The following is a 72,089-nucleotide window of genomic DNA, read 5'->3' on the forward strand; positions in this document are numbered from 1 at the left end:
TTCCAACCGTTCCATAGTTTTGAAAATGCAACCTGAGAAAGAACATGCGAAAAAGTCAACATAAAGTTGAGCGAGTTCATAGTTTGTTTTGAAAAGATTTAAAATAAATCTTTTTGATAACCGGTTTTAAAGTTGTTGAGAAAATTTAGTAAAATTATTTTCTTGGCATGATATATGAAAAACTGTGAGGCTAGCCCACAATAGTCTTTGTGCATTGCACGAGAGAGAATGGGTCAAGCCCAAACGAACCTTTGTAAGCAGGATCAGCGCTTCCTCTTACTTAGGTATAACTTGAAAAACGTTACCAAAGTTTGTAATTCATGTATTTGTGAGTTTCCATCAAATGAATCTTATGAATATAGGAAAGTTTTAATGTTGTAAATGGGTATGTAAAGCGTCTATGAACAGGTTGATCGTTAATGTTTCGCGAGGACATTAACGTATGCGGCGACATAGGAAGTACTCAACCTGTGTAGACGGTTTTTAGTGTCGAATCACCTCGACTGTGTGAATCACCTCGACTGTGTCGAATAACCTCGACTGTGTCGAATCCCCTCGACTGTGTCGAATCACCTCGACTGTGTCGAATAACCTCGACTGTGTCGAATCCCCTCGACTGTGTCGAATCACCTCGACTGTGTCGAATCACCTCGACTGTGTCGCCCGTACCCATTAGAAAATCATGCACGTTTCGTAATATGCGAATCAAATTTGTAAAACCGGTATGTTTGATCGAAATCATTCGTAAACCATTTAAGTTCCTTGAAATTCATTCGCAACACGGTTTATAAATATGAGTTTTCGTTCATCGAAAAGTTGTTTATTTTTGCAAAACTTGCATGTCTTTCCACCCCCGAAAACATTTATAAAAATGTAAAACAGTAAAAAGTGGGAGTTATGAACTCACCTTGACATTCCTGTGCAATGCTAGCCTAGCGTGATTCCGAAGTGTTGTTCCAAGAACGTTTATTAGCTAGCGTGCACCTATGACATTCCTACGAAGGAATACTTATAAGTTTCTAATTTAAACGTAGTATACTACGTGTCCGAGCTCTACCGAGTCGTTAACAAAACGTCTCTACGAGGGAAGGTGTTAATAGTTTGGTTTGAAATAACTAATCTATTGTTATTTGATCCCATTGATAATCGGGATAAGACTAATTCTCGAAAACGACTTAGTTTTCGAATGGTTTAGAATATATATATTTATATATTTAATATAAATATACTTACATCGTCGTGTTAGTGGTCGCGTTTAGGAATACGTATGTGGATAGTGGTTCGTGTCGTTGTAGTTGTCGGAAGATAAAAATAAATATATACATATATATACATATATATTAAGCCGTGATGTTTGAAAAATATATAACTCAGAATTCAGTCGCTTGAACTAAATATAAAAACTATATTTTGTTAGTAAGAAAGTATAAAATCGGCGTTTAAAATAAATATAAACCTTATATTTATTTTATAAACATGTTCAAGTAATTCGAAAAGTCGAGGTTTAAAATAAATAGAAACGTCATATTTATTATATGAAAATGTTCTAGTATTTCGAATTATCGGTGTTTTGAAATAACGTAGTTAATCATGTTTATAAGTAGTAAATTAAGTTTGTCGGAATTTTATAACTTTGTTCTGAAATTCGTAATACGTTGCCAAAATAAATATACTTTCGTATTTATTCTACAAGAAAACTCGAACTTTGATATGTGCGTTTATACCATACAAATATATTTGATATTTCGGATTTTTGCGGAAAATCGGGCAGAGTTCCCTTTGTTTTTCGTATAGCCCGACAATAAAAGTCGTCGTATTTTTGTTAAATCTCAACAATAATTCAGTCAATTCACATAATATATACTAAATCTTTATCAAATACGACAAAAATAAAACGTAATTAACCACTAACGGTATCGGTCGAGCTCGGTTTCGCGTTTAACTATATAAAATCTAACGTAACTAATTCGCTACGCTTAAAACTTTACCGGGTCCTTCGTGTTGACCGGGCAATGACCAGCTTGACCATTGTTGACCGAGTTGACTCGGGTTTGACCAAGTCAAACCGAGTTGACCGTCTGTTGACCAGGTCTGACCAGTTTGACCAGTCAACCCGTTGTGTTGACTGGGTTGACCGGCTGAACCGAGTTGACTCGTCTGACCCGAGTCGACCCGTTTGACCGCATTTGAATGGGTGTTGTTTCCTTGTCGAACCGAAATCCAAACCAAGCATTTTCCAGATCTGAACTGAGTCGTCCGTTCAACTGCCTTGACCCAAACCGAACTGTGTGAACTCCCTGTTGACCCGAACTCGTGCGACCAAGACTGACCCGGGTTGACTCAAACCGACCGTGACCCGAACCCGAGTCACCGATACTGATCTGAAGTGTGAACCTCTGGAACCGAGGCTCAAGTACAACCTGATCTTGACATAAAATCACCATCGTCATCGTCGAACTTCAATAAAAAGAAAAAGAAATGAAGTAACAGAGAGGGGGGGGGTTACCGTCAAACCCATCGGACCGAGACTCCGTCCGCCGCCATTGGGATCACAGTCGCCGCCGGTCACCGTCAAAACCCTCAATCTCCGCCGCCGTGAGCGGCGGGGCCGTCGACGGTTCGCCATCCAGATCCACCGCCGCCGCCGTGAGCGGCGATGCTACTTCTAACCTGTCGCCGGTTTAGGGAGATTGGAGGAGGAGGGGAGTTCTGATGTTGGTGTTGTCGGCTGGTCATCCGCCACCGTGTGCCGCCTCCACCGCCACCAAGGAGGTGGTCGGCCGGATTTTAGATAGAGGGAGAGACAAGGAACATGAGGTTGTCTGTGATAAGTTAGTTTGATTAGGGTTTGGAAGAACAAATAATGAGGAAGAAGGAGAGAACAGTGTGTGCGTGGTTACTTGATATGTTTTCAAAATGAGGGGATAAGTGTGTTGCTACAAATATATACTAGGATTTTTAGTTAATGGGCTTTGGGCTTGGGCCCAAGGCCCACAAACCCAATTCCCGAGTTCTAGTGGCCCGTAATTCCCATGAGCCCATTTCGCAACCGAGTGTCATAAGTTGTCGTAAAATAAAATCTTAGAGCTGAAACACTAAAAATTACGTCGAAAACTAATGTCTGACATGTTCGTTCGATCGTTCGCGTTAAATCACGTAAAAATTGTTTCGTTCGTCGTTCCTTGTTCGTTTTTCGATCCGTTTCTAACTACGGATAGTAAAAATTAAAAACGAAGCTAAATATTTTATGATATATTAATATCGAGACGTAATTCGAGTTTGGTGCTTCCGATTCGTGGTTGATTGTCGGTGCATTACTGTTTCCGCGTTTTTCGTTCACGTTTACGCTTTGCGTCTTTCGAAGGCGTAAAAATTTCGCAAAAGTAAATTTATAAATATAAACTATGCGTATAAAATTTGTACTTTTCGGCGTTGTCAGTATTTCATTCGGTTTCAATTCGTTGTCGTTTTCCGTTCAACAGGTTTCTCCGTAAACCACCGTTCGCGCACTGTAAAGTCGGGTAGACGTTCCTAGGCACTCCAAAGGCCTAAATTGAGTTAACTCATGCCTTAAACACTATTTATTATCGCCTTAATCGTTTGTTAATCACGCAATTAAGAGGCGTTAATTACCGGTTGTCACATAACCCAAGCTTAACCCTTCACCCAAAAAGTCCTCTTGATATTTACAAAGGTAGAAAGTTAAAAAGGAGGAGGATTGATTGCTTGGCAAGCCTATGGAAGGCGTAAGTTCCATGCCGCTCTCGAGTGATTCACTAAAAAAAACACACCTTCGGCCGAGTGTTGAGTGATCTCCCGTGAGGTATGTGAACTTGTATATAAATGGAATTTTAATAAGGCATGCTATGCCCGAATAAGTAATTTATCCTGTGAAACGTTCTAAATAAATCATAACGAATAGGATTGTAGATAAATAAAAATAAAACTTACAAAGATCTTGGATTCCCAACACTCTATGACAAGCCAAAAACTTTCTCTTCTACCTATTCCATTTGGGAGTGTAAGCCACATTTAAAGAGTTTTGCTTAAGGACAAGCAAAAGTTCAAGTGTGGGGGTATTTGATGTGTGTAAATTGCAACCTATAAATCACATCAATTAAGGCATAAAACTAACCCTTTTTAAGTACTAATGTTGGAAAAAGAGTGTTTTTGTCTTCCTTTTGTATTTTCAGGATGAAATGAGCTCAAATTCACAAAAGAAGCAAAAAAGACAACTAATTCTAGCATAAATACAAGAAAAGGAATAAAAGTAGACTGACCGGACCCTCAACCGCATCCCCCAAAGCAAAGAAGAGAAAGCAGAAGTCTGAACACGCCCCGTGCTCAGCCAGCACGGGGCCGTGCCCAAGAAGCAGCATAAAAGACAACTAATAGAAGCTTCCATTGCCCACCACGGGGCCGTGTCCAGCGGGCACGAGGGCGTGGTGAAAGTACAGCAGGCGCATTAATTGTAATTGCGAATTACAATTAATGAGGAGAGAGAGTGTCAGACGGGCACGGGGGCGTGTCCAGTGGACACGGGGCCGTGCCCAGCCTTCTGTTCAGCCTATAAATAGGAGTGCTTGGTTTCATTCCATCTCATCCCTTGGCACACCACCTCTCTCACACTTCATCCTCCACCCACCACCACCTTAACACCATCATCCACCACCATCATCCATTGTCCATCGTAGAGTGTGTGAGTCGTCTCGTGATCCAAGATTGATCGTAAGAGTTCTTGACAATCAAGGCCATGTTTGCCTAAGTCTCTTACATCACTTGGTGAAGACAAGTGTTTAGTATAATACTTTTTATTTTCAATCTTTTGCACTTTTTATTTGGTTTTGTATTAATGACTTTAATAACTAGTTGCTTATGTTGAAGGTGATCTTTCCTTATCGTTTGTCCGTGGTGTCTTGGCATTATTTTACTGTCTATATAAAATAAAGGATTTTCACCATTCATATCTCCACGGTCTATATGGAGGTATGTTGGCTACCTGGTCGGGGGTTAAGGGAACGGTTTGGTAAGGGTCTTGCCCTTGTTCAGCGTTTAGAGGTCCTGCTTGGGACCTGGGTCAAATTTAGTAGGATCTCCTTCAATGCCCATAGGTATTGGATGGCGAAGATCCAAACTCTTTGACCCCCTCATAAGTTAACTACTATTAATACTATAACCCGGCTATTTAGGACTGTATCCCTGCTGACTCAGACTACTTAGCCGAGGGTAACGTCACCGCCGAAAGCGGGGCCTACCACAATTTGCATTAATAACTTAACTCATTATCTTTCAATAATCCGACCCTTTAGGATTGTATCCTTGCTGACTCAAACTACTGGGTTGAGGGTAACGTCGCCTTCAAAGGAGGGGCCTACTACAATAACTAAGATAATCTCTTAAACAAGTGCAAAAGTGCGAAAATAATCAAAGGTTATACTAATACACGTGTCGGATCTAAGTGATTCATCTTGTCTATCAGTTTTATTTTATTTTTATTTTTCAGCATTTAGTTAGTTTTTATTTTCTTAGTTTAAAAACATTTTTCTAACTTTTTGATTTGATTAGACGTTGAGGATAAACCGGTATTAAAAGCTCTTGTGTCCTTAGACGACCTCGGTATCTTACCAACACTATACTACGTCCACGATGGGTGCACTTGCCCATATGTGTGTTTAGTGTTAGTGAATATCGTGTTTTTATAAATTTAAAACTTGGCTAAAAGTGTAAAAAGGGTTTAAATATACATCAAAAATATATTACACCTAACACACATCACCTCCCCACCATTTTCTCTGTAAAGCTTCTTCTTCTTCAGCAATACATTCAACTAGAGCTTCCTCACTAAGAGTTTTATCATCAACAGCAATGTTTCCTTCCGGATCAAGGTAACATTTTCTATTAGCATCCCATCTATTTGCTCTCTTAGCTTCATGGTAAATACGAGAAATTATCATCATCTTCCAATGAGCTCTTTGTTTTCTGTATGATAATTTTTGTTCTTCAGTTCTATTATCTTTCCACGGAATAGGTTCATCTTTCGCCATGAACTTATATTTGTGAATTACCTTGTAAATTGCCTCGTGTCACCTGCAAACCAACAATCAAATAATCAGTTTAAACTGAACCGAATACGTGAAATTGTGTTTGTGAAGCCAAATTTAAGATTCGTTGTCAACGGTTCACGGATAAATGTTGTTCGGAAGAAATCTCTAAATGAATGAACTTAGGCCATCACTGATTGGACCGTAAGCTTTTACACTTGGAAAAACAAATCCACTAAAGCCGACAATAGTGATGTTTCACTCAAATCTAATTAGTTTAAGATTACTTGGGACAACACTTAAAATCAACTCACTTCTTTGGGCCTTAAATGATAGTAGTTTGACAACAATAATGAAATCACCACACTTGATTTTAAAAGCACGATCTATGATAACTTGTCATCATACAAAACATCATTGGGCCTCTCATATTAATCATTCATTGGACCGGTTATTTACTTGTGACTTTAAAAAGATGGCCGACAAGTTTCAACTTTGAAACACTTTGATTGGGTCGTTCAATGATACTTGCAAAGATTTATTGTCTCAATAAATTGTATAATGAACCAAGAACAAATCACATGTGCCTGACACAACTCAAATGAATTCACATGCAACCCGACAACCCTTAATATCAAAACAATTCTATTTGACCTCTAAAAGGTTATCACATGTAAAGCGAATCTCTATATCTCGAGACCTGTGATACTTGATTTTATAATCGACTTACACATCTTTATCATCTATCAAATGCAAACCGACACAAGCATGTGGTATCTTATCCCAACCAACTGACAACCTCGATAAATGTTACACACAACTCGATACGTTTTTTCAAGCGAAACCTGAACACAGGTCAATTTCAAGCGAAAGCCGCTTCAAGCGATCAACTCAAGCGGAACCCAAATCAAGCGAACACCATGATTACTTTCAAGCGAAACACAGTTTTAACGTATTTTTTCAAGCGAAACCAACAGATATTTCAAGCGAAACTTGATTATATTGTACTTTTCAAGCGAAACCACTCATTCTTTTCAAGCGAAACTAATTATATGTGTTTTTTTAAGCGAAACCATTCAGTACTTTGAAGCGAAACCTGCTGTCAATCACGAAACCGGACCTAAAAACTCGAATTTCTCCTAAACGGCTAGGAGTTTTGATCTGAAACTTGGTAGGGTTGTAAATCAAAGATTTCGCACAATATATCAAAAATTCAGCCGATTCGGACTGTAAAATCACGTTCAATTTGACGAATTTCGGTGAAAACGTGATAAACGCGAAAAACATGAAGAATTTGATGAAATTCGGATCTGAAATCGTTGAATTCTCGTACGAATCAATGTGTTTGATCGTGCAATCGAGCTCCTAGCTCTGATACCACTTGTAGGACCGGTTTTGACACCGTTCGATTGCGTAACGAACGTTCGACGTGCGGAATCCGTGAACGTGCGTGATCGAACACACAAGAACGTACTAATGACGTGATTCTATTGATATGATGTCGTGTACAAAGCCGTGAATCACGTAGAGAGACTTTCTCTCTCTAGATTTTCTCTCTCTAGAATAAATCTCTAAATCTCCGAATGAGCCAAAAGGCTTTTAATGAGATTTCTCATTAATTACAAGATTGCCACCTTGCCTTTTAACTAGATATGACACTATGAAGACTTGATTACTTCGGTTTCTCGCTACGACTCGGATTGACGAAGGCGATAGACATTAAATGCACTAACATTGCAGGGCATCTATTGATCGTGCAGATTTACGTCGACGACATCATCTTTGGATCGACAAATGATAATTTGTGTAAAGATTTTGAGAAAGTGATGAAAAGAAAGTTTGAAATGAGCTCGATGGGGGAGATGAAGTTCTTCCTAGGGCTGCAGGTGGAGCAAATGCCCGAAGGAATCTTCATTCATCAAACCAAATACGTGAACGATGTTCTGGAGAAGTTTAAATGTCTGAATCTACTCCAACATCAACCCCCTAGCTCAGAATCACGGAATCTGTCCGGATGAGAGTGGAGAGAAAGTGGACGAGACATATTACTGGTCGATAATTGGATCTTTGATGTATCTTACTGCTTCCCGCCCGGACATCATGTATCCGATGTGTTTATGCGCCTGTTATCAGTCTAGCCCAAGACAGTCACATCTGACGATTGTGAAATACATTTTACGGTATTTGAAAGGCTGCCCAAGCACCGGCTTGTGGTATCCTAAGTCTGGTGACTTCTCTCTCACAGGTTATGCTGATTCGGATTTTGGTAGCTGCAAGCAAAATGCTAAATCCACCACTGCAGGCTGTCAGTTCTTCAGAACTCGACTAGTCATGTGGCAGTGCAAGAAACAAACCTCAGTAGCGCTCTCTACGTGTGAGGCTGAATACGTTTCGGCCTCAAGTTGTTGCTCTCAGATCCTTTGGATCAAACAGCAGATGCGAGACTTTGGTTTGCAGTTCTTGGACACGCCTATATTTGTGGACAATGAGGCAGCGATAAACATAACAAAAAACCCGGTTCACCATTCTAAAACAAAGCATATAGAAATTTGACATCATTTCATCCGTGATTGTCACGAGAAGAAATTGATTCGAATCGAACATATACACACCGATGAACAGAGGGCTGATTTTTTCACCAAACTGTTTGACAAAAAGAGATTTAACTATCTTTTGACATTAAATGGGTTAAAAAATTTGCTTTGTGGGAGGGTTGTTGAATGTGAAGCCGGGACGACGGCGATCTGATGTGATCCGCGTCATGTTGTCAAAGTTTTTGTACAGTTTATTTTCTGCATTTGATAAAAACAAAAACACAAAAATATGTCTTTGTTTTTAGGGGGAGAAAGTTTGCAGAAAAATACAAAAACATGATAAAATTTCAAAATCCAAAAACATTAGAAAATCTAAAAAATCCAAAAACAATGAAAAACTGAAAAAGAGTTTGTGTAAAAAGGGGAAATGATAGTACATCAGCTAGACAGATACAGTACGATAAAGATATGTAAAGTTAAAAATGTGTTAAGCAGTCTTGCAAATGATGTGTCGATAGGTTTTTACACATTTAGTAGATTTGTTTGGGATATAAACAAAAATAATAACTTGCTTTTACATGGGGAACATCTCCAGGATATATAGGTAACCCCTGAAATCTCGTTTGAAAGATCCTATTTCTGACATACTAGGTCTTTGTACGTGATGATATCTAGGGTATTATACCAGGACTTCTGATTTTGCGGAAGCAATGCCTAGTCCTCGTATAATACTCTGCACAACTTTATTCGTAAAGCCTCCCCTCAGCATAAAAAATGATGAAACATTGCAAAATGCTAATCATGTGCTGTTGTAAAAAAGATTCCCAAAGGGAACCCACCGAAAGTCGAGCCGTCATCTCTCTGTACGAACGGAAGTTCTAGCCTGAGCTCTCACGGTCTCGCATTCACCCAATTACAGATATCATTAGTGTACACTCACCTGTAAGACTGAATATAGTGATCTGGATACGGGAGTATATTCTGAGGTGGTACATGTGTAAAAGTCAAGATCTTAAAACACTAAATCCGTATCCTGAACAGATTGAACTTTGTGTGAAAATTTAAGAGGATCAGTATATCGACAATCAAAGCAAATTGTTTAATGTTGTGTATGAAATAAAAGCTTAACGGTACTCGTATCTTGTCGGCAGCTGATATGATCCCCTAACACGCTCACAAAAATATTGTGTGTACAGTTTGTTGCTTATCAAAAAAATCCAAAAAAGATTGTCTGTTTGTTTAGCATTTTATAAAATCCAAAAAGATTTGCATTTCATCTTATTTTCGACAATGGACGTTGGGGAACAGATGATCAGAGTTCTATGTGCTGAACAAGTTGGATCATGAGGGTTGGGTAAGCAGAAGTATGAGAAAAAGTGTTGGTAATTTCTTGAAAGTTTAGAAGTTCATTAATTTGAACTAAAATCAGTTTCAGAAAATCAACATCTTCATAAACTGGTCAACCAGGGTCATTAACTTGGACTTGGTAGGCTAACCAGTTGACCAAGGTCATTAACTTGGACTTGGTTAACTGGGTGTGATGGTAAAATCTCGAAAAGTTAAAAAGTTTGAGAAATTTTGAAAAAGTGCAATTTCAAACGAAATGGCTATTTCGCACGAAATAACTATTTCACTTGAAAATGAGATTTCGGTTGAAAACATTGATTTCGCTTGAACATGATTTCGTTTGAAAAGGCCTCAATGCCTATTTCGCACGAAATAAGGTTGTCTATATAAAGGGGACTGATTTCGTTTGAACAGATCATTTCTGTTATTTCGCTTCAAGTCCCTGTCAAGGCGATTTCGAATGAAACATCAAATTCGTTGATTTCAAGCCGTTATCTTGCCCGATTGTTGTTTATAATTCTGATTTTAGTTGGTTTACTCAACTATAATCATGGGAAAGGTGAGAAAACTTGTTGATTTGACCCAGATCTAAACTAATTTCGTTTGGTCGGCGATGAACATGACTTGAAACATAGATCTAGGGTTTATCTGTATGTAAAAATGACCGATTAACACACCCATGAACTCGCAATGAATTGTAGATCTTGCTTAGGGTTTCAATTTGACAGATTCGTATGAAATCGATAGATCTGAAACTTTGAATGTAGATCTAGGGTTTGTATTTGATCAAAAATGAAAATAAAACATACCCACATGCTCGGAATTCATCAAAGAACAAACCCATATAATCAATTTCATCATCTGATCATGTTGTGTTCAAACTGTAACTTTGCCATTTTCAAAAGAACTTACAAGGTATTTCGCACGAAATAACACTGTGATGAAAATGTCAATTTCACACGAAATAGCTATTTCGTTTGAAGTTGATTTCGTTTGAAATCATGCTATTTCGTTTGAAGCTGTTTTCGTGTGAAATCAGGCTATTCCGTTTGAAATGTTATTCCGTGTGAAAAAATCATTTCGTTTGAACTGTTGATTTCGTTTGAATATATGATTTCGTTTGAAATGATTTCGTTTGAATGAAGTTTATTGTTGAAAAATATTCCAAGTGTTAACTTGATTGTATGTTGTTGTTTTTCAGGCGTCGAATTTGATATTTGATCCACTACACAACATTTGTTGTGTTTACGATGAGGAGAAGATACCAAAGATGGCCGAATTCAAGAGTATTCTGGAGTTTATGAAAAGATTGCCGATTCAGAAAGCTTTGACAAATCGACATCTGGTTTTCAAATCACACATTGAACGATTCTAGAAAAACGCAACGTATGACGAAGAACACAAAACAATAAATTCAATTGTGAGCTTGAATGATGAAAATAAACCGATCATTATCACAGAACGGCTTGTACGTGAGGTTATAGACTTTCCGGACGATGAAAATTCTCCGACAAAGTTCCTAGAGAGGATGGTCAAAGGTTGCATGTTGCGGATGGGTTATAGAGGACCACTGAACAAGGCTAACTACTTGAAAGCGTGTTTTTCCAAGCCTTAGAAGTTTCTCATGCATTCAGTGTTACATGCTCTCTGTCACAGGAAGGGAGGTTACGATGTGATGAGGGACTATCAAATGAACATGGTGACAGCTCTCGTGTTAAACAAGAAGTATAACTTTTCAAAGATTGTGTTTCATTACATGGTAGAAAATATTACTTCGAAAAGCAAGACTTGGGTTTATCCACGATTTGTTCAGATGATGTTAGACCATGCTTATCCTGATTTGGAGAGAGATGAAAACAATGATCTGTTGGAAATATTCTGCATGGATAATGAGTCTTTGAAACAATTGGCCAGATATCACCTAAACCATCCAGAGCCATCAACAAAAGCTGAATTCTTTGGGTTCATCAAAGACAAAAATTACCAAGATCCAGATCCAATTGATCATCAAAAGTGGAGGAATGACAAAGAAATGAAAGAAAAGAGTTATGCAGATGAGTTGAAAACACTTGAAGGCTTCAAAGAAACAAGAAACGAGTGGTTCTTAAAAGAAGAGAAAAATAAGAGGAGCGGAAAATCAACTCCGAAAGTTCAAGCAGAGGAGGGCTCATCTTCTCAACCAAAGCAAAAGCGTCAAAAGAAAAATGTTGAGACTATGCTTGTTGATGAATCAGAGGAGGAAGATGAAGGTGAAGCTGAAGCTGAAGTTAATGTTGAAGGAGATGTTCGTTTGTCTCCTGAATCTGCAAAGTTGTTGAAATCTCTTACTGATTATAATGCTGAAACAGAGAAGACAGCTGGTGATGAAGGTGATAATGAAGATAAAAGTTCATCAAGTTCATCTGATGAAGATATTGATGAAACTGAACGTGCAAAGAGAATTCAGGCCGAAATAGAGAAAGAGAAGCAGCTCAAGAGAAAGAGGAAAGAAGATAAAGATGATGAATTGTATAATCCATCTCCTGAGCATGTTATAGAGTCTCAGACACTTCCATCATCTGGTGGTAGGAAGAAGACAAGTGCAAGAAAGAGTGTGACTTCTTCAAAAGCAGCTAGAAGAAAGTTGATTGTCAAGTTACCTAAACGTACACCAAAATCAAAACCAAGTCAACCACCATCACCACCACCTGAACCATCACCACCTCAATCACCACATAAATCACCACCAAAACAACCTACACCACCACCATCACCTCCACCACATTTATCACCACCACATCCTTCACCACCACATCTATCACCACCACACCAAACACCAATCCAATAACAACCTATTGTTACATCACAACAAATTTTCCAAACACCACCATCCACACAACCACCTGTCCAAACAACTCCTGGATCTTCTGGATTCAGAAATTTTCCAAACAATCCAGTGAATATTCCTCTTGATGATATTGGAGATTTCGACTTTGCGAATAATGAGCAAGTGAAGAGGTTAGAAAAGAAAGTAGAGGAAGTGTTAATTGAAAACAAAAAGTTGGTGGATAGGGAAAAGAAACTTGAGAAGCGTGTAAAGTCAGTTGAAGCTGAGAACTCTTCATTGTTAAACAAAGTTGAAGCTGATCAGGCAGAGATTGATATTCTTAAAGTGAAAGTTGCTGAATTAGAGGAAGAGAAAGCACGCAGAGATGAGCAGAACAAGTACTTTGAGTTAAAGAACAACGAGTTGGAATCTGCTAAAGCAATGAAAGAACACGAGATATACATGCTGAATAAAGTGTTAGAAAACTTGCTTGGAAAGTCTGTTGAGCAGAGATTTGAAGAGATTGAAGTTGAAGAGGTTAGAGCTCGATGTCAAGCTGAAATTGATGCTCAGATGAAGAATGAAGGCAAGGGTGTTGAAGGTATTCCTAAAGTGTCTGAAAGATCAATTATTCCATCAACTGTAATTGAATCTCCTGTTCAAAATCCACGTCCTATATCTGCTGTTTTCTGGTATTTTTGAGGAAGACGTGTTGATTGATGATGTTATTGATGACGAGGAAGAGGTTGAGGAGGATGATGATGAAGATGATGATGATGAAGATAAGGCAGATGATGCAGACGATGTATTCTCTGCTTGTAGTCACAGTGATGATGATGATGATGACAATGGTCAGGGTGGCACAGGAATTAAAGTTACAGAAGCGTCTAATGAAGAGAATGTCGAGGATTATCTTCATGATGATGTAAATTAAGAGCCTGAGGATGCTACAGGTGAGGGGGAGAACATTGATGAACCAAATGTTGATAAAAGAGAAAAGCTGATTTTGCGTCTAGAGCCTGAAGTTGAGGAAGGAGAAATCAGGCATACTTACACCATGAATGATATTATAGAGATGACGCGTGTTGATGATCCTAATTTCAAATTTGACTTTGAAGAAGAGTTGAATGCATTTGATATGAATCAACAACCCGAGTATCAGTACAAGTATGTTGAAGAGGCAGATAATTATGATAGGGTTGAGATTGAAGACTGCAGCGATGAAGAGAACGTGAATGTAGATACTTCAAACTTTCCAACTCTTGTTGAATTTTTCAGTCAAGAGAATGTAGATGAGTTGAGAAGGAAAGTTGTTGAATGTCTGAAAGATAAGAACTTTGATGGTACTACAAAAGATGCACAGCGCGAAGAACGCAAGAAATGGTTTAGAAAGAGTACAGAAAGAAAATTAAGCGGCCATTGAAGTATTATAAAAGAGACAGGGATGTGTCACTGGGAGATATTATTAGTTGGGGATTCTTGCCACAAGTAAATGTGTATGCTATCAGGAGAGAATTTGGAGTGTAGTATTTTGAGTGTATACAGGATATCATGTCACTACCTTGGTGGGATGTCGAAGAGTTGTCAAAAGTTATAACTCTGGACTATCCTGTTAGAAAGCATGATGTACCCATTTGGGGTTTGAAGAAATTTGAAGCCTTTAGAGGATTCAAACACTGGAAACCTCACTACCCGAAGAAAGTGAAGAGCGTAGATCCAGTGACTGGAGTTGAAGAAACGATCTTGCATGTAAAAAAGCCTAGAGTTATAAAGAACATTCCAGTATCGAAAATGGAGCAAGATTTTCATAAGTGGTTCTTGTACTGGGTATACAGCTGTTTGTCAACTGAAGATGTGATCACCTACAGAGCTAAAAATGAAATCAGACACATCTTTGTGATCCTTTGTGGTTGGTTAACTGCTCGGCAAAAGACACTGAATGTTTGTTTGTTAACAAGATTGGATTTAAAGCTGAAGATAAAGACCAGGCTATGCAGTTTCAGAGGGTTGTATCCATCTGTTTCCAGAAAGGAATTAATGCTGAGAGTCAATGGTCATCTAAGCGGTGAGAGATTGAGAAAGAAGAAGCTCGAAAGGCTGAGAAGGAAAGAAAAGCTCGTGAAGATAAAGACAACATGTTAAGACAAACTGTTGTTCAAAGAATGGCTGCTGAGGAAAAGAAGAAGGTTGAAGAGAACAAAAAGCTTAGGAAGCTGTTGATGAAAAAGCCTAAGCCGAGGGAAGAAAAGTTCAAGTCGTTGTAAAGAAAGCTCTGAAGACCTGACTGAAGACTCCAGCAATATCCAAGGGGGAGTTTGTTGGTGCATAATGTCTATAGCCTACGTCTAATGTCTAGGTCATGTTGGTAGCTTGTATAGGGGTCAAAATGTAAATTTTATGTTTGTTTGAAGTGATTTCGCACGAAATAGCATGTTGCTATTTCGCACGAAATCAAAGTTTGGTATTTCGCACGAAATAGCATGTTGCTATTTCGTACGAAATCAGATGCCTATATATATATGGGTTGTATGCTTCTCATTTGGTACGAAATCAGGTGTCGTGTAACGAAGTGCTGCCCAATTTTCACCGTGTAATCAAGCCAATTATCAATGAGAAGCTTGCTTTAAGTATCAAACTCTGTTTCTACACCTTTCTTACACTGATTTGAGGTTGTTTGACTGTTTCCGCCTTTCAAACAGCCTTGTGTTGACTCTGAACGACTCATCAGGTCGCAAAATGACATGTTAAAAACTTAACATAGTTTCACATTCTCATATTTAAATCACATAACACATTTTAACACATAATGTTTACCCAAAATTTTACCCATACTAGTGTACTTAGAAAATGCGTATTTTAGCGATTCGGTAACGTTTTCGGGTGTCGGAGGTCACGTATGACCAACCAAACACCAAGTAAACTTATAATTAGTTAAAATACTCATTTTTAAACTAAAAATATCAGTTTACTTACTGATCTAAAACAGTTTTATAAAAATCACTCGAAAAGCCGATTTTTGACCGTTTTATCGCATAGTTTTGCGTTAAACGTTAATATAACCATCCCAACTCGAAACGACTTGATATTTTAACACAATACATGTTATTTACTGATTAAAATAGTGGTTATAATCAGATTTGCAGTTTTTGTGTAAGCCACATAAATCATGCGTTTTCACGTATTTTACAACTTTTAGTGCACCAAGTACAACATGCAAAGCTAGCAAACATTATGACAAAGTTGTATGTCACTAAACACTTTAAAATATCTTTATTTTAGTGTTTATAATCTGCTCATAACTGATTTTTACTAAATCATACACAAAACACATTATTTCACCTATTTTACAAGTTTCTAAGCCTCATGTATAACATGCAAAGCTTGTAAACCTTATGACAAAGTTTTGTATCATTAAATACTTCAAATATTCACATTTTTAGTGTTTAGATTCTGATTAAAATTTATTTTTATGAAATCACACTCAAATCATCATTTCACGATCATATTTCAACATGCATGTTCAAATAATTGCATCTAATACACCCATACCATATCATCATCATCCCACATGAACTTAAATGCATCTACACACTTTAAATTCATGTCATCCATGTATCATCATCAAATTATTATCTAGTCATACATATGATCATTAAAGTGTAAATGCATGTACCATCTATTTGTTAGTAAACAAAACTTACATACATGCATACACACATACATATATTCGACACATGCATATACACATACATATACATATACTTCTAAAAAAATATATATACTTTTATGTCATCTTTTCAAATCACAAGAACCTTCTTGTATGACAACTTTTCGATTCATGCACGTAACAATCTTTCAAGGATCATGTCAAACAAGAATCATTCAACATCAATCCATCAACAATCAAATCTCAAATCTCTTATATACATACATACACTCACGGCTATATATATATATATACACACATCCATTTTTATTTTCTTTAGAAACCTGTTTTGTTATTGTTTTCAAGTTTGTGATTAATTTTCCAAGATTCAAGAGAAACTTCCAACATCATCATCTCTAAAAATCAAGAACATGGTTTTAAAAACAAGTTTATACCTTTCAAGATTTTAGTGGGTTTTGACAAGATTTTTGATGATATGGAGCTTGTTTCACCAAGAAAACACTTTCGGATCTTCAAAACACCTTGAAACCTTCTTGGAATGAACTTTGATCTTTATAAACAAGTAAAAATTTTTGAAAATATGTGAGAGATAAAGGGTGTTCGGCTGAATTTTTAGAGAGAGAGAGTGTGTTGGTGATTTTGAAATTAAGTTCTTGGAAATGAGAAGTTTATAGAAAAATGTGGTGGATAGTAATCATACACCTCCTTTTTGGTCCAAGTCCAATAGATGGAGGAGAGAGAGAGAGAGAGAGAAACAAGATGCATGGTAGCCAACACATGACCTATGTCTCCCATATCTCACACATTTCGTATATATATATAAGTACATATATATATATATATATATATATATGTAAATTAGAGTCAAAACTGGTATTTTACTGGATACCGGGTATTTTATCTAGCGTTTTAACCCGTTTTAACGCATTTTAAATTATTTTTAGAACTCTATAAAAATAAACTCACCAAAATATTATTGAACAATATTTCATTTGCCTGGACAGACTACGTTGCCGGTATTTGGCAGTATGCGCGCTGTGCTGCGCGGTACGCGCCTAAAATCGCAAAAATAGGAATTTAAGCGTTTTTATTTATTTTAATCATTCTATAATAATTAACTCATCAAATTATTACTAAAATAATTATCAGTTGCCTTGACAGGCTATGTTGACAGTATTTTGTCGGTATACGCACTGCATCGCGCGGTACGCGCTTAAACTCGAAAAATAGAGTTTCTTAGCGTTTTAGTTTATTTTTTCTCATGAATAGGATTAAAATTATTATTCTAATCGTAACAGACTATTTTTAGGAATTTAACACTGATCGGGTGGTCACCGACTTTCGTTTCGCATTTTAACCGTTACGCGATAAGCGCTAGTTTTATCGTTGCAAACATAATTTTTATCAAAGTTTAATTTTACCAACTCATTAAATACCATATATAAACATCACAACCAGTCAAATACAGCCCTGTTACCTATTCACAACACGTGTTAAAATTGTACGGTACGGCCTGAAAAGTCGGGTGTCACAGTCTCCCCCTGTTTAGGAAATTTCGTCCCCGAAATTTTACTTTACAAGTTTTTTTTTCGCACTAAATGAAAACAGTGAAAAAAATCTTGATGAATATGGTCTTATTGTTTCTGCGAGAAACTTTGATTCTTACGAAGAATCTTTGTAGACTTATTACACACATCCTTAATTCCTAATCTCACATCTCAACGCTCTCCGCCCATTTTAAGGTTCAACATTTACGTGCACTTAATCAAGAAGATTAAGTCAAAATTCCACCCATTCGGGTTCTACATACGTATATTTACATATACATTACCTCGTACTTAAGATAGTCTGAGTTTACACCTGATTGATCCAACTCGAGATGGGCTCTCGAAAGAATCAAATCTCATAAGCTCGTCTTCCTTTCTTCTAGCATTCATTTTCAGATATCCACAAATTGCCAAATCAATAAATCGCACACACGATTAGAATGTTGTAATTGCCTGTCCGTTTATTAGCATAACTCTTCTAGCTATACGTATTGCTTCTACGGTGCTTCGATAAACTTCCGTTTATTTTCCAAACAAATCACTATAAAGAACAAAATCAGTGTATTATCCATTATACACTTTCTCAACTGAACCCAAACAATACATCATGTACACTACTCCATCCTTATGGTAGCTTGAGCCTATAAGCGACTGATCCAACTCAAGATGGGCTCTTGAAAGAATCAAATCATTGTGGCTCATCTCTTCTTTTCTCTGCTAAACCTAATAGCATCTCTGCAAGATAACTCCTTTAACAGAACCGAATCTTCAATCTGGAATCGCAATAGTTCCTTCAATTATCCATGTAATCCTTCTGTTGATCAATTGGCGACTTTTAACCTTCTCTCGATCCAGGCAAATCCTGTCGCTGGTTTCCTAGATAAACTAAGGTCTAGTTAATTGTCTTTTGTCATGTTAGCTCAAAAAATGACGATCAACGCTTCCATCCATGCAAGGCTTCAAACTGAGCAACCTAGATACTAGCGTGTTAATTATTATTGTAAGATAACTCTGCCAAGGGCATGTGAGTATCTTAACTTCCTTCGGAGTCCATCATACACGCTCCCAAATTTTCTTTCAACGGTCCGAAAAGCTTCCCACTATCTTGTTGTCCAATCAATTTCCCTTTTCCTTTTGGGGTTATTAGTGTCGAAGGCTGCACTAATTTAGGGAAATTCTTAATAAATCTCCGGTAGCACCTAGCTAGTCATTTGGATCATAATACTCCCAACAGGGTCTTTGGCGCTCCTCATCATTCACCAACTCCATAATTAACTTCAAACGTTACTCATGATTCTCCTTGGTTCGCAGATAGGCAAGTATGTCGTCGATGAATATTATCACGAATTCATCCGATTAGGGTTTCCATACCCTATTCATGGGATTCATGAATATAAATGGAGCATTAATTTAGTCAAAAGGCATGACTAATAACTCGTAATGGCCATATCATGTTCGAAAAGTAGTCCTCAGCATATCTTCGTCAGCAACCTTCAACTGATGTTATCCTAATCATAGGTCGATCCTCGTGTAGCAGCTGGATCCCTGTAGCTTGATCGAACAAATCGTCAATCCTCGGTAAAAGGGTACCGATTCTTGATAGTCAACTTGTTCAGTTCTCTGAAATCAACACACACCTTGAAGGATCCATCCTTCTTTCTTTCAACAAAACAGATGCGCCTCAGATCGAAAAGCTTGATCGAATGAAACCCTTGTCCAGCAGCTCTTGAAGCTGATTTGACATTTCCATCAACCCAAACGGTGCTTAATCTACAAGGAGATTGTGCAAATGGGTGCAGCACCGGATACCAGATCGATTTGGAATTCGATCTGTCTCGCAGGGGGCAATCCAGGTAAGTCCTTTTCGCAACAACTTGAGGATCCTCAAAACACTGACGACTCTCAACCATCAACACTCGACACTTGACTCGGTCGGTCTTCGCGAACAACTACCACTTCTCTACCATCATCAGGACGAGATATCCTAGCTAGCTTCTTTCAACGATAGTCTCCACTTCGCTCTTGGAAAATCAATCCATCCTCACATCTTCGTCAAAGCTCCCCAGCTCCACTGGAAATAAACCAACACTAGAACTACGATCACCTAACTAAATACTACAATCGCGAACGACCTTACTAGTTTCTATAAACTTACCAATTGCTAGTTCTATCGGGGCACTTTATACCTAGCTTACTTGTTAGTGAACACAAAAATGGTTCAAAGTTTCTCGAACAAAACTCAAGTCAGCTTTGGTATTAAAAGTATGAACATAGATTGGTTTTTGATTCAAAACATACCAGTAATAATAGCAGGATTCTCATGTGCCCTCCCAGCACTTGCCTCATCAGCTATACCCACAGCATCTTGTTCCTTCGGTTTCGGGCAATCTCTCTTGTAGTATCCTCGCTCACAACACACGTAACATCCCTGAAGCGCAACTCCATCCAATGTACTCCTAGCATAACACTTGCAAGTCATATGTCCAGTCCGACCACATCTGGCACGCTTTCTCTACTCATCCTCGTGAGTCTTCTTCTCAAAACTACTCCTGCCTTCCCTGGCATTATCCTTTCTAGAACGGCTAGAACTGGCCACATACCCCTTCCTCGAACTGCGTTTCCCATCACGCTTCTCATCGGTTTCCTTCCTCGAACTCTCAGACTTTCGCTTTCGCGAATCCCCAGATCTAGGCTTGGAATGCGGAATTATTTGAATGGTCGATCCGCTGTGACGGCCCGACATCACGCATATTGTTGCCACGTCATTACATAGGGCACTAGTAAATGATCTTGGGTTACAATCCCTGGATTGTTTTATGTGTACATCTATGTACGATTCACAGGGTTAATGATAAATCAGGATTATGCTCCGATTATATCATAACACAGGAACTACTAAAATTTTCCGACCATTATATCACTTGAAGGGTTTCCGATTCTGTGTCCCACCAAAACCATGCCCATGAGCATCACGTCCACGTTCCTGGCCACTATTTTGGTTAGCATCGTGCTGTTCCATGGCAGTGTTAACGTGTTGGGCTATGAGTTGTGCCAACTCTCCCGGGGTAATAGATAGTCCAGAACCCTTTCTCGCTTTTGGTGGCATTTCGTTGTTTCTATTATTTACAACAATAATAATCACATAAGACGATAACCAAAAATAATTCAATCACTAAATGGTAGTGGACCAAACGTTGCATATGTATAATATCCACACATTAATGAGAACAATTGTTATGCCAAAAGGAACCCATTCGATATTTATACCAGAAATTACAAAGCTTGTTTTTAGTACGAAGACTAATCAAAATTCGGCGTGTCTACATCAACACCCACAACAAGTCTATGTGAAATTTCCTCCTAAATATCTGAAATTCTGGCATGCAAGCCATAAATAGGGTTCATCAAATGAGATATACAAAACAAACAACAAAAACAATTAACAACTAACGCTTCAATCCCTGGAAGTCCAACATCTTCCTAACATGCTCTTCTAACTCATCATAATAGTCCATCTGTCCCTCTAAGTCCTTCCTCGTCTCCATGCCTCCGCGTAACGTGGCGAACTGACTATCACAGTGAGAGCGATTGACCCAAACCCCCTTTCTGCCTCTTCAAAGTGGACGCTCTCTCAACTCTCGAAATCGATGCGATCTCTCTAATGGGTCAAGTCCTCTTCCTATGACGAGTCTAGACTAAAAGAGGTGTAGCAAAACACGTGACTCGAGTAGCAGAATAAACGATTCTGTAACGATGGGCGAAAGAATCTCAAGTGTAGGCTCGACAATACCAATGAGCAGGTCTACTAATGGCTCTATAGGCCGAGACGTGACACATCGTAACTATACAAAGTAAGTGTGTGATCAATATGAATAGTAATACATAAGGCCCAAATAAACAGAAAATCACGTATGCACATAAACACATAAGGGTTTTCATACATGATAAAATTTTTCTATGTTTATCTAAAATTCTTGGCTTCGAGAATTTTGGACTTCATATTTCAAAATTCTCCGGTTAAAATCTAGTGTTTTTCTCCGAAAACATCTAGTTCGCTAACAACCAATGGCTCTGATACCAACTTCTGTCACACCCCAAAAACGTCGTAGCAGAATATAAAACGTAGTGGTGATAGAAGTCGGTGCCCATTTATATCTTGATGATCGATGCATTAATTTGTTGGACATTTCACTTAATTAAAACATAGATTTTAAAACATGAAGTCTTAAAGTCCGTTACAGTCAGACCATAGTTAAATTGCTTTGATCCTTATGGATCTTACTACATTGGTCCCAGAATTTTAAAAGTCAGTCCAACAATTTAAGTGACAAAACATGCATCAACAAACACAAGATACGCCATAATTCCCGAAGCTGAACTCAAGTACCTGTAGAACACGTTAAAATCAGGTGTCAACACAAAAGAAGGTGAGTTCACATATTCACATACAGACAATATTATTCCAAGGAAAACTTTCTGATTAGGTGTTTATTTGAAAACATCCATATAAATTTTAGAAAGTCCATTTTACTTCCTTAATAAAATCCATGGGCCCTCCGTCGGTTCATCAATCCGACAACAGTAATATTGCCCAAGTTTTGTATATTAAATTATTGCGTCAACTTTCAGACTCGTATGTTAGCTAGACGATACGAACTATATATTAACCATGCAGGGATAATCAAAACTAGACAATAAACAAAATATCAATTCGTCGTTTGACTTGATACGGGGCGACCGGTCACGACGGGGTTGTCAACCCGATAGATCTACCAACAATTCATCGCGTGCAATACTTAAATGATTAAACGACATCATGGGCGCAGGGTCCTCTTGAAGGACAATATGATGTCTGCCTCACGTACAATATATATATCCTACTAATATGACAATTTAATACACGATGTTGTACGAATCCCCTTAATCTACATCATTCGAGACCCAGGCCGGCATCCGTCCCAACTGTACGGTCATGTTTCGCCTAGGAAATGCCGTACCATCTCAATGTCCAACATTTATTCATCAAAAACGTCTTTACTTCGAAACGTATGACTTATCAAATTTCATATATTTTCATCGAAAATATATATTTTATATTAAAAGGTATCTTTTATTTCAAAAACATTATTAAACCCTTTTATTGACGTGTTCTAACCCCAAAATATATAGAAAGCAGTAAAAAGAGGGGTTTAGTGACACTCACCTTTGGGTGCGTATTTTTAAATAGCGTAATCCCAGAGATTGATTTCTACACGTCCTATTATGTATATATAGGAACGATTTTAAATCAATATACATAACACAAAAATCCTAAGTTTCTTCGTTTCTTAGAATTATCACATAACTTTGAGATTTTCTCGAAAAGTTATCATTTTTGATTATGTTGGCACGTTAATATATATATATATATATATATATATATATATATATATATATATGATTTTGCGACTTGAACGATTTTATTGGTGACCATTATTGTGTAAATCCGTTAACTCTCTCCCGTTTATACGCAATATATCTACGATTTGCGCATCGTAATATATATATATAAACGTTCACATAATTTAACACCGAAACACGCGAAATCTTGTTAACTTATCTATTTTGTCATTTTTACAGCAAACATACATAAAATATCTTATATGTATCAAATTTCATGCTCGACAAACAAGTTTCACGTTTAACGCAATTTTTACCGTTTCTACCGCACAAAACGTACAAGCATACATGCGTAAGCTAGATTTCTAATATCATGTTAAAAACTTAATATAGTTTCACATTCTCATATTTAAATCACATAACACATTTTAACACATAATGTTTACCCAAAATTTTACTCATACTAGTGTACTTAGAAAATGCGTATTTTAGCGATTCGGTAACGTTTTCGGGCGTCGGAAGTCACGTATGACCAACCAATCACCAAGTAAACTTAAAATTAGTTAAAATACTCATTTTTAAACTAAAAATATCAGTTTACTTACTGATCTAAATCATTTTTATAAAAATCACTCGAAAATCCGATTTTTGACCGTTTCATCGCATAGTTTTGCGTTAAACGTTACTATAACCATCCCAACTCGAAACGACTTGATATTTTAACAAAATACATGTTATTTACTGATTAAAATAGTGGTTATAATCAGATTAGTGCAATTTTTGTGTAAGTCACATAAATCATGCGTTTTCACGTATTTTACAACTTTTAATACACCAAGTACAACATGCAAAGCTAGCAAACAATATGAAAAAGTTATATGTCACTAACCACTTTAAAATAACTTTATTTTAGTGTTTATAATCTGCTCATAACTGATTTTTACTAAATCATACACAAAACACATTATTTCACCTATTTTACAAGCTTCTAAGCCTCATGTATAACATGCAAAGCTAGTAAACCTTATGACAAAGTTTTGTATCATTAAATACTTCAATTATTCACATTTTTAGTGTTTAGATTCTGATTAAAATTTATTTTTATCAAATCACACTCAAATCATCATTTCACGATCATATTTCAACATGCATGTTCAAGTAAGTGCATCTAATACACCCATACCATATCATCATCATCCCACATGAACTTAAATGCATCTACACACTTTAAATTCATGTCATCCATGTATCGTCATCAAATTATTATCTAATCATACATATGATCATTAAATTGTAAATGCATGTACCATTTATTTGTTAGTAAACAAAACTTACATACATGCATACACACATACATATATTCGACACATGCATATACACATACATATACATATACTTCTAAAAAATATATATACTTTTATGTCATCTTTTCAAATCACAAGAACCTTCTTGTATGACAACTTTTCGATTCATGCATGTAACAATCTTTCAAGGATCATGTCAAACAAGAGTCATTCAACATCAATCCATCAACAATCAAATCTCAAATCTCTTATATACACACATCCATTTTTATTTTCTTCAGAAACCCATTTGTTATTGTTTTCAAGTTTGTGATTAATTTTCCAAATTCAAGAGAAACTTCCAACATCATCATCTCTAAAAATCAAGAACATGGTTTTAAAAACAAGTTTATACCTTTCAAGATTTTAGTGGGTTTTGACAAGATTTTTGATGATATGTAGCTTGTTTCACCAAGAAAACACTTTCAGATCTTCAAAACACCTTGAAACCTTCTTGGAATGAACTTTGATCTTCATAAACAAGTGAAAATTTTCAAAAATATGTGAGAGATGAAGGGTGTTCGGCTGAATTTTTAGAGAGAGAGAGTGTAGGTGATTTTGAAATTAAGTTTTTGGAAATGAGAAGTTTATAGAAAATGTGGTGGATAGTAATCATACACCTCCTTTTTAGTCCAATAGATGGAGGAGAGAGAGAAACAATATGCATGGCAGCCAACACATGCCCTATGTCTCCCATATCTCACACGTTTCGTATATATACATATATATATATACATATATATGTATATATATATATATGTATATATATATATATGTAAATTAGAGTCAAAACTAATATTTTACTGGATACCGGGTATTTTATCTAGCGTTTTAACCCGTTTTAACGCGTTTTAAATTATTTTTAGAACTCCATAAAAATAAACTCACCAAAATATTATTGAACAATATTTCGTTTTCCTGGACAGACTATGTTGCCGGTATTTGGCAGTATACGCGCTGTGTTGTGCGATACGCGCCTAAAATCGCAAAAATAGGGATTTAAGCGTTTTTATTTATTTTTATCATTCTATAATAATTAACTCATCAAATTATTACTAAATAATTATCAGTTGCCTTGACAGGCTGTGTTGACAGTATCTTATCGGTATACGCGCTGCATCGGGCGGTACGCGCTTAAACTCGAAAAATAGAGTTTCTTAGCGTTTTAATTTATTTTTCCTCACGAATGGGATTAAAATTATTATTCTAATCATAACAGACTATTTTTAGGATTTTAACACTGATCGGGTGGTCACCGACTTTCGTTTCGCATTTTAACGTTACGCGATAAGCGTTAATTTTATCGTTGCCAACATAATTTTTATCAAAGTTTAATTTTACCAACTCATTAAATACCATATATAAACATCACAACCAGTCAAATACAGCCTTGTTACCTATTCACAACATGTGTTACAATTGTACGGTACGGCCTGAAAAGTCGGGTGTCACAGGGAAACTCTTGTCGTTTGATTTCGTGGTTCTGTACTTGTCAAATATCAATAGAAATCAACATTTAATTACTTCTTTGTGTCTGATCCACACACGTACTTGGATTCCCCACAAGATACATGTTCATGGCATTCATCGGTCAAGGAATCGATCATCGGAGCGAATACACAAGTGGTATCAGAGCGGGTGATTGTTTGCACGGATTGAAGATATGAAGATTGAGACTAATTCATCATCATCAGAGTTGAATTCATCATCTTCTTCTCACATCATCTTCTATTCATCTTATACACATTCTTTTTGAGCTTAAAATGCAGATCTACGAAGTTTTCATGGTTAAAATTGGCTAAATTCTGAATATGTTGGGTGAAAACTAGTTTTAATCAATCCTACAAAGTTTGAGATCAAAATTTGAACAAAATCATAATCAAATCATTGAAAAACAATGAAAAATGTGGCTGGTCGTTACGAACTGAGTTAGTACGAACCTACAGCTTCGTACGAACCCAGTTAGTTTTTCATACGAACCCAAGAGTAGCTTCGTACGAACCCAGGTAGCTTCGTACGAAGGGGGTTTATAAATCAAGTTGTTTTTCAAAGTGCATTCGTACAAACCTACGTCGCTTTGTACGAACCGAGCGATTTGTGTCAGTGTTGTTTCGTATGAACCCACGAGTTCACGTTCGTACGAACTGAGAGTCATATTTGATTGTTTTTCAAGTTTGAATAAGTGCTTGATTGTTTGCAGGAATCATGGCTGAAGAATTTTACAACACATTTTACAATGCGTTCACAACTGTAGAAACACGAGTAACAACAAAGACTGTGTCTAGTGCTATTTCTGAGAGTTTGAACCATGATAATGTTTACGGAAATCATCAAAAGCCACCAAAACTAATGAATATCGAAGATTATCACTGGTGGAGTACTAGATTTGAAAACTGGGTGAAAGCTTCTGCTTATGATAGTTGGATTATGTTAACATTTGGATATGAAAAACCGGTGAATGATAAAAATGAATTACTTACAATCAAACAATTTTTAGATATCGATAAAAAGGACCATTCTAATGAACTAAAAATGGTAATATTATTGCAACAATCGGTTAGAGAGGATATACTGTTTTTACTTCAAAATGGTGAAACATCCAAGTCGATGTGGGAAGCATTGAAGCTGAAAGCCGAAGGAGGTAAAGATATCAAGAAAAACAAAATCTCTCTGTGGAAAAAGGAATTTGATTTATTCGGTTGCATGAAAGGAGAAACTGTTCGACAAATAATAAAAAGATTATGCCACTTGAAGATCGAGCTGGAGAGGTTTAGAATCATGAAGGAAAGGGAAGAAATTATCGACAAATTGGTCGAGGCATTACCACAGGTTGATGATTGGAAAACATTTGTGATAGTTTTGAAAAATGATGTCAAGTTTGATGAGATCACTTTGGATGGTTTGATTTAAAAACTTGAAGGTCATGATTTAGAGTTACAGAAACAAAACAAAATGACCAGTTCAAGTTATCAGCAAAATGTTGATATGTATTATCGAAGAAGTATGTTGTTGAACAATCAGGCGCCAAAGATCAGTACAGCACTTAGTGCTGAAAATTCTGGTGATTCTTCAAAGAGCAAATCTCCGAGTTATGATTCTGGATATCATTCATCTTCTGCATCATCTAAATCCAATCCGAATCAGAATTGGAAAAATTCTCCAAATCTTAACACTGATTTCGCTACACAGCATATGAGTTTCTTAGATTTCCTTCTGGAATTTTGTGAAGGTCTGATCGCAGGCAAGATAGGCAATCCAAATATGACAAAGGAAGATTACGATTAGGTAGATCCGGAAGAGATGGAGCTCATGGATTTTCGATGGTGTATGGCGAGTGTAATCAGGAAGGCTTAACGTTTTATGGAGATCACTGGGAGAAAATGTCTGAAAGTCCTGATATGAAGCTAGGATTTGATAAAGCAAAAGTCACTTGTTTCAAATGCAAATAGAAGGGACACTTCAAAAGAGAGTGTACTAACCGACAAGCTGATGATAGTGTGAATCCTTTTAATGAAGATTACGACAAGAAAGCCATCTATCATCGCAACAACGAGCAACCGTCAAGAACAACCCAAAAATAGATTGAGGAAGGGTCATCAAGAGAGAGAAAACAAGCTAATGTTACAATTCATGATGACAAAGGGTTTAACTAGAATAAATACATATAGGAAGAGAAAAGGGCGTTGGTTGTTGAGTTCAGACAGAGCCGAGAGGAACGTCATGCGTGAATGTATTTGAGTGAAGTATATAAGGCTTTCATAGAAGCGAAGCGTGAAAACAGATGGGATAAAGAGAGAGAATGTTTTGTTAATCCTCAAAGAAATCCAACAGTTAATCCTCAAAAAGTAGATTTTGAAGCACTTGTTGTTGCTATTCCAACTGTGGGAGTTTGGGTTAAAGGGCTCGAAGAGAATCCTAACTACAAGAAAGAAGTAGAGGAGGGCATAAGAAAGGTGATCTATGCCAGTGTTGAGAAGAAGAAGAAGACGGTAGAGGAAATTGTTGATGAAAGCTAAAAAATGGTGGATGAGGTGAAGAAAACCAATGTGAAAATAGAGGAAGCTGTTGCTGAGAAACAGAAAGTGTCTGAAGAAGATCAGAATCAAAAGGTAAAAGAAGCCACAGTGCCAAAAGCTGAAGAATAGTGCAAGAAATGCATGAAAACATGTAGTGTTTGTACTGAAAAAGATGAAAAATTTAAAATCAGAGACACTGAGTTTACTAAAATAGAAAATATTTTCAAAGTAAAATGTAACGAAATGCTTGAAAATGAAAGGTTTTTGAAACAAAAGGAAGAAGAGCTGACACAAAAATGTGATCTTGAAAAAGAAAACAAAGTTTTGAAACAACAGTGTTCAGTTGATTGTAACGAATGTGTTCAAAAAGATAAAACCATTCATGAGTTGCAAAAGGAGTATGATGGAATGAAATTGTCATATCATACTGTAAAAGAAGCTTATGAAACTTTGAAGGGTAAAGTTAAAAGCTTAGATGATAGATTGTCAGCATGTCAAAAGACAACTAAACTTGTTGAAGCCAAATATGAAGGAAAACAACTGGTTCTAAATCAATATATTGATGATGTTGCTAAACTTAAACAAGAACTAGCTGAAAAAGAAAAATTGGTTAATAAACTTCAAAGTTATCATGCTTCTTCATACATTTTGGACCGTATTTTCAACATCAAACCAGATGGTAAAGAGTCCGAAAAGAACAAAAAGGGAATTGGGTCAGAATATCATCAGGTTCCACCACCGTTGGAGAATAATTATACATTCTATGATGGAGAAAAGGTGGAAAAAGCATAAACATGGTTGACCAATTACCTGACAACATCGATGTGACTTACACCAAATCTGATGATCTTAGTAAGTCTGAGTCACAGGATGAAAATGAGGGAAGTTTTCATGAAAGTTATCTTAAAAATTCAAAATCTGAGAAAGATGAGAACGATGATCCGATAGGATTGGCTTATAACATGATTGGATCAGACAAATTATTCTCAGATATTGAAGTTCCGATTCAGAATGTGATTTCGGAAAAGATTGACAAAGTTTTTAAATTAGTAGAAATTGAGAAGTCTGAAATTGACAAATTGCCAGAAAAGCAACAGAACAAAAAGAAAAGGTTTGAAAAGAAAAATGTTCAGAATAAGACGAACTTTGTCCATGGGACTAGTTCAGAAGAAGAGAAAGAACTTCAATCTAGACGAAAGTCTAATGAAGAGTTCTACGCTCAAAAGAAACAACAACAACAGGTCAAAGATGTTTCAAAGAGAACATGCTTTAAGTGTGATAAAATTGGACATATTGGTCGTAAGTGTCCATATCTAAAACATGTTGGTGTTGAGAAAAAGAAGCCTGATGTTGTTAATCAGAAGTCAATCAAGTTTGAATCACAACAAACATGGAAACCAGTGACACCCAGATTTAGGACAACACAAAGTTGGAAAACAACGGTTGATATGACAAAACCAAATCAGTTTTGGAAACCAAAGGTTTTTGTGCCAAAACAAAACATTCAAAATGATTTAAAGTTTTACCAAAGGAGTGTTTCAAAAGGGCAAATCTAGGCGGTCAAGCAACAAAAGGCTTCTGTTGATCAGAAAAATAAAGAGAATTTTTTTGAGAAAAGTGATCGAAATTTTCCAGTTCTACCTGGGAAAATATGTGTTCAGCTACCTGAGTCAAAACAAGCTTGGGTTGCTTTATTCAAGTAATTGAATTGTTTGAATGTGCAGGTGCTCCAGAAGACGATTGAATGTCAACAGGAGATGAGGAGCAGCCTGGCACAGGAGGAGGCAGATCCCCGCAAGTGATAAACAGGGAGTTTATTTGTTTTTGTACATAAATAAACCATAAATCAAAAACCCTAAAAATTGAAAAATTTAAAAAACCAAAAATATGTTTTTAAATTTGTTAAAAATCAAAAATTTCAAAATACGTTGATTGAATATGTCGAAACCCTCATGGCTGAACAAACATGATTTTTTTACAAGTGATTAAATGGTTTTAACATTGTTAAAAATCAGTGTGTTGTAAATCATGGGGGTACTTTATGCAAGACAGAGCGTGTCTAAGCAGAAAACGGATGGCAAGATAAAGCTATCTACATCAGGTTGTCAAATTTTCTTAAATGTTTTGAATTTTAGGGGGGGGTAAGAATTTTGAAAATACAAAAACATTTGAAAATTTGAAAAAGCAAAAACATGAGAAAACTTGAAATGAGTTTTTGTGTAAAATGAGGAAATGATAGTAAATCAGTAGACAATCACAGCATGCTAAAGAAATGGATAGTCAAATGTGTTAAACGGTCTCACTGATGATATGCCAGTAGGTTTTTACACATTTAGTAGATTGATTTCGAGATATAAACCTAAATATCAATAACTTGCTTATCTCGTGGAGAACATCTCTTGGATATATGGATAACCTCTGAAATCTCGTTTGAGAGATTGCCTAATTCTGAGATACTAGGTCTTTATACTGTTTGATATCTGGGGTATTATATCGGGTCTTCTAATTTTGCGTCAGCAATGGCCTAGACCTCGTATAACACTTTGCGCGCTTAAAGCTTTCCCTCTGCATAAAATTGAAAAATATCGAAAGATATATATCAATTGCAGTTGTAAAGAAGATCCCTAAGTGGGACACACCTAAGTCAAGCCTTCATCTCTTTGACTGAACGATAGTTCATACCTGAGCTCTCAAGGTCTCGCACTAACCCAGAGTACAGATACCAATATAGTATATTCACCTATAAGACTGAATCTAGGGAATCTTGATACGGGAGTATATTCTAAGGTGGGACATGCGAATAAGTTAAGTTCTTAAAACATTAAATCTCGTATCTCGAATCAGTTGAACTTTGTGTGAGAATTTAAATGGATCAGTATACTGACAATCTAAGTGAATCGTTTTTAAAGTGTTTATAGCTCAACGGTGCTAGTGATTTGTCATAAACTGATATGATCCTCTAACATGAACTCAAACAAAAATATTGTCTGTAAATATTTCTTTATTGCTCTATGTTACGGAAAAATCACAAAAAGATTTTGTTTCTACTTTGTTTTCGACAACAACCGATGTTTGAAAGCTGAGTGTCAAAATCTAAGTATGCTGAACATGTTTCTGAAAATAAATAAGTTCATTAATTTGAAACTTGAGGTTTTAAAAATGAAAAAGCTAAAAACAGTTTGAAAAAATCTCCAAAGTCATTAAGTTGGATTTGGATGATTATTTGAGAAAGATTTTGGATGATTTCATTGTCAGATATAGAGTTATCCCATAGGGGTAGAGAGTCGGTATGAAATCTTAGAGTTTTAATACTGTCAAATGTTTTCATATTGCTAGATTTCGATACTGTGATATATTAATCTTTAATTGTCAAATCTTTGTAAGAGCCAGATTACGATCTCGATAGCTGAGGCTAAGCAGCTAAGGGGGAGTCTGAAGACGACCTCAAAGCAAGGGGGAGCTTGTAATCAAAGAGCCAGGTGTAGATACGAAAAGCACGGAAGCTTAACGAAAGGGGGAGCCTGGAGAAAGAGTCAACCGAAAGGGGGAGCTGATTCAGAACGGAGAATCAAGAGGAGCTTGAAGAGGGAGTCTGTGGTGCTGAAGATGTCAAAGCTTCTAAAAGACTCAAAGAGAGAGAGAGAGAGGAGACAGAAAGCTACGAGATTGACTATAGTAATATCCAAGGGGGAGTCTGTGAGTGCAGTATGTCCATCACTTACGTCAATCACGTTTCGTAGCTTAATCAGATGTTACAAGACTGGTGCTAAACAGAAGAAAACATAAAGTTCATTTGAGGTTTGGCCGGTTCGTACGAAGGGACTCAGCCTATATATATGTGTGTAGGGTCTTGGTCATTTGTAACTTTGTGACTTGAGTGGGGAAACTCTTGTCGTTTGATTTCGTGGTTCTGTACTTGTCAAATATTAATAGAAATCAACATTTAATTACTTCTTTGTGTCTGATCCACACACGTACTTGGATTCCGCACAAGATACGTGTTCATTGCATTCATCGGTCAAGGAATCGATCCTCGCAACAAATCCACACCAACTAAGAACATTCACATCCAATTATTTATACTTATTCCAACCATGAAATTTAAGAAAACTATCTAAAAACACCACTTCATCCCATTCCTTAATCTTAAGGAAAAGTAAAGTAAATTCTTATATTTAAGAAAAATTAAAACAATACCTTATATTTGTATGGAAAAAGAATGGTTTGCAAAACACTCATAAAAACCTAAATGTTACACTTTATCAGGTAGGGCGTATGGGTAGTTGAATCAGGCATCACTCCCGGTTGAAGAATTCAAAATCTAGCCATTAAGGGCAATTTTTGCTTAAAAATGATTTATGGTACTTAAAAAAAGTGGCATAACTAATTAATATAGTTTAGGGCACTTTAGAATAATTTTAAAGTGGTAAAATCTCATTAATTGAATGTTATGGTAGTGGTTGTAAATTTGTAATTGTCACTCCACCCTTATGACTAAGGGTGAACGGGGTGGGTGCGGGGTAAAGGGCGGGAACATACTCGAAGAAGAAGCCGAAGATGAACCGAAAGAAAAGGGGGTATGGCGGATCCGCAAAGATGGATGAAGAAACAAGAAGAGGTGTTAGCGATGGCGTATGTGCATTGTAGTGTAAACAAGAAAAAAAGGCAATCAACAAAAATCGGAAAGTTTTTGGAAAAAAGTTCTCGCACATTACAATGCAACCGTTGGAGGAAGTTCCCAGACCGTTCATCAAGTCCGTCCAAAATGGAAAGCTTTGCAAGGGAAGTTGAACTTATTCAACGGCTTTTGGCATCAAGCGGTATAATTTTTTACGTTTACATACTATTTATTTTTTACCTTTATATATTGTTATTTTTTACCTTATATATTTTTATTATAGGATCGTTTACGTCCTAGCGGGAGTGACGATGCTCATGTTATGAAACAAGCGCTAAAAGATTACCAAAAAAACATGTGGATGGCTTTCCTCATATTGAGGCGTGGGATATGTTTCGAAAACATGAGAAATGGGACCCGATACCATTGTGGGTGAGGAGAGTGGTAGTTCAGGGCAAAAAAAAAAAAGTCATCAGATTCGGGTAACTACAAATCGGGTACACTGAATACTGAATTCACTAGTGATATACCCGACATAAACGTAGACCCTCTCCAAAAATATAATTGGCCATGTAGTTTCTAAATTTTTTATGGTTTTATTTTTTTTAGTTGGTTTAATTTTATGTACTATCTTTTTTTTTAATTTAGTTTAATGTAACTTTAGTTAGTTTAAATTAATGTATTGTTTTTTTTTAATTTAATGTACTTTTATTTGTTAAAAATATGTTTCATTTATTAATTAATAGTTTATAAAAAAGGAAAAAAAATAGTTTACCTTATCTCACGAGTGGTGACCACTCCTTATGTTTTTTTGGGTAAGAAAGAGTTAGAGAGGAGAATTGACATAACAATAAATGATTGGATGAGTGAAAAGCTTATCGCATCTACGGAGAGGAGCACCCCTCTCACCCTAATTGATTATATGAATTATTTTTTTGAAAGATAAACTTCATTAAATACTGGCACCAGTCGCCTCCAAGAAAGAGACCGAGCAACCCAAAAACCAAATTACTTCAAAGTTAATTTACAGCACGCATCCCAATCACAATTACTATGTTTTCTCCTATGTTTATACCATAAAAATCTGTAAGCCTTCACGTCCGCTATGATCTCTACTCCCTTTGTCCGAATGCCTCTAAAAACTAATTCATTGCGAGCCTTCCATATGCGCCAACACGTAATGATTATAATCCCTTTTATCACCTCTTTATACATAGGAGAACACCCACAGTTGTTTGCAATATCCAATAAGTCTTTGGTATCGAAAGCAAATACATATGGGATACCGCACCATCTCGAGATCCCCTGCCAAATACCTACGGTAAACGCTGATGTGTGTAAAATGCAACATATAAATTACATCAAATGAGGCATAAAACTAACCCTTTTTAGTACTAATGTTGGAAAAAAGTGTGCTTTTGTCTTCCTTTTGTATTTTCAAGACCAAATGAGCTTAAATGAACAAAAGGAACAAATATGCAGCAAAAACTAACATAAATACAAAAAAAACGAATAAACGTGGCATGCCGGACCCCTCGACAGCATCTTCCCAAGCAAAAACAAGAAACAGAAGGCTGACCACGGCCCCGTGCCCAGTGGACTTGGGGGCGTGGCCAGGTGTCTGCAGAAAATGACAATGTTGTAGAAGCTTCTATTCCCAGCACGGGGGCTTGCCCAGCTCAACACGGGGCGTGGTCAACGCTAAGATTCGCAGAATCTTGCAAATCTTGATAGCATATATACGCTTCTACACACGGGGCCGTGCCCAGCGAACACGGGGGCGTGTGGAGCCTAATGCAGACAATTGTAATTAATGAAGAAAGAGAAAGAGGATGGCCACGAGGCCGTGTCCAGCGGACACGGGGCCGTGGCCGGGCTTTTGTTCCAGCTATAAATAGGGGTGCTTGGTTCACTTCAAATGCATCCCTTGGCAAACCACTTCTCTCCCACTTCAACACCACTCCACCACCACTACAACACCCACATCCACCACCATCATCCATCATCCACCTTAGAGTGTGTGTAGTAGTCTCGGGATCCAAGATTGATCGTAAGAGTTCTTGTCAATCAAAGGCCATGTTTGGCTAAGTCTCTTACATCACTTAGTGAAGACAAATATTTAATGTAATACTTTTGATTTTCAATCTTTTCGCACTTTTTATTTGGTTTTGTATTAATGACTTTAATAACTAGTTTCTTATGTTGAAGGTGAAACTTCTTTATCAGTTGTCCGTGATGTCTTGGCATTACTTTACTGTCTATATAAAGTAAAAGATTTTCACCATTCATATCTCTACGGTCTATATAGAGATATGTTGGCTACCTGGTTGGGGGTTAAGGTAATGGTTTGGTAAGGTTCTTGCCTTGTTCAGTGTATAGATCCTGCAAGGACCTGGGTCAAGCTTACTAGGACCTCCTTTAATACCCACTGGTATTGGATGGCGGGGGTGCGAATGGCTTGATCCCCTCATACGTAAACTACTATTAATACATTAACCCGGCTACTTGGGATTGTATCCCTGCTGACTCAAACCACTTAGCCTAGGGTAACGTCACCTTTAAAAGAGGGGCCTACCACTTTACGCATTAATAACTTAATTAATTATCTTTCAATATTCCAACCCTTTGGGACTGTATCATTGCTGACTCAAACCACTGGGTTGAGGGTAACGTCACCTTCAAAAGAGGGGCCTAATACTATAACTAAGATATCTCTTAAAAAGTGCAAAAGTGCGGAAATCATCAAAGGTTACATTAAAGGCGAATCGGATCCAAGTGATTCATCTTGTCTATCTGTTTTTCTTTTATTTTTATTTTTTAGCATTTAAGTTTTTATTTACATGTTTAAAACTTTTTTCAAAAAAATTTGATTTGATTAGACGTTAAGGATAAACCGGTACTAAAAGCTCTTGTGTCCTTGGACGACCTCGGTATCTTACCAACGCTATGCTACGCTCCCGATGAGTGCACTTGCCCATGCGTGTGTTTAGTGTTAGTAGAATATCGTGTTTTATAAATTTAAAACTTGACTAACGTGTTAAAAAGGGCTTAAAATACCAATAAAAACATATCACACCCAACATACACCAACGCACATGCAGTGAAAATATGCATAGCCGATTCATCTGCATCATGCATAACACGCACCCCGTATTCGCCACATGTATGTGTCTTCTATAACAACTCTTCCAGAATCCTTAAAATACTCCTGTACGTCCTAAAATACACTCCGTATACGAAAAAACAAGCCCGAAATACATTTATATTAATAAAAATCAAATAAAACAAACAAATATAGGGCCTCGCGGCCCGCGACGGAGGATGCTTAAGTCTGTCGCGGGGCGCGACGGAGTAACACAAGGCGACTTCCCAGACTGCCATGTGTCCTATCTCGTGTCGAACCTACATGCTGATTCGCCAAACCTAGACCCTAGTCTAGGGTCCTCGTGGCCCGCGAGGGACTAAGCACTGGGGCGTCGCAGGGCGCGACGGAACGTATGATCAGCCCTATAAACAGGGGCCTTCGGCTTCAGTCACAAATTGTTCAAAAATATTTTCTTTCTCTCTCGAATCTCTAATAAATCAAATATTATCGGGTACAATACCCCCTAAATAGCAAATCTCTGCCTCTTTGTAAATATTATAACCCCCGGTTATGTATTAGTTACTCTGCCCGATTGATCTAGAGCTCCGTAACGCATGTCCAGGCTCTGCCTGACTCGGTCGTTGGAGTTCTGTCTCGGGGGAGGGTATAGCTAATGTAAATTGGGTTATCTTACTAACACGTGTGCATTGTTTTAATAGATTATAACCAGGAAGTCACCAGGAATTATCTAAAATAGCAATGTGAGTAATTCACCTTTCTGTAAACTGTTTTTACAAAACCTCAATTGTTTTAAATTATAATTAAACAGTAATTGAGTATTTGTGATTCTACAATTACTGTCGGGATGTTGGGGTTTTGTATACATTACTTGTTACTACACTGTGAGTAGTAACATGACCACAAGTCAGGATTGACAGTACCGTGGGTGGTAATTGAGTAGATATAAACAAATGTAATTGTGGATGCCCTCAATACTGTAAAATGATAAAACTTGTTATGATTAAACTGGGATTCACTCGCCAGTATTTCTTGCTGATAAAACTTTTTAAAACGCGTTTCAGGTAACAAAATGTGAAAGCCAAATAGAAGGCAGCTGGAGAGCACTGAAGGCTTGGAAAAGTGGCTATAAAAGCTACCTAAACAAGAAAGAAGTTTTGTTTCAATAAATTAGGGTTATCCCTATAAACATGTTTGTAATGGAAACTTGGGTTTTTCCTATGTATTTATTAATTATAAAAGTGTGGTGTTTTACTCTGATAAACTATTTCCTAACTACGGTCCTATTGTTTTTTTCGATGCCAAATTAATAAACACTGATACCACCCGCTCTGAGACTCGCGGTCGCCCGCTCCCGGGGTAGGGGTCGGGGGTTGCGAAAGAAGGTGGTATCAGAGCTACAGCCACGGAAGTGTTCTACTTACACCAAAATTTTATCATTTATGTTAGGAAATAATCTATGTGATTATGTGTATACATGTATATTATTGTTTTGTGTTATTTGACAATTTCTTAGTTTACAGTATGAGTGATCAAGGTCCATCTGACGCCTATCGTCACCTAGCTAGTTCTCCTAAATGTGAAGGAACTTCCTCACAGCCTACTCCTTCGGGGTATTCTGCTGATACAGAAGAAGGAATCTTCATATTTAAGTCGCAATCCGAAGAACCATTCCCTTCGAAAAAGAGAGGATGGTTCAGTCAGGGAGCACATGAGCGAAGGAAGCGAATGAGAAAATTGCAACAACAAAGGGCATTAGCAGCAGCCAATAGGGAGATGAACACCCAGACACAAGACATAGTCAATAGGCGATTGGCAAACTTTCATATACTAGCCACCACTGCACCCGATCCAAATTTAGATCAGATAATTGCACCACAACCACTGCCACTATTCCCAACACAACCAATGGAGATAGAACTTAACCAAGGAGATCAAATTCCCATACCAGCATTTGACCCAAACGAGATACCAAGAATCCCAGCACCTAACCCTCTAATGTATGACCCATGGGAGGATGACCATAGGGATTACCAGGAACTCTATCCACAGGGAGAACCGATACCAAACCTCATAGCACAATATACCAACCTTAACCCTCTAGATCCATATTAGAATGCCGATCAGTATGTCCAGGAGATACTAGACAACCCATACCCATATGGAGAACCTATGCCCCAGTACCTTGACCCAATACCCACACCACTGCCAACCATGAGTGAAGCGAATGTGCGGGAACTCCGCACATTTGGTGAGGAATTAGTTGAAGGAGGATAGAGAATCAAACAAATAGGAGAGAAGCTCGTGTGGAAATACGACGAGCGTGAAATGCAATTCTGGAACCACCCCTAGTAATAATAATATATATATATATATATATGTGTGTGTGTGTGTGTGTAGTTGAAAAATGTACAATCAACTAAAATAGATAACCTAATACCTACTGATGCATAACTAGTAGTGTGTTTCAATTCCATTTGTAGATTGTAATATATATATATATATATATGAAAAATAGTAAATTTCGCAATGCTCGACGATTTTGATCAATTTGTTTGCGTGATTGTTTACATTAAATCTTATTCAGTAATATTAATACCTGATAAATGTTTATAATTCAGATGGACAACGAAGTAAATCAGGAAAACCATAATAACGATAATAATGGAAACCAAATAGATAACAGTACCATCCAACATATAGTCGCACAAGGAATCATAGACGATATGCCATATATTATCAAGACTATTAAGGAAGCAGAAAATAATAAAACTAATAGTGGAAGTAAACGACCACCTACTGAACCAAGTCACAGCGTGAATAATGGACCGCTACTTCAATTGCCCATTCCAAAAAGAAGAAGAACCATGTCATATGGTTGTTCTTACAAAGAATTCTGGTCTTGCAAACCAATAGAATTCTCTGGCAATGAAGGAGCCATTGCAGCTCTACATTGGATAGAAAAGACAGAAGCAGTCTTAAAAATAAGCAAATGTGCAGAGGAAGATAAGATTATGTTTGCTTCTAATCTTTTTAAGAATGCAGCCTTAGAATGGTGGAATACTATTCTCCAGTCTAAGAGAAGTGACAGAGTTTATAATATGGAATGGATCAACTTTAAAGAAATGGTTGAAAGAAAATTCTGTCCTCACAATGAAAAGGAACAAATTGCTAATAAATTCTTAAACCTTAGAATGACTGGAGTTGACTGTAAGGGTTACACTACCATATTCTTCGAATATGCTAGAATAGTGCCGACCCTAGCTTCACCAGAACCAATATTAATCTCCCGTTACATTTGGGGATTAATTAGTGAGATCAGACACGTAGTCAAAGCAGCTAGACCACAAACCATAGAAGAAGCTGTAGAACTAGCCAATACCTTGACTGATGAATTAGTACGTACGCAAGAAGAAAACCAGAGAAACAACCTAGTCCAAAAACTTACCCAGGAATTTTGCTACGGTAACTGCAACCGTGGGAAAGGTACAGGTTCTACTTCTGCACCTTACTGCAAGTACTGCAAGAAGAAGCATTCGGGAAGATGTTCCATATACTGCAACTTCTGCAAAATATCGGGACACAAGGAAGAAGACTGTAGGAAGAAACCCAGTAATGGAATATGCTTCAATTGTGGAAAAAAGGGGCATATCAAACCGAACTATCCGAAGCTAGCCCTAGCAACGAACAGCAAGACTACCAAGAATGCTAGAGCATTTGTTCTGACAGCTGAAGAAGCCAAGATGATTCCGGACGTGATTGCCGGTACATTTTTAGTTAATGATGTTTTTGCTAAAGTATTATTTGACTCTGGTGCGAACTAAAGTTTTATTAATACTTCATTCTGCAAACTTCTCAATCAACCATTAACTAAACTCCAACAAGAATGTTTGGTAGAAACGACAAACGGAGAATCCATTAACATTACCGAAATCTTGCAGGGAGCAAGAATAGAAATTTTAAACCATAAATTTATTGCTAACCTTTACCCAATGAATCTGGCTGGATTTGATATCGTATGGGGAATGTATTGGTTAGCAGCCAATCATGCCAGTATTCTTTGTGATCAAAAGTCAGTATAAGTAAATTCACCAAATGGTGAAAAGATCACAATTAAAGGAGACAAGCCAACCAAGTCCACAAAATTCATCTCTGTGATGAAAACAGCAAGTTATGCAAGGAAAGGATCACTAGTGTATATGATTTCCATAATCATTAACACTAAAGGAAAAGAATTGAAATATATTCCCGTAGTATCTCAATTCTCAAATGTTTTCCCAGAAGAGCTACCTGGATTACCGCCAGATAGGGAAGTTGAATTTAGAATTCACCTACTACCAGGGACAGCAACGACTGCTAAGGCACCTTACCGGTTAGCACCAGCGGAGATGCAAGAACTGAAGAAACTAGGGGTGTGCACGGTTCGGTTATTAGCATTATCCGTAACCGTAACCGAAGTCATCGATTAATCAGTTCAGTTAATTCGGTTAATTTGTCGGTTTTCGGTTCGGTTCCGTTAATTTTCGATTAATAACCAATTCAAACAAGGGTTATTTTTTCTTAGAAATACATGTAATGGAGATATAAATACATGAAATAGATGTATAAGTACATGAAATGGATGTATAAATAAATGAAATGGATGTATAAATGCATGAATAGATGTTTAAATACATAAAATGGAGGTATAAGTAAATGAAATGAAGGTATAAATAAATGAAATGAAGACATAAATAAATGAAATAGAGGTATTATTACATGAAATGAAAGGATAAAACATGAAATACATGAAATAGAGGTATAAAAGCTAGAAATATATAAAGAAATAAATGATTCGGTTCGGTTCGGTTAATTTCGGTTAACCGATGGTAAAAAAATATCCGTTAACCGACTTTTGGTTAATTCGGTTTCGTTTAATTTTGGTTCGGTTTTGTCGGTTTTCGGTTCGGTTTCGGTTAACGGTTCAGTTATTGCACACCCCTAGAAGAAACAATTGGACGAACTTCTGGAGAAAGGTTTCATACAGCCTAGTTCATCGCCATGGGGAGCACCAATCTTGTTTGTCAAGAAGAAGGACGGATCAATGCGTATGTGCATTGATTACCGAGAACTGAATAAGGTCACGATTAAAAATCGGTACCCACTACCGAGAATCGATGATCTGTTTGATCAACTGCAAGGAGCTCGATTCTTTTCTAAGATCGATTTACGCTCAGGATATCATCAACTGAAAGTACAGGAAGAGGACATTCCTAAAACTGCTTTCAGAACAAGGTACGATCATTATGAATTTACAGTCATGCCATTTGGTTAAACCAATGCCCCAGCCGCATTTATGGACATGATGAACAGAATATGCAAACCATATCTAGATAAATTCATAATTGTCTTTATAGATGATATTCTAATTTACTCTAAAAGTAAAGAAGAGCATGCAGAGCATTTGTTTACACTTCTGAATTTGCTGAGAAGAGAAAAGCTTTATGCTAAATTCTCTAAATGTGAATTTTGGTTACAAGAAATACAATTTCTTGGACATCTAGTTAATCATGAGGAATTCATGTGGATCCCACAAAAATCAAAGCGATTACTAAATGGAAAGTCCCTGAATCACCAACGGAGGTGAGAAGTTTTCTTGGACTAGCAGGTTATTATAGACGGTCTATCCGAGATTTTTCAAGAATAGCCATACCCTTAACGAAACTGACTTGTAAATCAGTTAAGTTTGAATGGGGACCAAAACAGGAAGAAGCCTTTAGGATTCTTAAGCAAAGATTAACCAATGCACCCATACTCGCGTTACCAGAAGGAACTGAAGACTTTGTAGTCTATTGTGATGCGTCTAAGTTAGGATATGGATGTGTGTTGATGCAACGTCAAAAGGTTATAGCCTATGCCTCTAGACAACTTAAGAATCATGAAGAGAATTATACAATTAAAATTTGGAAAGATTACCTTTACGGTAGCAAGTTTACTATTTTCACCGATCATAAGAGTTTAAGATATGCTTTCGGGCAAAAGGAGTTCAATATGAGACAGAGACGCTAGATGGAAATTCTTGGTGATTATGATTGCAATATCCAGTATCATGCAGGAAAGGCTAATGTAGTAGCTAATGCTTTAATTCGAAAGTATCATGAAAAGCCAAGACGAGTACGTTCTCTTAAATTAAATCTGCAGATAGATTTAAATGAGCAAATTAGAGAAACACAAGAATCAGAAATCAAGAACGATACTGAAAAATTAAAAGGAATGATTAAGGAATTAGAACAAGGAACAGATGGAATTTGGAAATTCCATAAGAAAAGAATCTGGATACCCAAACAAGGAAACCTACGCCACCGAATTTTAGAAGAAGCCCATAAGTCTAAGTATACGACACATCCTGGTAGTGAAAAAATATATCAAGACTTAAGAAAGAATTTCTGGTGGATATGAATGAAAAAGGATATAGCCACCTATGTTGCCAAGTGTCTAACCTGTTCACAAGTTAAAGCTGAACATTAGAAACCCTCAGGTTTGTTGCAACAACTAGAGATGCCTATATGGAAATGGGAATTGATAACAATGGACTTTGTGACTAAATTACCCAAGACACGAAAAGGTAATGATACAATCTGGGTGATTGTAGATAGATTAACCAAGTCTGCTCATTTCTTACCAATGAAGGAAACTTTTAGTATGGAACAATTAGCCAAGTTATATGTAAATGAAATAGTTTCAATACATGGAATTCCTTTATCTATTGTTTCTGATAGGGATAGCCGTTTTACTTCTCATTTTTGGACTAGCTTCCAAAAAGCAATGGGAACCAAGTTAAATCTAAGCACTACTTATCATCCTAAAACGGACGGACAAAGCGAAAGGACAATTCAGACAATGGAAGATATGCATAGAGCTTGTGTTATTGATTTCAGAGGAAATTAGGACGATCATTTACCATTAATCGAACTTTCCTACAATAACAGCTATCATACCAGTATCAATGCTGCACCATTTGAAGCACTTTATGGACGAAAGTGCCGAACCCTAGTCTGTTGGGCAGAAATTGGAGAAAAGCAACTGTCTGGACCAGAAATAGTACAAGAAACAACGGACAAAATTTTTCAAGTCAAGGAAAGACCAAAAGCAGCATGCGATCACCAAAAGAGTTATGCTAATAATAGGCGATTTTTCCGTTGGAATTTCAAGTGGGAGATAAAGTGTTATTAAAAGTTTCTCCAGGGAAAGGAATAGTCAGATTCATAAGGAGGGGAAAGCTAAGCCCCAGGTATGTTGGACCCTTTAAGATTATTAGAAGAATAGGGCCAGTAGCTTACCAGCTTAGCAGGTGAGTCATTAGTGGTACCTCTTAAGGACATAGAGGTAAATGAGAAACTTAAGTCTATAGAGAGACCCCTACAGATTGAAGATATAAAGATCAAGAATCTCAAACACAAGAGATTAGTCCTAGTCAAAGTAAAATGGGATTCAAAGAGAGGACCAGGATACACTTGGGAGCTTGAATCAGAGATTCAAAGCAAATATCCACACCTATTCCAGTAGACCTCAAAGACGAGATCTAAAACAAGGTGGGGAGGATATAACAACTCTTCCAGAATCCTTAAAATACTCCTATACGTCCTAAAATACACCCCGTATACGAAAAAAAGCCTGAAATACCTTTATATTAATAAAAATCAAATAAAACAAACAATTATAGAGCCTCACGGCCCGCGACGGAGGATGCTTAAGTCTGTCGTGGAGCGCGACGGAGTGACACCAGGTAACTTCCCAAACTGCCACGTGTCCCATCTCGTGTCGAACCTACATGCTAATTCGCCAAACCTAGACCCTAGTCTAGGGTCCTCGCGGCCCGCGAGGGACTAAGCCCTAGGGCGTCGCGGGGCGTGACGGAACGTATGATCAGCCCATAAATAGGGGCCTTCGGCTTCAGTCACAAATCGTTCAAAAATATTTTCTCTCTCTCGAATCTCTAATAAATCAAATATTATCGGGTATAATACCCCCTAAATAGCGAAGCTCTGCCTCGTTGTAAGTATTATAACCCCCGGTTACGTATTAGTTACTGTTAGTACATATGTTTGTAGCTTCCGTCTGCATCGAGTCTTATGTATTTTTTCCTGTGTGTGTATTTTTGTATATGTATGAACATGTATGTATTTGTATGTCTAGACAAATCAGGGAACGATGCATAACTGTTAAAGTGAAATCCATCAGACGATTTGTGTCAACCGAACAGATGGCCATCCGATCGGATGGCAATCCGATCGGATGACCATCCGACCGGGTGACACTTCTCCTTCCCTGATTGCCTATAAATAGCTGATTAGTGCTAGTTGTTTAGAACCTTTTGTTGATTATTGTAGCGAAGCTCTGTCTGTCTGACTTTCATCTGGATCTTCTGTACTTTCACCATCAATCAATGAATTCAGACATGTTAAGCGTTGAAACTGTTGTTAGTGATTCTCAGACGGTGTCGACGGATTCCGCACCTCGACACTGATCGATTCCGCTACGTTCTACGACAAGAACAGATCCCGTGCGTGGCCTAACAAGTGGTATCAGAGCCTCGAGGAGCCGAATCGGAGTTTACAACAACAATTCACTAAGATTTCAGCCTTTTTCTGCAGATTTCAGTCAAATCTCACCGGAGATTCTGACAAATTCTTCACCTTCTCCTACATTTCTTGCAGTTTTTACATTTCACACCTTAAAACCGGAAAAACTCAAAATTAAGCAAGATTTCACGACGAAATTGAGTAAATTTGATATCAATCGAATCGGAATTGAACATAGAACAATCCTACACAGTTTCATTGAAAAAATCAGACTAAAACTGATTCAAATTGATCAAAAACTATGTCGTGTTCTTCGCATATTGCTAACGTCATAAACTCGTTCGATCGGATCACCATCCGATCGGATTGGTTTTGAAGTTTAAAATCTCTAAAACATAAGTCACCTCAATCGAATGACCATCCGCTCGGATCACCATCCGATCGGATAGCCATTCGACACTTGAGCTATCCGCTACTTGCTATCCGACACTTGTGGCATCCGACACTTGTGCCATTCGACACCTGTGCCATCCGACACCTGTGTCATCCGACACTTGTGCTATCCGACACTTGACAACTTGGTTCATTATCTGACTGTGTCATCCGATCGAATCGTCATTCGATCGGATCACCATTTGATCCAAGTGTAATAGTTTGAGATTTTTTTTGAAAGTTGTGAAAATTTGTTCTAAGTGTTTGAATTTTTTAGGTGTTTTCAAAATGGGAGACGATTTTCTTAACCCATTCAGCGACATCTCCCATACAACACTGGAGAGACATCGACAAACACAAACACCAATTCCAACACAAATCCAAAAAAGGCGATCGCAGATTCTCCTAGCGTTGACAATACCTATGGAACGTATAACAAGTCGCCGAAGCTGATGGCGATTGAAGACTACAACCGTTGGGCAAACAGGTTTGATGGTTGGTTGAAGGCTTTTGCTTACATGAGTTGGAGGTGTATGAAGAATGGTTACGATATTGGAAGACGAGATTATGAAAACTTGGCTGACAATGAACAAGAGATGTTTATTGCTGAACAAAAATGCATAGCCTTGTTACATCAATCCGTCAGAGAGGATATTATTTCTTTGATTAACTACGATAATTCAAAGGATTTATGGGCTAAACTAGAAAAGAAGTGTATTGGAGGAGAAGAGATTGTGAAAAACAAGAAACGACTGTTGAAAAAGGAGTTTGACTTATTTGCATGTATGAAAAATGAAAATGTATTAAAGATGATTGAGCGGTTTTGCCATCTGAAGATAGAACTCGTCAGACGTAGGATCACAATTACCGAAGAAGAGATGGTTGAAAAGTTATTGGAATCTCTGCCAAATGAGAAAGATTGGCAATACAATGGTCTGGTTCTGAAAACCACAAAAGCAATGTCAGAAATGACAATTGACTGGTTGATTGAAAGATTTGAGAGTCATGAGTTGGAAATCAAGAAAATGAACAAAGTAAAAAACACCCCATATCAAGAGAATGATCTCTACTACAGGGGAAGTATGATTCTGAAAACCACTCTGCTGAGAGTTCAAGCACGGTGACTCAAGAAAAGAAAAGCAGCAGTTCATCATCCAGCAGTGGTTATCATGGAGGTTCTTCTTCTTCTGTTCCAAGTAGTCAGCAACAACAAAATGTTCCCAAAAATGTCTTTCAATGCAACATCGTTATGAACCTGAATAACGCTCAAAACTTCAATGAAGAGACAGCGAAACAACAAATGGTGTTTCTTGCTTCAATCTTAGAATCATATGAAACTCTGGTCGCTGGAAAAATCAGAAATACAAATCTGACAAAAGAGGATTATGACCAGATTGATCCTGAAGAGATGGAGCTAATCGATATACGTTGGTGTATGGCTAGCGTAATCCGAAGAGCACAACGATTCATGGAGATAACGGGAAGAAATTCCATTTGAGAGCCTTCGACAAAGCTGGGATTTGATAAATCAAAAGTGACCTGCTTCAAGTGTAAACAGAAGGGGCACTTCAAGAGGGAATGCAGAAACTCAGCAGCGGATGAAACAGCTAATCCTTTTCATGACGACTACTATAAGAAAGCTGTCTATCACCAAAATCGCGAAGAGCCACCCAGAATGAAGCAGATCGAGGAGAATCCAAAGGAGAAGTCGAGAGCTTTAGTTGTAATTCAGGATGATGAAGGTTTCGATTGGAGTGAATTCCTGCCGGAAGATGATGCAGTTGGATTCGCGTTAATGGCACAAATTGAACAACAAACACCACAAACTGAAGAGAAAAAATACGACTATCGAAAGATGATAGCATTACATATGAAGGATAAAATCTACGCAGCTTGGAAAGAAGCCAAAAGAGCAAATAGATGGGATCCGGATCGTGAATGCTATTTAGATCCGAAAGGCAACATAATTGTAGAACCATCATCGGTTAAAGTCGAAACTCTCATAGAATCTTTAAAGCAAGAAGAAGAACAGAGAGAGAGAGAGAGACGAGGCAAAGAAAGCCGAAGAAGAAAGGCTAAAGTCAATGAAGGTAGACGATGGGATCATTGATACTACAAAGGAAATGACGGCAGAAAACCTGACAAAAATGGCTGACAAAGTGCTTATGGCAAAGGAACTAGAGGTAGATTCCAAATCTGCGTCTGAGTCAACAAACAAGGTCAGTAGTAGTGGTTCAACCAATGAATCAGGTAAGACTGATTGTGCTAAAACAGAGAGAAATTGCAAAAATTGCATGAAAGAATGCAAAGTTTGCAGCACACATGCGTATCTCACACTCAAAAAGACCCAAGATCTGGTTGAAAAAGTCGAAATTGTTGAAAAAAAAAATTTTAAATCGAGATAAACTACTTAGAGCTTCAAATGAAAGAATTAAAGAATTAACAGAAAAGATTGAAAAAGATAAAACTGATGTTGAACGCTTTAAGAAAGAAAATGAGAAGTTGACTCTGGAAAACAGAACCATTTCAGAAAATTATGAAAAATTGAAAAGAACAGTGAAAGATTCCGACGAACGAAATGGTAAAACTTATAAAGAAAATGTTCATTTGACTGGAGTTCTTCAGGCAAAAGAAAGACAAATCAACCAGCAATTGGACGAGATCGCAAGTCTTAAGCTTCAGTTCCAGGAAGCTAAGATTTAGAATGAAAGAATCAATCTGAAACTGAACAGTTACAACTCCGCTAGCTTTGTTCTTCAACACATCGTTCCCAAACCAATTGGGAAGAACAAAGCTGGTGAAGATGTCTACTCGGATGGAACGGGGGTGGGTTATCATCAATTTCCACCGCCTGTACTAAACAATTTTTCAAAGAAACAGTCCGGGTTGGTTAATGAAGTTGAAACAAATCAGAAAACAGATGCTGAGAAACTTCCAGAAACAATTAATATCACATTCACTTCATCATCTGATGAAGATAGTGTTCAGTCTAAAGTCGTAAAAATGTGGTTGAAAATGTATTAAAATCAGATAGTGATTCGACTGAAGATGAAGAATGTTTTCTGAACAACTACATTCCGAAATCAAAATCCAAGAACAACTCAAGTGACGAACCTACTCTTGTCATGTGCAAGATGTCTGGTTCAGATAAGTTGTACTCGGATATTGAGTTTCCAATTGAAAATGTGAATATTGACAAGTTGAAGAAAGTTTTCAAACTTGTGGAAATTGGTGTTTCTGAAATTGATGGGATAAAGAGTTCTAAAAGGTTTTTGAACTTTGAAAAGGATAAATCTTACTATAAGAAACTTTTTGTGCCACCACGTGTTATTAATAACAATCAAAACAAATGGTTGGGTGGTTATCAGGGTGGTAAGAACAATCAAAAGAGAAACTTTCAAAACAAAAAGTTTGTCGAAAAGAAAGTGTTTGTAAAAAGTTCAAGTTCACTTTCCAAGCAAGAATCGGAATTTTTTTCAAAATCAAATGAAGAATTTTTTGCAAAGAAGGCTTCACAGCCTCAGACTGAAGGGAAAAGTCGGGTAGATGACACGCGCACTTGCTTTAAATGCAACGAAGTTAGACACATTGCACGAAAGTGCACCAACTGAATACCTAAGTCTGTGGTTGTTGAGAATCCGAGAAAGAAGAATGATGTCAAAGGAAAAGCTCCAATGTTTGTTGAGAAGAAGATTTTGAAAAATGAAAACATCAAAGTCAAGTCTGAACCTGTAAAACAGTCGGTAAAGAAAACTGATCAATTTTACAAACAGGTCGCTTCTCCGCAGCAAACTGGGAAGCCAAAATCTGAGGATAAGACATCAAATGTTTAAAAACCAAAGGTTTCTGATTCTGCAAAACAATCATCTTCAACCAAATCGGTTAAGATGAATGTACCTTTGGACTTTTATGAAAAACTGGAGAAACAAACTTCGACTTCACCCAAGAAGAAGTATGTTCCAAAGAAAGAGCAACCATCTGGTCAACCTCCGAAAAACGAATTCTTTCTATATAAAGAGGTTGAGGTTGGATCTGAAGAGAGTCTTAAAATGAATGACAAAAGTTTCCCACCATTGTACACTGCAACAACCCGCATCAAGCTACCCGAGTCAAAGGAGGCTTGGGTTGCTTCAAAATCTAACTGAATGTTTGTGAAATGTGCAGGAGCTCTCGAGATCTATCTCAAGGTGGATTATGGATAGTGGAGCATCCAAGCACATGAAAGGGAGAAAAACATTGTTATATGATGTTAGAGGGTTCAACGGTGGATACGTCGGTTTCGCAGGAAATCAAGGAGGACGTATTATTGGTGAAGGGACATTATTAAATGGTGTAATCACGTTTGAAAGAGTCAAATACATAGCAGAGCTGGAGAACAACTTGCTTAGCATTTCTCAAATCTGTGACAGAATGTATTCGACACATTTCACTGAAAAGGAATCTCTGATCCTGAAGCCGGGGTTTGTCATCCCCGAGGAGTGGATCATCATGCGAGCACCAAGGGTTAATGATCTGTATGTGTTGGATATGAGCGTTGCTATGACTACCACGGGTCAACCACAGTGCTTCGTGTCAAGAGCTACTGAAAAGGAGTCAGAGCTGTGGCACCAAAAGATGGGCCACATACACCTACGAAAGATGAACTACCTGGTGCATAATGATTTAGTTAAAGGTGTTCACTTGAAGAGTTTTCATCTTGAGGGGGAGTGTATCAGTTGTATAAAGGGAAAACAATGGAAGAAATCCCATCCGGATAAAAAGATGAACTCTATCTCGAAGCCACTAGAAAGACTTCACATGGATCTCTTCGGTCCTGTGAATGTTGTGACAACTCGTATTTCAAACCTCTCATTGTACTTTGATGTAACTAGTGGGAACGTTGTGTGATTATGTGAACTTCGTTGATTAATTGAATGTTATATGTTATGTGATTATGTGTAACGAATGTATGTATGTAATATGATAACATTACACGAACCGGTCGCACAACAACAACAACCCGATCGCACAAGCCCATTCGGTTTGCACTTATTGTACTCGAAACCCAAAAGGGCAGCCCATGTATGGGTTCGGCCCACTCCTTTTATGCGTATACAATCACCCAAGATAGGATTTTGTTTCTCATAACTTGCAAAACACAACACACACACAAACCCTACTCTCTCTTCCTTCTCTCTCGAAGCCGACGGCAAACATCCCCATCTCTCGAAGATCTTTTCTATTCGGATCAACCTTTGTCTATCCTCTAATTCGGTTAGTGTTTTATTGATTGTTGGTATTATACATGATGCACGATTGTGATGACTGAATGTTAGTTGATATGGGGATTGTTATAAACTAGTATAATGATTAGGGTTCCTGTTAGTAGAATCATTAATGATTGTGTGTTGGATGATGTTAAGTGTTAAAGTTGTATGATTAAACAAGATATGGCAATATGCTAATCGGCTCGTGTAGTTATAGAACCGAACAGATGATAACCGGCTGTGATGTGTTATTATTCGGATGATTGTTGTGTTGATATGTAGGGTACATGTTAGAAATCAAGGCCATGAACCTGTTAATGTGTTTGAAGGTGTGATTGATATTCATGCTATTAGGGTTCTTATGAATCAGGTGATAATTGCTTGGTTTGATCGAGATATGCACGATTGAAACTGTCAGTGTTGTTAATTGATAGATTTCATAAATGGAAATCATATAACTGACTGCTATAATTTTCGGATATTAAAACAAATAGCACAAACCAGATCGTATAAGATCTGATCTGATCGCACAAGGCGACTGATCGCACAAGTGCCAGACGCACAAGTGCAGTCGCACAAGATAGGTACAATCACATAAGGCAGCAGTGTACAACTAGAGTTTGCATGATCGCACATGACCTTGTGGATCGCACAAGACACTGCTGATCGCACAAGGCTTGGACCACACACAAACCACTTGGACTTTTTATACAGTTGGGCCTTAAAGCCCAAAACCCAGTCGCACAAGTTATCCGGATCGCACAAGTCCATCCGGACCGCACAAGACCAACGTTTGCTATTATTTGGGCCGAGTATGTATGATTGGGCTTTCTATTTGTTTTGGGCTGGGTGTTAATTGGATCGCACAACATGTTGTGGATCGCACAAGGTTGTGCTGATCGCACAACATGTTGGGCCGGGTAGTTGTTTGGGTTTCAACTATCTAATCGCACAAGTCTAGGCTTTATGTGTTTAACTGAATCGTTTATCAGGTCCAATGCGTATGACATGATCATTACGTGTTCTTGACTCGTTAGTTCTGTGTAAACTTACGTGCACTACTTGAACCTAGACCTGACTTGTATGGTAACCGTGTTAGGACGTGGTTGACCACATATAGATCAAGTGACCTTTTCGTGTATCTGCCGAGCAAACCAAGGTGAGTTCACACTCCTAAGGCATGGGATTCCCGGTGGGTTGGGTATGGGATTGAATAGCTACGACAGAACTTGTACTTACACCATTACTAGACTACTTACCACCGTCCTCGGATTGGGAAGGACGCCAGCGCTAAACCTACGTACTCGCTACGTACCTCTGTCCTCGGATTGGGAAGGACACCAGCACTAAACCTACGTACCCGCTACGTACCACTGTCCTCGGATTGGGAAGGACACCAGCACTAAACCTTCGTACTCCTACGTACCACTGTCCTCGGATTGGGAAGGACACCAGCGCTAAACCTACGTATACACTACGTACCTCTGTCCTCGGATTGGGTAGGACACCTACGCGAAACCTACGTATTCAATACGTACCTCTGTCCTCGGATTGGGAAGGACACCTATGCATACATCTAGTCTAGTGGTTTACAACATGGGGTAGCCCCCACCATTCATGGTTTGGAAAATAAGGAAAGTTGATTTAACCTGTTGTTGAAAACAAACTCATAGTTCTTGAAAAACTACTTTACAACGTACACCTCCTGTGAACTCGCTCAACTTTGTTGTTGACTCTCTGTTACATGCCTTGCAGGTCGTTAGGTATCTATGGAGCTTGCATGGGAGTGGGAAGAGTCGTTGTGGGACATGGACAGCTGTGAGCCATGCTAAACATTTGAAACGTTTAAACTTATAATTTGGTTTTAGACATTATGCTTCCGCTTGCAACTTAAACTATGTTTTTTTTGGACACCAATTGTATTGTGTTGGATTTTATAAACTACTTACATGCTTGTTCAATATGATTGGTGGTTTGATCCTGGTCAGTCACGCCTCCAAACCAGAATCGACAACAGCAGCCACAAGCCCCAAAGAACCAGCAACAGCAACAGCAGGGTAACAAGGGATGCTACCAGTGTGGTGCTGAAGGTCACTTCAAGATACACTGCCCACAGTTGAACCAGAATCAGAATCAGAACAACGACAATCATGGGAATGGAAACAACGGAGGTAACAACAACAACGGCAATGTTGCCAGGGGACGTGCGTTCGTGATTGGTCAGGGGGATGCTAGGAATGACCCCAACGTTGTGATGGGTAAGTTCCTACTGAACAACTTTTATGTTAAAGTTTTATTTGATTCGGGTGCCGATACCAGCTATGTGTCCTTAAAAGTTAGTCAAATGCTCAAGCGCACACCAACACTTATGAACACCAAGCACATAGTAGAGTTAGCAAATGGTAAAAGTCTAGAGGCCACGCATATAATTAAGGGTTGTAATCTCGTTTTAGCGGGTCAGGCTTTCTCTATCGATCTCATCCCCATCGTTCTTAGTAGTTTCGACATCGTTATTGGTATGGATTGGCTATCTCAACATCGAGCAGAGATTCTTTGCAAGGAGAAGATCGTATGCATTCCTCGTTCTGGTGAAGAACCTTTGGTAATTCATGGTGACAAGAGTGGTGCTGTGGTGGGCATCATTTCTTTCCTTAAGGCCCAGAAGTGTTGACGTAAGGGCCACACAGCTATCTTATGTCACACCCCCAAAATCCACCATGCGGAGTACCACCGCTTGGAGGCGTGACGTGACCAGGATCGAGCCACCAATCATATCGAACAACATAATTAAGTAATTAAAACCAAACACAATACGATTGGTGACCAAAAGGAAGTAAACCGATTTTAGTTAAACAGCGGAAGCATAAAACATAAGTTCAAAACATAGTCCATAGTTCATAAGTTTAAAGTCCAAAACGTAGGTTTAATAAGTTCATAAAGCTTATTTATTAAATACGGGACATATCAGTTCGCATCCCACAACGACCACCTCCATATGCAAGCTCCAAGCATTTAACGACCTGTAAGGCATGTAACAACGAGTCAACAACAAAGTTGAGTGAATTCACAGTTGGTTGTTTAGTTATAGCATTCGTTTCGTAAATCATTTGTTCGTTTTGAAAACCATGTATCGTATGAGTTTGCATCGCGGTCTTTCTGACATGTTTGCGAAGATTAGTGGGGGTTTCCCATGTGTTACTAGACCACGCGTATCGACTGCTACGAAAATATAAGAGGTGCCCTAAGTCAATGTCTATCAGCATTGACCCTTTGCCCATAGTCCATTAGTACACGCCCGTCCGACTGGCACGGTGTGAGGTTTGTTAAACCTAATAGCGCTATTAACTAATGACCCGCTCGCCATAGGCCTCGGCGATTAAGTCGATAAATGAGGGACTTAAAGTGATAGAGTTGATGGTCTTATGATCGTGTACGTAGGTTTTACGTACGTGCCCTTCAATCCGAGGACAGTAAAAAGTAGTTTAATAGTAATGATAGTACAAGTAGTTAATCAATCCCATTCCCAAACCCCTGGGAATCCCATGCCTTAGAAAGAGTGTGAACTCACCTCGGTTTGCTCGGTTAGATTCTCAATATAGCTAACAGTCAAGGTCGGTCAATCACGTCCTAATATAATTTACCAGTTAGTCATTTAGTGGCTTTCAAATAGAACACAAAGTTCCTACACGTATCTATCACACAACATGCATCGTTTTAACGGTTTATGCCCCTCTAAGTTTCCCATCCATTCCCCACTCAAAATCAAACATACGATAATGCACATAACATATATACCATGTTAGATCATTCACGGATAGCACACTCGACATTTAGACACGCAAGTCACAACTTATATCAATTCAGCATTAATATTCAAAACCGGCTGTTTTCGGACGTTTTAATAAAATAGTTAAATTATTCCAAAAATTCCAAAAATTTACAAGATGTCTTAAACCTTCCATATTTTGTTGTGTAAAAATATCGGGGTCCGGTTCACTACCAATATTTTACAAAAAATCATATTCTGGACTGAACTCAGATTTATGAATTTCTGACCACAGTCCACGGAACAATTTATTAAAAATTCATCGAGTGTCCGATTTACGAAATTCCAGTGGGGTAATTACACATGCATCGGTTGTCATCTACTGTACAAATTTCATGGTCCGATTCATCACAAAACTCAGGTAATGACTGAAAGTACGACACCCATTTATTGCTGTCAAAATTCAGCTTAAGTTGCTGTTACAAATTAACACTTTAAAAATAGTAAACGGAGTCCAAAAATTACGATTCCAGTGCCATTAGAACCGTATTTCCTAATATCACATTTTAGCCTCAAAATATCAGTTTTTCGTTGAGTTTATGACCTGTTTACAGCCAACTGAAGTTGGCTGTAAAACTTGGACAGATTCTGATTTTCAGTGTTTAACCTTCTAAATCGTGTTCGATCGATACCGTTAACAAGTTTAGTGATCACAACAACATCAAGCATTAATATTAACCAGTAAATTATCAAGGAAATCAGCAATAATCATATCCACACCAGATCTACATGATTTACACCACTAGTTACTCTTTAACCAACATGTTCAAGACTTTAGTGCAAGTTCTTTAGTGTTTCATAACTTTAATCATCAAATCACCTATTAACCACTTAAATAACATGAAGAACGAACGGATCTGAGTTCTTACCACTAGCTCAAGGCTAGGGAAGTTCGAGTGAAGAAATGTGGTGGTTAATAGCAAATAGAGAAGGTCCTTCCACTTCCGAGAGCACCAAGCTCCGTTGTATGACCCGTAGCACCTTTGTATGCTTGTAGAATGCTTGAAGGTGATCAAGTGATGGTGGTGGTGGTGGTACTAGGGGGCGGCCGAACAAGAGAAGGGAGGAGAGAGTTTGAGTGTGTTGATGAAGATAAGTGATGAATGTGATGATGGACTAGTGGTTTATATAGAGATTAGGATGGCATATGGCATCTAAGTTTGGTATATTCCCTACAAGATTTTTATAAAATATAACAAAGTAATCAAAGGTGGGACCCATGTCCCCTAATCATCCAACATGGGGGGGGGGGGTAGTAGGTTAGGTGTTAACTAGTTTGATTACTTACTAGTTCTAATCTAAGTATTAGTTACATGATCTAGTTAGTAGATATTTTTAGGAGGTGTTATGATGTCCGGGGATCATAACTAATTCAGAAAAATAAAACAATGCCTCTGGTAATATTTTAGTGTTCAGGGTAATGTCCGGTTGTTCAGTTTGATACTGTTCCGTTAAAGTGCTTAATTAATCCGTAAAGTGTCTTTTATATATATTTTTGTAACCCTTTTAATTTCTAACACTTAGGAAGTCATAACAGACTATTTAATTACTTTTCTGTACACTATTACTGTGTCAACATGCACATGTAAATATAACACAGATATCAGAAAGCAGTTACGTAATTCCACACAGTCGTCAAGCACATTAATTATTATTAATAAATTGTACGGAATACATGGGATTTTGAGGGTTGTCACATTCTCCCCCTGTTAAGAGAATTTCGTCCCGAAATTTGGTGCGTGGTTACTGAGGAAGCTAGTTAAGTTGCGTTGTTTTCCTGATTTTCCTGGGGTGTCACATCATCCCCCCGTTGATTTGCAATTTCGTCCCGAAATTCTGCGGTAGCTTCAGCCTCAGTAGTGGTTGCATTTTTCTTAAACAGCTGGGGATACTTGAGTTTCATTTGGTCTTCTCGTTCCCAGGTATACTCTGGCCCACGACGGGAATTCCAACGAACTCGGACGAGAGGTATTCTGGTGTGCTTGAGAATCTTAACGTCTTGATCCGTAATCTCTACTGGTTCCTCAACGAATCGCAGCTTGTCGTCGATTGTGAGCTCTTTGAGAGGAACTATGAGGGTCTCATCTGACAGACACTTCTTCAGATTCGACACATGGAATACGTTGTGAACTCCACTGAGTTCTTCAGGTAGGTTCAGCCTGTAAGCGACTTTGCCAAATCTCTCAATGATCTCGAGCGGTCCGACATAACGCGGGTTGAGCTTGCCCCGTTTGCCAAATCGGACTACACCTTTCCAAGGTGAGACTTTGAGTAGCACTCGATCCCCAACCTGGAACTCGAGTGGCTTTCTTCGCTTATCAGCATAGCTTTTCTGATGGTCACGAGCTGCCGCCATTTGCTGTCGTATCTGAGCAATCTTTTCTGTTGTATCTACTACTAGTTCTGGACCAGTGATTTGACTGTCACCAACTTCCGCCCAACAGAGAGGTGATCGGCATTTACGTCCATATAATGCCTCGAATGGAGCGGCTTGGATGCTGGTGTGGTAACTGTTGTTATATGAAAACTCCACTAACGGGAGATGCTTTTCCCAGCCGTTACCAAAATCGATTACACATGCCCTAAGCATGTCTTCAAGAGTTTGGATGGTGCGTTCTGATTGCCCATCCGTCTGTGGATGATAAGCGGTGCTCATATCTAATCGTGAGCCAAAAGACTTATGCATAGCTTGCCACAGTTCAGAGGTGAAACGCGCGTCACGATCAGAAATGATGGAGGTTGGCACTCCGTGCCTTGATACCACTTCTTTTAAGTAGATGTCTGCTAGAGTAGAAAACTTATCTGTTTCTTTGATAGGCAGAAAATGTGCAGACTTGGTCAGTCGATCCACGATCACCCAAATGGTATCATTTCCGCGTTGAGATCTGGGCAGGCCAGTAACGAAATCCGTGGATATTTGCTCCCATTTCCATTTCGGGATCCCTGGTTGTTGAAGTGGGCCTGATGGTTTCTAGTATTCGACCTTGACCATGGCACAAGTCAAGCATTTACCGACGTAGGTTGCTATGCTGGCTTTCATACCAGGCCACCAGTATGTAGTCTTGAGATCATGGTACATCTTGTCCGAACCAGGATGTACTGAGTAACGAGACTTATGCGCTTCATCCATCACAAGCTCGCGCAAGTCTCCATACAGCGGAACCCAGATGCGTCCGTTAACATAGTAGGCGCCGTTTTCTTTTTGTTCTAGCCGTTGCCTCGATCCTCGTAGGGACTCAGCCCTAATGTTCTCTGCTTTCAATGCTTCAACCTGAGCATCACGAATCTGAGCTGGAAGGTTGGATTGGATGGTAAGTTGTAACGCACGTACACGCCTAGGTATAGTATCTTTCCGGCTGAGGGCGTCAGCCACAACATTGGCTTTGCCCGGATGATACTTGATCGCGCATTCGTAGTCATTCAAGAGCTCGACCCATCGACGTTGACGCATGTTTAATTCCTTTTGCTTGAAAATATGCTCGAGACTCCTGTGATCGGTGTAAATGGTGCACTTGGTACCGTACAGGTAATGTCTCCATATCTTAAGCGCAAAAACAACTGCTCCCAGTTCCAGATCGTGAGTAGTGTAGTTCCTTTCGTGAACCTTAAGTTGGCGTGATGCGTAGGCAATGACCTTGTCACGTTGCATCAACACACAACCAAGGCCTTGGATGGAAGCATCGCAGTAAACCACAAAATCGTCTGTGCCTTCAGGCAATGAGAGGATAGGCGCGCTACAAAGTCTATCCTTCAAGTGTTGAAATGCGGACTCCTGTGCATCGCCCCAACGATAGGTGACACCCTTCTGAGTCAGTGAAGTGAGAGGTTGCGCAATCTTGGAGAAATCTTTGATAAACCTTCTGTAATATCCTGCCAGACCTAAGAATTGGCGGATCTCTGTTGGTGTGCGGGGTGTAGGCCAATTCTTGATCGATTCAACCTTAGATGGATCCACATGAATCCCATCCTTGTTTACCACATGGCCCAGAAAATGGACTTCGCGAAGCCAGAAGTCACATTTCGAAAACTTGGTATACAGCTGCTCTTTACGAAGTAGTTCCAGAATAAGCCTCAGGTGTTGCTCGTGTTCCTCCTGACTCTTAGAATAGATCAGGATGTCGTCGATGAAGACTATGACAAATTTATCCAAGTAAGGTTTGCACACTCGGTTCATGAGGTCCATGAAGACCGCTGGTGCATTCGTCAATCCGAAAGGCATAACCAGAAACTCGTAATGGCCGTAACGAGTTCTGAATGCTGTTTTGGAGACGTCCTCCTCTCGGACTCTCAGCTGATGGTATCCCGATCTCAAATCAATCTTAGAATAGAAGCTCGACCCTTGCAACTGGTCGAACAAGTCATCAATGCGTGGAAGAGGGTAACGATTCTTCACGGTCACCTTGTTGAGTTCGCGGTAGTCAATACACATCCTGAAGGTACCGTCTTTCTTCTTTACGAACAACACTGGAGCTCCCCATGGCGACGAGCTAGGACGTATAAAACCCTTTTCCAGAAGTTCTTGTAGTTGCGTAGACAGTTCTTCGAGTTCTGATGGAGCAAGTCGATAAGGCGCACAAGCTATTGGTGCTGCTCTAGGGGCTAGCTCGATTTGAAACTCGACTTGTCGATGAGGCGGAAGGCCAGGTAATTCCTCAGGAAATACCTCGGGAAAGTCGCGTACAATAGGAATGTCTTCTATCTTCCTTTCTTCCGCGGATGCATCAGTAACGAGGGCTAGGATAGCGGTGTGGCCCTTTCGTAATCACTTCTTGGCTTTAAGGAAAGAGATGATGCCTACAACAGCACCACTCTTGTCGCCACGAATCACGAGGGGTTCCTTACCAGGGCGAGGGATGCGGACGATTTTCTCCTTGCAAATAATCTCCGCTTGGTGTCGAGATAACCAATCCATCCCAATGACAACGTCAAAACTACCCAGAACAATAGGAATGAGGTTGATAGAAAAGGTCTGATCGGCAAGGACAAGCTTGCAACCTTTAACTATATGTGTAGCCTCTAAACTTTTGCCATTTGCTATTTCTACCGTGTGCTTGGTGTTCAAAAGTGTTGGAGTGCGCTTAAGCATTTGGCTAACTTTTAAGGACACGTAGCTAGTATCGGCACCCGAATCAAATAAAACAGTAACAAAGAAATCATCCAGAAGAAACTTACCCATCACAACGTTGGGATCATTCCTTGCATCACCCTGACCAATCACGAAAGCACGACCTCTTGCTCCATTACCATTGTTGTTACCCCCGTTGTTACCTCCATTGTTGTTCCTGTTTCCCTGGTTGTTGTTGTTGTTCTGATTTTGGTTAAGCTGGGGACAGTTCTTCTTAAAGTGGCCTTCAGCGCCACACTGAAAGCATCCTTTATTTCCCTGCTGGGGCTGCTGCTGGTGGTTCTGTGGAGCTTGTTGTTGTTGGCGATTCTGATTCACAGGACGTGAGCTCCTGCAATCCTTGGCTTCGTGACCCATCTTGAGACACCTTTGACAACGTCCTTTGTTGCATTGACCACTATGGTGTCTGTTACATTTGTTGCACTTTGGGTGGTTTCCTCGATACCCACCCTGTCCTTGATTACCGGAGGATTGCTGACCAGGACTCTGGTAGCCATCAGTCTTTCTCTGCTGAGACTGAACCGAAGCAGAACCCTTACTGGAGCTTTCATCCCATTTTCGCTTGTTGTCGTTGGGAGCATCAGAAGTAGTGGCGCTAATACGTTTGGGCAGTTTGTTCTGCTCAACTGCCTGATCAGTGAGACGGTGAGCCAACTTGACGATTTGCTGTATAGTGCCAAGTTTAGCTGAGGTTACGTGGCTTTGAATTTCTAGCACCAAGCCCTTAAGGTACAGCTCAATGCGTTTGTAAGGAGGGTCCACCATAGTAGGACACAGGATGGCTAGTTCGTTTGACCTCTTAGTATACGCCTCAATCTCAGACCCCGTCATCTTCAGGTTGAAAAATTCCACCTCTAGCTTGTGGATGTCGTCACGACTGCAATACTCTTCTCTAATCAGTTCTTTGAAGCCGTTCCATGGGGTGGCGTTAGCAACCGCCAACCCAAGCAATTGGACCTGTGCTTTCCACCAGGTTAACGCAGCTCCTTCGAGTGTTCCAGTAGCATACTTCACCTTACGATCTTCCGGGCAATCACACATCTCGAAAACAGACTCGAGCTTCTCGAACCAGTGAAGAAGGCCTACAGCACCTTCTGTGCCGCTGAAAGTGCTTGGTCGGCAATCCATGAAGGTTTTGAACATGCACACAGGAGGCTGAGCATGTTGACCTGTGGTGCGAGAATAAATGACAAGGTTAAGCACGAGGGTAGGTTTGCGAAGGTAGGATCTAAACGTCCTAAGATAGGTTGATATGGCAGGTTATACCTCCTGCAGGAACAGCTGCGAGTGCCTCAGCAACTCGTTCGTTGATCAAAGCCGTCAGTTGGGCTTGAGTTAGGTTGATACGTCCTCCGCGTCCGCTCATGATCTTCATCACGAAGCAACGTAAGTGAGAAAAGTGTCGTGAAAGTGCGTAAGTGTGGGACGTCAATAGAGAGTAAGCACACAAGGTTCAAGTAGCAGTTATCACGTTAACTAATGCACAGTGTAAACTATCTAACCGACAATATAACATAGATCATACCACTTATGGTGTCGAGTCTTGCACGTGGAGCGAAGCATCGTTGTGGATCGTTGAGCACTGTACAGGTTATAGTCTGGTTTTATCGAAAAGCTTTTCTCTTTTTAAACCAAGTTCACTATAACCAATGGCTCTGATACCAATCTGTCACACCCCCAAAATACACCATGCGGAGTACCACCGCTTGGAGGCGTGACGTGACCAGGATCGAGCCACCAATCATATCGAACAACATAATTAAGTAACTAAAACCAAACACAATACGATTGGTGACCAAAAGGAAGTAAACCGATTTTAGTTAAACAGCGGAAGCATAAAACATAAGTTCAAAACATAGTCCATAGTTCATAAGTTTAAAGTCCAAAACATAGGTTTAATAAGTTCATAAAGCTTATTTATTAAATACGGGACATATCAGTTCGCATCCCACAACGACCACCTCCATATGCAAGCTCCAAGCATTTAACGACCTGTAAGGCATGTAACAACGAGTCAACAACAAAGTTGAGTGAATTCACAGTTGGTTGTTTAGTTATAGCATTCGTTTCGTAAATCATTTGTTCGTTTTGAAAACCATGTATCGTATGAGTTTGCATCGCGGTCTTTCTGACATGTTTACGAAGATTAGTGGGGGTTTCCCATGTGTTACTAGACCACGCGTATCGACTGCTACGAAAATATAAGAGGTGCCCTAAGTCAATGTCTATCAGCATTGACCCTTTGCCCATAGTCCATTAGTACACGCCCGTCCGACTGGCACGGTGTGAGGTTTGTTAAACCTAATAGCGCTATTAACTAATGACCCGCTCGCCATAGGCCTCGGCGATTAAGTCGATAAATGAGGGACTTAAAGTGATAGAGTTGATGGTCTTATGATCGTGTACGTAGGTTTTACGTACGTGCCCTTCAATCCGAGGACAGTAAAAAGTAGTTTAATAGTAATGATAGTACAAGTAGTTAATCAATCCCATTCCCAAACCCCTGGGAATCCCATGCCTTAGAAAGAGTGTGAACTCACCTCGGTTTGCTCGGTTAGATTCTCAATATAGCTAACAGTCAAGGTCGGTCAATCACGTCCTAATATAATTTACCAGTTAGTCATTTAGTGGCTTTCAAATAGAACACAAAGTTCCTACACGTATCTATCACACAACATGCATCGTTTTAACGGTTTATGCCCCTCTAAGTTTCCCATCCATTCCCCACTCAAAATCAAACATACGATAATGCACATAACATATATACCATGTTAGATCATTCACGGATAGCACACTCGACATTTAGACACGCAAGTCACAACTTATATCAATTCAGCATTAATATTCAAAACCGGCCGTTTTCGGACGTTTTAATAAAATAGTTAAATTATTCCATAAATTCCCAAATTTTTACAAGATGTCTTAAACCTTCCATATTTTGTTGTGTAAAAAATTCGGGGTCCGGTTCACTACCAATATTTTATAAAAAATCATATTCCTGACTGAACTCAGATTTATGAATTTCTGACCACAGTCCACGGAACAATTTATTAAAAATTCATCGAGTGTCCGATTTACGAAATTCCAGTGGGGTAATTACACATGCATCGGTTGTCATCTACTGTACAAATTTCATGGTCCGATTCATCACAAAACTCAGGTTATGACTGAAAGTACGACACCCATTTATTGCTGTCAAAATTCAGCTTAAGTTGCTGTTACAAATTAACACTTTAAAAATAGTAAACGGAGTCCAAAAATTACGATTCCAGTGCCATTAGAACCGTATTTCCTAATATCACATTTTAGCCTCAAAATATCAGTTTTTCGTTGAGTTTATGACCTGTTTACAGCCAACTGAAGTTGGCTGTAAAACTTGGACAGATTCTGATTTTCAGTGTTTAACCTTCTAAATCGTGTTCGATCGATACCGTTAACAAGTTTAGTGATCACAACAACATCAAGCATTAATATTAACCAGTAAATTATCAAGGAAATCAGCAATAATCATATCCACACCAGATCTACATGATTTACACCACTAGTTACTCTTTAACCAACATGTTCAAGACTTTAGTGCAAGTTCTTTAGTGTTTCATAACTTTAATCATCAAATCACCTATTAACCACTTAAATAACATGAAGAACGAACGGATCTGAGTTCTTACCACTAGCTCAAGGCTAGGGAAGTTCGAGTGAAGAAATGTGGTGGTTAATAGCAAATAGAGAAGGTCCTTCCACTTCCGAGAGCACCAAGCTCCGTTGTATGACCCGTAGCACCTTTGTATGCTTGTAGAATGCTTGAAGGTGATCAAGTGATGGTGGTGGTGGTGGTACTAGGGGGCGGCCGAACAAGAGAAGGGAGGAGAGAGTTTGAGTGTGTTGATGAAGATAAGTGATGAATGTGATGATGGACTAGTGGTTTATATAGAGATTAGGATGGCATATGGCATCTAAGTTTGGTATATTCCCTACAAGATTTTTATAAAATATAACAAAGTAATCAAAGGTGGGACCCATGTCCCCTAATCATCCAACATGGGGGGGGGGTAGTAGGTTAGGTGTTAACTAGTTTGATTACTTACTAGTTCTAATCTAAGTATTAGTTACATGATCTAGTTAGTAGATATTTTTAGGAGGTGTTATGATGTCCGGGGATCATAACTAATTCAGAAAAATAAAACAATGCCTCTGGTAATATTTTAGTGTTCCGGGTAATGTCCGGTTGTTCAGTTTGATACTGTTCCGTTAAAGTGCTTAATTAATCCGTAAAGTGTCTTTTATATATATTTTTGTAACCCTTTTAATTTCTAACACTTAGGAAGTCATAACAGACTATTTAATTACTTTTCTGTACACTATTAGTGTGTCAACATGCACATGTAAATATAACACAGATATCAGAAAGCAGTTACGTAATTCCACACAGTCGTCAAGCACATTAATTATTATTAATAAATTGTACGGAATACATGGGATTTTGAGGGTTGTCACATCTTAGCCCTCGTTACTGATGCATCAACGAAAGAGAAGAGAATAGAAGACATCCCAACTGTACGCGATTTCTCTGAGGTATTTCCTGAGGAATTACCTCGTCTTCCGCCTCATCGTCAGGTCGAGTTTCAAATCGAGCTAGCTCCTGGAGCAGCACCAATAGCTCGTGCACTGTATCGCTTAGCTCCATTAGAATTGGAAGAACTATCTGCGCAGTTACAAGAACTCTTGGATAAGGGTTTCATTCGTCCTAGCTCTTCGCCCTGGGGAGCTCCAGTGTTATTTGTGAAGAAGAAAGACGGTACCTTTCGAATGTGTATAGACTATCGCGAACTCAACAAGGTGACCATGAAGAATCGCTATCCTCTTCCACGCATTGACGACTTATTCGACCAGCTGCAAGGGTCGAGCTACTACTCGAAGATTGACTTAAGGTCAGGATACCACCAACTGAGAGTCCGAGACGAGGACATCTCTAAGACAGCATTCAGAACTCGTTATGGACATTACGAGTTCCTGGTTATGCCTTTTGGGTTGACAAACGCACCAGCGGTCTTCATGGACCTTATGAACAGAGTGTGCAAGCCTTACTTGGATAAGTTCGTTATAGTTTTTATCGATGACATCCTGATCTATTCTAAGAGTCAGGAGGAACACGAGCAGCATCTACGACTTATTTTGGAACTCCTTCGAACAGAGCAGCTGTATGCAAAGTTCTCAAAATGCGACTTCTGGATTCGTGAAGTCCAGTTCCTAGGCCACGTGGTAAACAAGGATGGGATTCATGTTGATCCATCCAAAGTAGACTCGGTCAAGAACTGTCCTGCGCCCCGTACACCAACAGAAATCTGCAAATTCTTGGGCTTGGCAGGTTACTACAGAAGGTTTATCAACGATTTCTCCAAGATTGCGCAACCTCTCACTTCTCTAACTCAGAAGGGTGTCACCTATCGTTGGGGTGATGCATAGGAAATGGTGTTTCGGCACTTAAAGGATAGACTTTGTAGCGCACCTATCCTCTCATTGCCTGAAGGCACAGACGATTTTGTGGTTTATTACGACGCATCCATTCAGGGACTTGGCTGTGTGTTGATGCAACGTGACAAGGTCATCGCTTACGCGTCACGTCAACTTAAAGTTCACAAAAGGAACTACACTACGCATGACTTGGAATTGGGAGCAGTGGTTTTTGCTCTTAAGATATGGAGACATTACTTGTACGGTACCAGGTGCACCATTTACACCGATCATAGGAGTCTCGAGCATATCTTCAAGCAAAAGGAGTTGAACATGCGACAACGACGATGGGTTGAGCTTTTGAATGATTACGAATGCGCGATCAAGTACCATCCGGGCAAAGCCAATGTTGTGGTCGACGCCCTCAGTCGAAAGGATACTACACCTAAGCGCGTGCGAGCGTTACAACTTACCATTCAATCTAGTCTTCCTACTCAGATACGAGATGCTCAGGTTGAAGCATTGAAACCAGAGAACTTCAGGGCGGAGTCCCTACGAGGATCAAGGAAACGGTTAAAACAAAAGGAAGACGGCACCTACTACGTAGCAGGATTCATTTGGGTCCCACTTTATGGAAACTTACGCGAGCTAGTGATAGATGAAACGTATAAGTCTCGTTACTCAGTACATCCTGGTTCGGATAAGATGTACCACGACTTAAGAACTACGTATTGGTGGCCTAGCATGAAAGCCCACATAGCAAACTACGTTAGCAAGTGTTTGACTTGTGCGAGAGTCAAGACTGAATATCAGAAACCATCGGGCCTACTCCAACAACCAGAGATACCACAATGGAAATGGGAGCAAATTTCCATGGATTTCGTTACTGGCCTGCCTAGATCTCAACGCGGAAATGACACTATTTGGGTGATAGTGGATCGATTGACTAAGTCTGCACACTTCCTGGCTATCAAAGAGACGGACAAGTTCTGAACTTTAGCAGACGTGTACTTAAAGGAAGTAGTATCAAGGCACGGAGTGCCAACCTCTATTATATCAGATCGTGATGCACGTTTTACTTCTGAACTGTGGCAAGCAATGCACAAGTCCTTTGGCTCACATTTAGATATGAGCACAGCTTATCATCCGCAAACGGATGGGCAGTCTGAACGCACCATCCAAACCCTCGAAGACATGCTTAGGGCATGTGTAATCGACTTTGGAAACGGCTGGGAAAAGCATCTCCCGTTAGTGGAGTTTTCATATAATAACAGCTACCACACCAGCATCCAGGCCGCTCCGTTTGAGGCATTGTACGGGCGTAAATGCCGATCACCTCTTTGTTGGGCAGAGGTTGGCGACAGCCAGATCACTGGCCCAGAACTTGTGGTAGACACAACAGAAAGGATTTCCCATATACGGCAACGAATGGCGGCAGCTCGCGACCGTCAGAAAAGCTACGCTGATAAGCGCAGGAAACCACTCGAGTTCCAGGTTGGGGATCGAGTGCTACTCAAAGTCTCACCTTGGAAGGGTGTTGTTCGTTTTGGCAAACAAGGCAAACTTAACCCACGATACGTTGAACCTTTCGAAATTATAGAGAAAATAGGCAAAGTGGCCTACAAACTAAACTTACCAGCAGAACTCAGTGGAGTTCACAACGTTTTCCACGTGTCGAATCTGAAGAAGTATCTGTCTGGTGAGACCATCATAGTTCCTTTGAAGGAGCTCACTATCGACGATCAGCTGCGATTTGTCGAGGAACCAGTAGAGATTACTGACCGAGATGTTAAGATTCTCAAGCGCACCAGAATACCTCTCGTTCGAGTTCGTTGGAACTCCCGTCGTGGCCCAGAGTTCACCTGGGAACGCGAAGACCAGATGAAACAAAAGTATCCCCAATTGTTCGAGAACAGTATAACCACTACTGAGGCTGAAGCTACTGCGGAATTTCGGGATGAAATTCCAAACTAACAGGGGAAGGATGTGACAGCCCAGGAAAACCAGGAAACCATGCAACTTAACTAGCTTCCTCAGTAAGTACGTGCTAAATTTCGGGACGAAATTTCTTTCAACTAGGGGATAATGTGACAACTCGTATTTCAAACCTCTCATTGTACTTTGATGTAACTAGTGGGAACGTTATGTGATTATGTGAACTTCGTTGATTAATTGAATGTTATATGTTATGTGATTATGTGTAACGAATGTATGTATGTAATATGATAACATTACACGAACCGATCGCACAACAACAACAACCCGATCGCACAAGCCCATTCGGTTTGCACTTATTGTACTCGAAACCCAAAAGGGCAGCCCATGTATGGGTTCGACCCACTCCTTTTATGCATATACAATCACCCAAGATAGGATTTTGTTTCTCATAACTTGCAAAACACAACACACACACAAACCCTACTCTCTCTTCCTTCTCTCTCTAAGCCGACGGCAAACATCCCCATCTCTCGAAGATCTTTTCTGTTCGGATCAACCTTTGTCTATCCTCTAATTCGGTTAGTGTTTTATTGATTGTTGGTATTATACATGATGCACGATTGTGATGACTGAATGTTAGTTGATATGGGGATTGTTATAAACTAGTATAATGATTAGGGTTCCTGTTAGTAGAATCATTAATGATTATGTGTTGCATGATGTTAAGTGTTAAAGTTGTATGATTAAACAAGATATGGCAATATGCTAATCGGCTCGTGTAGTTATAGAACCGAACACATGATAACCGGTTGTGATGTGTTATTATTCGGATGATTGTTGTGTTGATATGTAGGGTACATGTTAGAATCAAGGCCATGAACCTGTTAATGTGTTTGAAGGTGTGATTGATATTCATGCTATTAGGGTTCTTATGAATCAGATGATAATTGCTTGGTTTGATGGAGATATGCACGATTGAAACTATCAGTGTTGTTAATTGATAGATTTCATAAATGGAAACCATATAACTGACTGCCATAATTTTCGGATATTAAAACAAATAGCACAAACCAGATCGTATAAGATCTAATCTGATCGCACAAGGCGACTGATCGCACAAGTGCCAGATGCACAAGTGCAGTCGCACAAGATAGGTACAATCACATAAGGCAGCAGTGTACAACTAGAGTTTGCATGATCGCACAAGACCTTGTGTATCGCACAAGACACTGCTGATCGCACAAGGCTTGGGCCACACACAAACCACTTGGACTTTTTATACAGTTGGGCCTTAAAGCCCAAAACCCGGTCGCACAAGTTATCCGGATCGTACAAGTCCATCTGGACCGTACAAGACCAACGTTTGCTATTATTTGGGCCGAGTATGTATGATTGGGCTTTCTATTTGTTTTGGGCTGGGTGTTAATTGGATCGCACAACATGTTGTGGATCGCACAAGGTTGTGCTGATCGCACAACATGTTGGGCCGGGTAGTTTTTTGGGTTTCAACTATCCAATCGCACAAGTCTAGGCTTTATGTGTTTAACTGAATTGTTTATTAGGTCCAATGTGTATGACATGATCATTACGTGTTCTTGACTCGTTAGTTCTGTGTGAACTAACGTGCACTACTTGAACCTAGACCTGACTTGTATGGTAACCGTGTTAGGACATGGTTGACCACATATAGATCAAGTGACCTTTTGGTGTATCTGCCGAGCAAACCAAGGTGAGTTCACACTCCTAAGGCATGGGATTCCCGGTGGGTTGGGAATGGGATTGAATAGCTACGAAAGAACTTGTACTTACACCATTACTAGACTACTTACCACCGTCCTCTGATTGGGAAGGACGCCAGCGCTAAACCTATGTACTCGCTACGTACCTCTGTCCTCGGATTGGGAAGGACACCAGCGCTAAACCTACGTACTCGCTACGTACCACTGTCCTCGGATTGGGAAGGACACCAGCGCTAAACCTACGTATACACTACGTACCTCTGTCCTCGGATTGGGAAGGACACCTACGCTAAACCTACGTATTCAATACATACCTCTGTCTCGGATTGGGAAGGACACCTATGGATACATCTAGTCTAGTGGTTTACAACATGGGGTAGCCCCCACCATTCATGGTTTGGAAAATAAGGAAAGTTGATTTAACCTGTTGTTGAAAACAAACTCATAGTTCTTGAAAAACTACTTTACAACGTACACCTCCTGTGAACTCGCTCAACTTTGTTGTTGACTCTCTGTTACATGCCTTGCAGGTCATTAGGTATATATGGAGCTTGCATGGGAGTGGGAAGAGTCGTTGTGGGACATGGACAGCTGTGAGCCATGCTAAACATTTGAAACGTTTAAACTTATAATATGGTTTTAGACATTATGCTTCCGCTTGCAACTTAAACTATGTTTTGTTTGGACACCAATTGTATTGTGTTGGATTTTATAAACTACTTACATGCTTGTTCAATATGATTGGTGGTTTGATCCTGGTCAGTCACGCCTCCAAGCGGTGATACTCCGCATGTGGATTTTGGGGGTGTGGCAGATTGGTATCAGAGCCATTGGTTATAGTGAACTTGGTTTTAAAAAGGGAAAAGCTTTTTGATAAAACCAGAATATAACCTGTACAGTGCTCAACGATCCACAACGACGCTTCGCTCCACGTGCAAGACTCAACATACTAGGTGATATGATTTACGTTTATATTGCCTGTTTGTTAGTTTACATAGAACATTGCTCCTGGTATGTTTAGATAACATAGTAACTGATGTTTGCAACATCACGTGCTTACTCTCTTCTGTCACTCCACACTTACGCACATTTGCGACACCTTTCTTGCTCATGTTTCCTTTGGTATGAAGATCATGAGTGGACGTGTGAACCTAACTCAAGCCCAGTTGACGGCTCTTATCAACGAACGAGTTGCTGAGGCACTCGCAGCAGCCCCTGCAGGAGGTCATAATGCTCAGCCACCTGTATGCACATTAAAAACCTTCATGGATTGCCGACCTAGTACCTTCAGTGGTACTGAAGGAGCTGTAGGCCTCCTCCACTGGCTTGAGAAGCTCGAATCTGTCTTCGAGATGTGTGAATGCCCTGAGGCTCGTAGGGTAAAATACGCTACTGGAACACTCGAAGGTGCTGTGTTAACCTGGTGGAAAGCACAGGTTCAAATGTTAGGGCTGGCAGCTGCTAATGCCACCCCATGGAACGACTTTAAGGATCTGATTAAGGAGGAGTATTGCAGTCGTGATGACATCCACAAGCTAGAGGTGGAGTTTTTCAATTTAAAGATGACGGGATCTGAAATTGAGGCTTATACGAAGAGATCAAACGAATTAGCTACATTGTGTCCCACTATGGTAGACCCTACCATCAAATGTATCGAGCTGTATCTCAAGGGTCTCATGCCAGAAATTCAGAGTCATGTGACCGCGGCTAATCTTGGCACCATCCAACAAGTCACTCGACTTGCTCATCGTCTCACTGATCAGGCAGTGGAACAGAACAAACTGCCAAAACGTGTTAATGCTGATACAACTACTCCAGATGCTCCAAGTGACAACAAATGCAAGTGGGATGGAAATTCGAGCAAGGGTTCCACCTCGGTTCAGTCTCAGTCCCAGCAGCGAAAGACAGATGAGTACAGGAGCCCCAGTCAGTACTCTTTTGGTAATCGAAGTCAGGGTGGATACAGGGGAAACCACCCCAAGTGCAATCGATGTAATTTGCACCACAGCGGGCCGTGTAACAAAGATCGTTGTCATAGATGTAACAAGCTTGGTCATGAAGCTAAAGATTGCAGAAGCTCACGTCCTGCAAACCAGAATCGACAACAGCAGCCACAAGCCCCACAGAACCAGCAACAGCAACAGCAGGGTAACAAGGGATGCTACCAGTGTGGTGGTGAAGGTCACTTCAAGAGACACTGCCCACAGTTGAACCAGAATCAGAATCAGAACAACGACAATCAGGGGAATGGAAACAACGGAGGTACCAACAACAACGGCAATGTTGCCAGGGGACGTGCGTTCGTGATTGGTCAGGGGGATGCTAGGAATGACCCCAACGTTGTGATGGGTAAGTTCCTACTGAACAACTTTTATGTTAATGTTTTATTTGATTCGGGTGCCGATACCAGCTATGTGTCCTTAAAAGTTAGTCAAATGCTCAAGCGCACACCAACACTTATGAACACCAAGCACATAGTAGAGTTAGCAAATGGTAAAAGTCAAGAGGCCACGCATATAATTAAGGGTTGTAATCTCGTTTTAGCGGGTCAGGCTTTCTCTATCGATCTCATCCCCATCGTTCTTGGTAGTTTCGACATCGTTATTGGTATGGATTGGCTATCTCAACATCGAGCAGAGATTCTTTGCAAGGAGAAGATCGTCCGCATTCCTCATTCTGGTGAAGAACCTTTGGTAATTCATGGTGCTGTGGTGGGCATCATTTCTTTCCTTAAGGCCCAGAAGTGTTTACGTAAGGGCCACGCAGCTATCTTAGCCCTCGTTACTGATGCATCAACGAAAGAGAAGAGAATAGAAGACATCCCAACTGTACGCGATTTCTCTGAGGTATTTCCTGAGGAATTACCTGGTCTTCCGCCTCATTGTCAGGTCGAGTTTCAAATCGAGCTAGCTCCTGGAGCGGCACCAATAGCTCATGCACCGTATCGCTTAGCTCCATCAGAATTGGAAGAACTATCTGCGCAGTTACAAGAACTCTTGAATAAGGTTTTCATTCGTCCTAGCTCTTCACCCTGGGGAGCTCCAGTGTTATTTGTGAAGAAGAAAGACGGTACCTTTCGAATGTGTATAGACTATCGCGAACTCAACAAGGTGACCATGAAGAATCGCTATCCTCTTCCACGCATTGACGACTTATTCGACCAGCTGCAAGGGTCGAGCTACAACTCGAAGATTGACTTAAGGTCAGGATACCACCAACTAAGAGTCCGAGACGAGGACATCTCTAAGACAGCGTTCAGAACTCGTTATGGACATTACGAGTTCCTGGTTATGCCTTTTGGGTTGACAAACGCACCAGCGATCTTCATGCACCTTATGAACAGAGTGTGCAAGCCTTACCTGGATAAGTT

At 39.1% G+C, this 72,089-nt stretch overlaps 1 protein-coding gene across 1 annotated transcript; it reads left to right on the top strand.

Moving 5' to 3' along the window:
- Positions 1–11,618: 11,618 nt before the first annotated feature.
- On the top strand, positions 11,619–13,662 carry LOC110919277 (glutamic acid-rich protein-like). Its single transcript, XM_022163550.1, has 3 exons — positions 11,619–12,556; positions 12,839–13,370; positions 13,432–13,662. Exons 1-3 carry the CDS (start codon positions 11,619–11,621, stop codon positions 13,660–13,662), a joined length of 1,701 nt encoding a protein of 566 aa, XP_022019242.1.
- The last annotated feature ends 58,427 nt before the right edge of the window (positions 13,663–72,089 follow it).

This window comes from Helianthus annuus, chromosome 16, assembly GCF_002127325.2.
Source record: "Helianthus annuus cultivar XRQ/B chromosome 16, HanXRQr2.0-SUNRISE, whole genome shotgun sequence".
NCBI classification, from domain to species: domain Eukaryota; kingdom Viridiplantae; phylum Streptophyta; class Magnoliopsida; order Asterales; family Asteraceae; genus Helianthus; species Helianthus annuus.

Excerpts from the sequence above, each read along its gene's own strand:
- LOC110919277 (XM_022163550.1), top strand. The coding sequence starts at position 11,619 with ATGGTGACAGCTCTCGTGTTAAACAAGAAGTATAACTTTTCAAAGATT. Across the intron at positions 12,557-12,838 it reads AGAAGAAAGTTGATTGTCAA|AAATTTTCCAAACAATCCAG; the intron begins GTTACCTAAACG and ends TTCTGGATTCAG. Across the intron at positions 13,371-13,431 it reads GATCAATTATTCCATCAACT|GAAGACGTGTTGATTGATGA; the intron begins GTAATTGAATCT and ends GGTATTTTTGAG.